The sequence below is a fragment of the Panicum virgatum genome, chromosome 2N, assembly GCF_016808335.1.
Source record: "Panicum virgatum strain AP13 chromosome 2N, P.virgatum_v5, whole genome shotgun sequence".
Lineage (NCBI taxonomy): Eukaryota > Viridiplantae > Streptophyta > Magnoliopsida > Poales > Poaceae > Panicum > Panicum virgatum.
Window position 1 is genome coordinate 65,597,867 of NC_053146.1, and position 59,434 is coordinate 65,657,300.

A 59,434-nucleotide genomic window follows, 5' to 3' on the forward strand; every position below is an offset into this window, starting at 1 on the left:
TGACTCAGACTCTGATGCACGCAGTCAAAGCAGCAGGCGCTCCACAGTCCGAGCAGCTGCCGCCTCTGAATCCGAACCATACGAGCGCATGGGATGCTGGCGGCCCACCCGCAGCCTGCGGCTTGACCGGCTCCCACCCCACCTGCCAGTGTTGCTACAGACCAGGTGCAGAGAGTGAGAGTGACCAATGGTTGTACTGTGGTAGGTCAACACAGTAGTGGTGAGTACTGTGGTACTCCTAGGTCAGATACACGCCCGGCGCTGTACCCGTACGTGCACCGCCCCCTCGACATACGTACTCCTACATTCCAGGGAAAATACCAGTACAGTATATTCCCTCCATCCAACTATCTAAGGCCCATTAGCAAATCTGAAAAATCCATCTATGTAAAGCCTATTTCTGTTTTCCCTCGTAAGATGAGGCTCGACGCTTCGTTTCTCGGCGCGGCAGTAACCTGCCTCCTTTCTTTCCGATTCGACCATGGACGTTTCGCCGGCCGCTCGTCGGCCTGGGCGACGAAGCGCGCGACGGGCTGGACGTCTCGCTGCGTGAGGGGCGGGACGTCGAGCCGGTCGTCTGCCTGGGCGTCGAAGCGCGCGACGGCGAGGAGGATTGGCACGTCGAGGCTGTTCTGCGCGACGGCGAGGATTGGGCCGCCAAGAAGCGGCGCGTCGTCCTTGGCGTGCAGCCGCGCGTTGTCCTTGGCGAGGGTGGAAGTTAAAAAGCAGCGATTTTTTTGGATCGGCAAGTTTGGCTTCCAGCCGTGCACAGGGGATCCGCCGGGGGAAACGGAGTAACTACAGGATTAATTGGTTTGTTTGCTTAACGAGGAAGGATTAAATGGTTTTCTCTCCCTATTAACTCTTCATTGGTCTTTGCGTCATGAATAAATGGGCCTGGGATAGTTGGATCAAATGGGTCTTGGATGGTTGGATGGAGGGAGCACTACTGTTGTTGTGCTCGGAGAGGGATAGTAAGAGAGGAAGAAGACGGGCAAGTCTCATCTCATCACCTCGGGACCTAATAAAGTAACAAGGCGGCGGCCCACCTCGTGTTCTCTCGCCATGGGGTGGGGCCGCGGCGGGCCCTGCCCATCCATTTGACTTGCGCAAAAGCAAAAGCTCCCCCATCCATCACATGACCGGCCGGCAAGCCGGCGCACACGACACGAGCCCCAGACGAGAGCGAGCGTATAGAAAGAAGAGATTCCCCCTACGAGGAGGAGCCGAGAGCAGCGGAGGCGCACGCAGGGCAAGACGGGACGTGCAGCCGCGCGGCGTGTTGCAGAGGAGCCGCTAGCGAGCGAGAGCTCGCCTAGCTGCCTCCGTGCCCCGCGCTTGTCGCTTGCTCCTGCTTTCACGCTACGGCGGGCCCCGCCCCCCTGCGGCCGCCCGCTTTGCCCAAGTTCAGCCGCGCCCGCGCGGGCGGCGAGGCCCGTCGGCCGTCGCAGCTGCGCCGCGCTGGCCGGGCCTGGGGAGCGTGGCCTTTGACATGGCCGTGCGCCGCGCGGGGCAGCCCACGGACGCAGGCGGGCGGCTTCACGTGCGCCGGGCAGCCGGGCCCGTGTTCCACGGGACGGGGGTCTCGTGGTTCCGTTCACGCAGCCAGCCAGCCGACAGACTGGCCGCACGCCTGTTCTGCCCCTCTCATCCACTGTTGGCATGGGTTTGGACTCGCCGTACGTACCGGCCTGCCTGCTGGCTGCTGCCGGCGTGCGAGTACGGCGGCGCGCTGGGGTAGCATGCACTCTGCGGCAGGCGCGTACTTATGATTCGGATTCGGCACAGGATACGGGCCGAGTAGCCGGCTCGTCGTCGGCTCGCCAGGTCTATAGGTATAGCACTGCTCCTACTTCGTCATCATCGGTCGTAGCACGTCGTACATGTCTCCCATCCGCGCGCGCGCTCTCTCTCTGTGCGTACGAGAGCCGTACGCAGATCAGTTCGGGGGCTTCCCGGCAAGCTCAACGAGACGACGTACAGCCCGGACATGTTGCGACGCAACGGTGAGTGGAGACGTGAGAGGCAGAGAGGCCGAGATGGGTACCTTACCACCCATCTCTATGCATTATATAGCTTATTCTATAATACAAAGATAAGCAAGATCTTGTTTAGTTGCAAAATCAAAATTTCCAAACTATCAAATCGAAAGAAAATATTATATGCATGAAGTATTAAATCTAGAGACGAATGGCTGTGTTTGGTTAGATTTTGTGAATTTTTTTCTACTTTGACCACTAATTAGAAGTATTAAATAAAGTCTAATTACAAAACTACTTGCAGAATCCTTGGCTAAATTCGCGAGACGAATCTAATGAGACTGTCGGGTACCATAATTAGGGTCACCCTAATCCAAGGACTAAACCGCCATCATAAACGCAAAACACAATTAGGCAATCGGGCCCACCGCGCCTACCACCTTGTCGGACTCTACAGTCACGATGAACCAATGCAAACAGTCTTTCTCCGATCCAAAGGGGAACAAGGACTACTCGATGGCGATCTTGGAGAGGAAGAAGCCACCAATGATGACAACTCCGTCGTCGCTCTGCACCCGGATACCATGGAGCTCCTTCAACAATCCTACAGCACCTGGATTCTCTCCAGGTCCCAAAGAGGCCCAATCCTCACTCAGCCTACGGCCTGGCTCCGCGGTACGGCCGATCCGAGACCCCCCTCGGACCTGCGGAGCAACCTCCGCTTCGCTTGAGGCCTCCCCGCCGAGGCCCTCGACAGCGGACCTACCCTCGGAAGGCAGGCCACCTCCGCCTCGCTCGAGGGTAGCAGACCTACCATCGGGAGGCAGGCCAACTCCGCCTCGCTCGAGACTACCCTTCGGCAGTTGGATCTAGCAACTCATCTGCTCACCGGCCCGTCTGAAAGAAGCATTAAACGCCAACCACTCCGCACTCAGACGGCGTCAGGCCACCATACCGCACAGCAGCTGTGATCGGAGTCCCGTCTGCCAGCTCCGGTCACTGTTCCGCCATCTCCGGCACTATTCTGACACTGTGGGAACCAGCGACATCCTGTGCAGACTTGCCCGGCACTGCTCTTGCTACTGTGTTGCCTACTCCTCGTACTTTCTCCCCAGCGGAACCCTCGATCAGCACGGGCACGACCCTCGAACATGGCTTGGGTCTTGACCAGAGCAAGACCCCCGCCCGCAGGACCCTCGGCACGCCGCCACGACAAGCATGGAGGACGGTACCCTCCACAGCGACCACCATGACGCTCACAGGAGCCATCAGGACGCCGGCGCAATCTCCGAGACCAGGGAGCCGCCTAGGACAACTGTCACGCCCCGGCGCCTTACTCTCCAGTGCGCCACAGTGTACATCCTACAGTGGTCATCCACTGCTCACCCCCGAATCGGGGAGAAGGCGACAACTTCTGATCTCCCCGTACATGTATTCCGCCCCTCCTTGTGTCTATAAAAGGAGGATGCGGGCGCTTTCATCTTCATTACCACATGCTCAACCCATCCCACAGCACACACACCCGCTCCCCATAGCACGATATTGGCACTTGCCACAATCACTTAGCAGAGACTTATGAGCTTTCCTTCCTCTCTCGCCACACTTGTACCCCCTACTACAGGCACTACGGTGCAAGATAATACAGTGCACTCGCACATCCCTGCTGGACGTACGGCCCCGTGGCCGGAACCAGGATAAACATTGCGTTACTGTTTTACCTCTTGCATCAACCATCTAGGGTTGGGGACACGCAACATCATCACTCGTTGGTGCCGGGCCGCTGGGTCTGGACACTGACAGTTGGCGCGTCATGTAGGTGAATTCGCTGCGTGACTTTTTTCTTCGTTCCCCTTGTTCCCTAGATGGCAGACGGGCCACACCTGCTCCCGGCAGACACGGTGCTCCGGTTCGGGAGTCTCAACTTCGCGGCGACCGGCAACGGTTACAACATGGAGCTTCTCCCGGCCGGGGCCGACCCCAACACTCCGACTTCACCGCCCCGATGCAGGAGGCCCTCGACAGGCGCGCATGGAGTGGCACAGAGCGGCTCACCTCAGCTCCCCCCCACGTGGGTCGAGGCGGCGTGTCGCAGCCCGGCGCCGCGGCGGAGGACGTCACTGCTTCACCACCAACAAGTGCAGCCCCGGCGCCTCCCAAGGAGGGTGCGACCACGCCGTCGCCCTTTCCCTTTGGGATGCACTCCGCTGCTGTGACCTACGCTTCGTTGGTCAGCACCAACATGAGCGCGTACGAGGATATGCTGGGTCATCACCTCGTCTCGATCCACAACCTTATCGCATCAACTCCCGACGATTCGTACCCCGAGTCTGCTGATGACGTGTACTTCTTCGTGGAGAATGTCGCGGCCCCGGAGTGGGACTACTCCGGGGTCCGCAACCTCGACGCCTTCCTGTCGTTCCAGGCGGCGGCAGACTATTGCCTCACCTGCTCCGACAACTCTAGCGAGGGGGATTACGATCCCACTAGGGAGTGCTTCATGGTCGAGCTGGCGGATGGGGCCATCGATGACGCGCCAAGCGACGATGGAAACGGCGAGGAAAACCCACCAGCAAACCCAGTGGTGGTGCCTGCTGCAAATCCGGCTGCTTCGTCAAGCTCGGCGGCGCGGCAGGCGCAGCTGGCGCAACTCAAAGAGCTTCAGGCCAAGCTCGATGAGGAGCGTCGCCAGGCACGGGAACTACGTACCCAGCTCGAGCAAGAGCGTCGCCAGCTGGGCGCGTGCTCGGGCGACAGGGCGTGTCGCCCAGGAGCAGATCCTGGTCGATGACAACGTCGACAACCCGCTGGACCTGAAAAGGGCCAGCCAGAAACTCGTCACCGCGGCTTACCTACTTTAGGCGATGCCCGAACCCTCTACGCCCGCAGGTCGCAATTTGTGCAACGAGGCACGGATGCTCATCGAGTAGGCTGCAGTGCAGCAGGCTGAGAGCTCCGCATCTCGTATGCGCTCAGTGGCCTCGGCAAAGGCTGGTAGGACTGCCCAGCAGGACCACGAGGCCTCGGTGCGCACTCCACCGGATGGACGGGGCAAGGCGACCGCGGCGGACGATACGAAAGCACCCTCGGTGCACAACCGCACCAAGAAACCCGCCACAAAGGAGAGTCTCCAAGACACGCGCGGGCGCGCCGACGATGGTGACGCCCGCAACATCATCAACGGGAAGAAGTATGCCCCTCGACGGGGTGGGCGGATCAACCCCGAGCACGATAGGGGTGTATCACCGGAGCCTCCGGCCACCCGTGTGTTCAGCCGAGAGATCCGCACTGCTCCTTTTCTCCCGTGCTTTCGTCAGCCCACCACCCTCCTCAAGTACACGGGAGAGACCGATCCCGCGCTTTGGCTCAACGACTACCGCCTGGCATGCCAGCTAGGTGGCGCGATGGACGACGCCGTGATCATCCGCAACCTTCCTCTGCACCTCGCAGATTCTATGCGGACGTGGCTTGAGCAGCTCCCCGCGAACTAGATCCACGACTGGGCCGACCTGGTTAAGGTCTTCGTGGGCAACTTCTAGGGCACTTACATGCAACCTAGGAATGCCTAGGATCTCCGAGGGTGTCAGCAGAAGCCCAACGAATCCCTGCGCGACTACATCCGATGCTTTTCCAAGCAGTGCACCGGGCTTCCCAGCGTCGCCGACGTTGAAGTCATCAATGCCTTCCTCGAGGGCACGACATGCAGGAATCTGGTGCACGAGCTCGCGCGAAGCCGTCCTACCAGCGCGAACGTGCTGTTTGACGTTGCCACCAACTCCGCTTCCGGCAAGGAGGCAGTCGGCGCCATCTTCGACGGCAAGACGAGCAAGCGCAAGGAAGATGCGCCCGCGGAGGGCAGCAGCAGCAAGACCAAGGCCCCCGCTAAGAAGCAAAAGTGGGGGAAGAAAGGCAAGAAGCAGGCCCCATAGAACCAGCACGATCAGTGTCAAGCGGAGGACTCCGACGAGGCCTTCATCGCCTCCCCAGATCGCAAGGGTCCCCGAGGGCCCTCTCTTGGCGGCGGCGGCCTGTTCGACGATATGATCAAGAAGCCGTGCCCTTACCACAAGGGCTCAGTCAATCAGACCCTCGAGCAGTGCGAAATGCTCCGCAAGTACTACAACCACGTCGCACACCGCGACGAGGATAAGAAGGATGCAGATGACAAGGGTGGTGACGGCAAGTTCCCCTCGGTGGAGAACGTCTTCTTCATCTTCAGAGGACCCACGGCAAACATGACCTCTCGGCAGTGCAAGCGCGAGCGCCGAGAAGTCTTCTCCGTCACCAAGGCCACGCCATCCTACCTCGACTGGTCGGAGGACACCATCTCCTTCGGCCATGAGGACCACCCCGACTACATCCCGAACCCGGGACAGTATCCACTCGTTGTGGATCCCATCATTGGCAACACTCGCTTCTCCAAGGTGCTCATGGACGGAGGTAGCAGCCTCAACATCATGTACGCCCACACCTTGGAGCTCATGGGCATCGGCTTGGACAAGCTCCGCTCCAACAAGTCGCCATTCCACGGTGTTGCGCCGGGGAAGTGAGTCCAACCCCTTGGCCAGATCGACCTACCCGTCTGCTTCGCCACGGCGGCCAACTTCCACAAGGAAGTGCTCACCTTCAAGGTGGTGGGGTTCTGAGGAGCGTACCACACCATTCTTGGGCAGCCATGCTACGCCAAGTTTATGGCGATCCTCAACTACACCTACCTCAAGCTGAAGATGCCAGGCCCGAAGGGTGTCATCACCGTCGTCTCCTCATTCGAGCATGCCTACGAGTGCGACGTCGAGTGCGTTGAGCATGCCGAGGCATTGGCTATGGATGAGGCCCTCGTCGCGGACCTACAGAGGATGGCCAACGAGGCCATGGAATCCAAGCAGCGACACGCGGACAGCTTCGAGGCTGCCGAGGGTGCCAAGGATATCCCCCTCAACCCAAACACCCCCGACGGCAAGGTGCTGAAGATCAGCGCTACACTCGACAACAAATAGGAAGTGGTGCTCGTCGACTTCCTCCGCGCCAGTGCCGACATCTTCACGTGGAGCCCCTCGGACATGCCTGGCATCCCGAGGGAGGTTGCCGAGCACTCCCTTGATATCCTGCCGAACTCCAAGATGGTCAAGCAACGCCTGCGGTGCTTCGTCGAGCTCAAGCGATGGGCGATCGGCGAGGACGTGCACAAGCTTTTGGAGGCCGGATTCATCAAGGAGGTATTCCATCCCGAGTAGCTAGCTAATCCTGTATTAGTTAAGAAAAAGAATGGGAAATGGAGGATGTGTGTATACTATACTGGTTTAAATAAAGCATGTCCTAAAGTTCCTTTTCCTTTGCCACGTATTGATCAAATAGTTGATTCAACTGCGGGATGTGAACTTTTATCCTTTCTTGATGCGTATTTCGATTACCACCAAATCAAGATGAAAGAGTCGACCAGCTCGCGACTTCTTTCATCACCCCTTTCGGCATGTACTGCTACATTACGATGCCCTTTGGTCTTAGGAACGCCGGAGCTACATACCAGCGATGTATGCTCCACGTGTTTAAGGATCACATCGGGCGAACCGTAGACGCATATGTCGACGACATTGTCGTGAAATCCAAGAAGGCGGACGACCTGGTAGCCTATTTTAGGATCGCGTTCGATTGCATTAGGGCCAAAGGGGTAAAACTCAATCCCGAGAAGTGCTTGTTCGGAGTCCCTCGAGGCATGCTCTTGGGTTTCATTGTCTCCCAACGAGGCATTGTGCCCAACCATGAAAAAGTCTCGGCCATCACTCGAATGGGACCGATCCGGGACCTAAAGAGGGTACAGAAGGTCATGGGTTACCTGGCGGCCCTTAGCCGCTTCATCTCACGCCTCGGTGAGAAAGGCTTGCCTCTGTATCAGCTCTTAAGGAAGTCCGAGAGCTTTTTATGGACCCCCGAGGCCTAGGAGGCCCTCGATAAACTTAAGCGTCGCTCACCAGTGCGCCGATCCTCACACTGCCAATGGACGGCGAGCCCCTCTACCTGCACGTGGCAGCCACGACCCAGGTCGTCAGTGCGGCCATCGTTGTGGAATGACAAGAGGAGGGACATTCTTTGCCCGTCCAGAGGCCGGTGAACTTCATCAGTGAAGTGTTGTCTGAAACCAAGACACGGTATCCACAGATCCAGAAGCTGCTCTACGCAGTGATCCTGGCTCAGCATAAGCTGCGCCACTACTTCGAGGCCTACCCATTACCGTGGTCTCATACTTCTGTCTCGGGGAGATCTTCCACAACCGGGAGGTCACGGGTAGGATAGCCATGTGGTCAGTGGAGCTGATGGGAGAGGCCCTCACCTATGCACCTCACAAGGCGGTCAAATCCCAGATCTTGGCAGATTTCATTGCCGAGTGGACTGACACTCAGCTGCCCCCACCCCAAGTCCAAGCAGAATGCTGGCTCATGTACTTCGACGGGTCTGTGATGAAAACCGGCGCAGGCGCGAGCCTGCTTTTCGTCTCACTTCTCGGAGAGCACATGCGCTTCGTGGTACGCTTGCACTTCCCGGCGTCCAACAACATGGCGGAGTACGAGGCCCTCCTCAGCGGCCTCCGCATCGCCATCGAGCTTGGCATCAAGCGCCTCGACGTCCGGGGAGATTCTCAACTCGTCATCGATCAGGTGATGAAGGAATCCAGCTGCCATAAGGAGAAGATGGAGGCGTACTGCAACGTAGTGTGTCGCCTCGAGGACAAGTTCGACGGGCTCGAGCTCAATCACATCGCGCGCAAGTACAACGAGGAAGCGGACGAGCCGGCCAAGATCGCGTCTGGGCGGACGACCATTCCCCGAACGTCTTCGCCCGCGACGTGACCAAGCCATCTGTCGACTTCAAGAACCCTGCCGAAGCCATCGGAGCGGCACCCAAACCCTCGGGGGCTGCGACCATCGAGCCATTGGCCAAAGACCCCTCGGCAGAGGAGTCCGAGGCCATGGACACTGAAGCCGTGACCTCCTCGGCAAATGAGGCTGAAGCAATGGAGATCGACGAGGCCCACCCCCATGTGACTGGCGTACCCAGTACCTCGACTGGATGATCCGAGGGGTCCTACCCTCGGCCCGCGCTCAGGCGCGGCGCATCGCCGGGCAGGCCAAGTCCTTCGTCTTGATCGACGACGAGCTGTACAAGCGCAGTCCCTCGGCCGTCCTGCAACATTGCATCCCCATCCAGGAGGGCAAGGAGCTGATCTGTGACATCCATGCCGGGATCTGCGGGCATCACGCCGCACCGTGCACCCTCGTGGGCAACGCATTCCGACAGGGATTCTACTGGCCCACTGCAGTCGCCGATGCCACCGATATCGTGCAGACCTACGAGGGCTGCCAAATCTACGCCCGGAAGACGCACCTCCCGGCTCACGCTCTACAAACCATTCCCATCAGATGGTTGTTCGCCGTGTGGGGATTGGACCTCGTTGGGCCATTGGAGAAAGCACCCGAGGGCTTCACCCACCTGTTGGTGGCAATCGACAAGTTCTCGAATTGGATCGAGGCCATTGCAGCCACCGCGTCATCTCCCTCGATGCCAGGCGTGACGACATATCCCGTCGCCACCCACTCGAGGTCCATGACGTAGTGCGTCAACACCACACCGAGGGTTTTCTGGACACCGAGGCGGAAGGCATCCTTGAGGCGTTCGGTCACCCGGCCGCTCAAGGACCTCAGACGGCTGGCCACTGAGCTGCCGGATGAACCTGCCTCCCATTGAGTTCCTGGCATACGGCCACGGCGGTCCTCTCCAGGTCCTCATGTTCATCCTGCGCTGATGTGAGCGTGACCTGGAGGGCTTCCTTCGCAGTGGTCTCGTCCGCCACCGCCTTCTTCAACGCTGAACAAGAAAATAGATAAGTTTCGGCAAATCGAAAGCAATTCGAGTGAATTCCGGATTACTTACCCTCGATGCGCTCCTGTGCCTTCTCCAGCTGAGCCCGCGCGGCGTCTGCTTGCTCCTGGAGCGCGGACAAGGAGGCCTCCTTTTCCTTGAGGGCGGCCTCTGCGTCCCGAGCGGCCACCTCCTGCGCTGCGAGGACGACGTCCTTCTGCACGAGGGCCTCAGTGAGCGTCGTGACGGCCGCCTTCTTGCCTTGGAGCTCGGCCTCCTTCGCCTCGAGCGCTTTGTACTTCTACTCCAGCGCAGCCGCATTCTGCCGCAGCTCGGCCGCTTGCGCCTCGACCTCCTGAGCCTTATGCTCGGCTGCGGCTCTCTGCACGTCGCGCTTGCGGCGAGCTTGGGCTACCTCCTCCTCCCGCACGTGGTCCCGCTCCTCCAGCTCAGACACATGGACGTTGACTTCACCTATCTGCGCGAGCAGACGGGTGTTGTCTTCCTCGAGCCAGTACAACCTGGTGAACTGGTGGGCCAACTCGTCGCTCTTGTCGCGCGACTTTTGCTTCAGCCATTGCAAGTGGAAGGACGTGAGCAAGAAACCACAAAAACACAAAGGGACAAGTTGCAGGACAGTACTTACGTCGCCGACTTGAAGATGGAACCCCCGGTGGATGTCCAGGGCGAACGCGAGGGCGCGCTCGATGTCATAGTTGGCTTGGTCATAGCCCTCCCAGGCCTCGATCTCTGTCCGCTCATTGTGGTCGAATGTCGAGGGGATCCCAGGCTGGACCATCACCCAAGTCCCCTCTCGCACGGGCCTCCTGGGCCGCCAGGTGTCGATGTCACCCTCGGATGCGGACACGACGGTGGCGGCGGCAACGGTGGCCTCCCAGGGGTCCTCCGCTGGCATCTCCATCGACGCTGGCGCCTCCGCCCCTGGCGTAGCTTCTGGCGGTGCCGCCGCCTCCTGCGTCACCTCCGTCGGCACCTCCACCGCAGGCGCCCTCGTCCCTGGCCTTCGCGCGCTCGGGGATGAGGACTTCCCCCTCTGTCTGGCTGGTGGGGTGCTCCGACGCATCATCGCCAGTCTCTCCCCCTCCGGCTCCTGACCGAGCGGCGTCAACTGCGTCGCCTCGGCCCGCATCACCTCCAGCTCTCGGCCGTGTGGCGTCTTCTGTGCCGCCGCGGCCGTTTTCGTCTCTGGCGACCGGCCGGACAACACCCTCCGTGCTGCCCCAGCCGGCCTCCTCCTCGGCGTCCGACCGAGCAGCCGCTGCTACACTACTCTGGCCGGCGTCGCCCACATCCATCTGTGCCCGGACCCGCTGGGCCCCCCGAAGCTTCGTCGCGGCCGCCTCTAGCGTCTGAGGCCCTCCGGTCGGGGGCTGCGCCGCCGAGCGTGGCGTAGCGCTTTTCCCGGACTAAAGGACCTTGGACGGCATGAGTGGGGCCGTATACCTGGTACGGCCTTATGGCTGGACAGAGCAGGAGAGAAAGCCAAGATTTGCAAAAGACTGAGGGATTGAACGATGAACACAAAAAGCGAAGCATAAAATTACTTACCCTGATAGGGCGCCGAGCTTGCGCTTGCCCGAGCCGCTCCTCGGGCCTCGCGACACTCTGCCACTCCCCGACGACTGGCCTGGAGGTGTCGCCCTCGGGCCGGCCCGTACCCGCGGGCACAGACGTCCGCTCGCCCGCCGCCATCACCGGCACGAGCATTCCACCGCCTGCAGTTCCGAGCACCATCCTCTCATCCACCGGCGACGCCGAGGCCTCGATGCCGGTCTATTGTGGGACCGATGGAGGGCTTCCGGCCGTCACCGCCTCGAACTCATCGGACTTCGAGAAATCCAACCCGTCGAACGAGGAGCTTTCCTCCAGGGTGGACTCGGGCGTGGTCGGCGGAGAGAGGCCTTCCTTCTGCCGCCTGTTGCACTCCTTCTCATGGCCCTCCCTCCTCAACCTCTTCCTGCGGGCGGTCGCCTTTGCCTCGTCCTTCCTCTTCTTCTCCTCCTGCATGCGCGGGCGGTTTGCTTCGCGGATCTCAGGAAGCGGGGGTCGGGAGACGTACCCGGTGTGGGTTAGCCCCTGCGAACGCAACAGGGATAAGGAAGGGAAAGGAGAAAGTAGCTCAAAATCGACAACAATCGAAAGCCAAACTCACCAGACTGATGTACCCATCCTCGGGGCGCATCTTGACCTTCCAGAGATCTGCAGGGTCGGAGGGGAAGTTCGCCACCGCGCTCTTCGCCCTCTGGGCGGTGGCGTCGCGGGAGAGCGTCCTTGTCTCCATCCGTGAACCCTCAACCGCGGCCCTAGGGGTCAGCTGGAAGATAGCCAGCCTCTTCTCCATGAGGGGGAGCACCCTCTGCCGTTGGAAAATCGTGATGACGGCGGCCGCCGTCAGCCCCTTCTTCGCCAACTGCCTCAGCGCGTCGGTGCTTGACCTGCCGTTCGGAGGGTGACACCCCCCACCCCCACGCGTCCAGTTTCTCCCGCAGGATCTTGTCGGTGAACGCCGGAAGCCGCCCGTCATCGTTGCGCAGGTAGAACCACCCTCGGCTCCACCCGGCGTTGTTCATTGTCATCTTGTAGGGGATGTACTGATTCCCCCTCTTCTCACGCACTTGAAGCGTGAGGCCACCGGCGCGGGTGGCTCTCCTCGACTGGCCTTGAACGTGCTCGGTGTAGAGCTCCCGGCAGAATAGGTGCTGCCACAGCTCCCAGTGCACGTCCACCCCCAAGTAACCCTCGCAAATGGCGACGAAGACTGCCGCCTGCGAGATGGAGTTGTGGGCGAAGTTGTGCAGCTCCACCTGGTAGTGATAGCAGAGCGCACGGATGAACCGACCAGCGGGGAAGCAAAATCCACGCTCATGAAGCCTCACGAGACTCATGACGTAGCCGCTTGGGGGCTTCGGCTCCCTCTCCTATGCCATCGGGGCGATCCACACCAGCCGCGACGGATTGGTGTTCGGCGGCAAGAGCTCATCGGCGACCAGCGCCTCCAAGACCGTCGCGTCGGTGGAGGACCTGCCCCACAGCACAGGACCAGCAAGCTGCGCCATCGCTTCAGCAAAGGGGGAATGCAGGGAGTGGGCTCGAACGAAGGGAAACGTGCACACGCTTCTCCTCTTCCTCTTCTTCCTCTCGCTTCTTGGCTTTGGGCTCCGATGCAGGGGAAGCAGAGGAGACGGGGAAGGCAAAAGCAAATGGCAAGGTGAGGCGAACCGATCCCCCTCTCTCTCTTGTACCTCTGCGTCGTGCAGATTCGCTACACGGCCCCGGATCCGCCGTATTAAACGCGGTAGGTTTCGCGGTCGCTGACAGCTGGGCCCCACACCCGCGAAACCCCCACGCGCACGCGCAGTAGTTATCGCGGTGCCAGTCGCCGCCCATGCCGCTCCGTACTGCACGCGCCGGGCCACATCACCCACGACCAGCGGGAGACCTGCGCGCGATCCACGTCTCCGCGCCATTTGCGGACTGTGAAGGAATATTCCCCCCGGGGGTTCCTTACCATCGAATGAATCTTATTCCGAGGCCTTACTGATCGGGGGTTTGAAGCCTGGCACGCCGAGGGTTCGACAGGCACCCCAGATCACCAGAGTCAGGGACTGCATGAATGTGCCGTACAAGCTACCCTCGAACGCAGAGTTCGAGACGTCCTACGCAGTATTGGTATTTCTTAACGATCACAGACTAATCCGTATGCGCACGGAAGATACCGTTGTAGCACTTCACCCGGAGAGTATTCAGGGCATCGAGATTTCACAAGGAACAGATGTGTAACGACCTTCTGGCTAGCTTAACCCTGGAGAACAAGAAGTAGGAGAGCTTTGGGTAGTGTGGTTTATCTATGGTTAAGGATCAAGGCAAGGTAAACTTAGGCTCGTCACTTGTTTACTTCGGGCACCGGTCTGACCCAAGTACTGTTAGGGACCTCCGGCTTGTGGCTCTACGCTGTACTCGGACAGGGGGGAGTGCACTAACCACGAAACAGCTTTGTAACGGACCGACAGAGCTGTCACCACCTACGGTCTACCCTGCAATACTGTGGAGCACGAGGCAAATAAAGGCAATCTAGGACCTAAGCACCACGCTTAAGCCTTCGACTACTTATTCTAGCATTGCGCAGGGTTACCCGTCTTTATCAGGGGCTCTCTACTAGAGCAACCGTTACAAAAACGGACGATGAACCCATAAACAAATGAATAACTTAAGAATACTAAACGAGAACGGACGATGAACCCATAAACAAATGAATAACTTAAGAATACTAAACCAAGAACTTAACAGAAGTTGAACTCTGGATACTTACTCAAGTGATTCGTACCCATCGAGGTACAAGACGAAGAGAGGCCGACACGTCTGGCTCTTCTCCGATCCTTCTCCTCGCACACTCCCTCAACTCTATTGATACAAGTGGAGTCCTACTACTACTTCTCCAACAAGTGAATGGAGTGGTGAATGGTGAATATTCTGAATGCCTTGAGAGGGTGTGTAGAGGCTCTTTATATAGCTCCAAAGGTCGGTTTCTGCCTTCAACAAATATGGGAACACTGCCAACCGCCTTCTAGATGATAAGAACGATGTTCCTGCCAAAACTCAGCGTGAGAGTCTTCCATGTGGGGTTGGCCGACCCCCTATGGCCGTCTCTGGCCACCACCTTCGTCTGGGTCTCTGCCTGGTGGGTCCTAATGTCAGATGGTCGGTGCCGGGGCTTGGTTGGTCGATTTGATCTGGTTTGTGGGCCCTCTTTGTTGGTATGATGTCGTGTTGGATATTCTGTACAATTGTGTTGCGTCTTTTGTTCGTTTTTGCTCTATTCCGGGTGTGGGTGCCTGCAATCCGATAATCACCAAAACTCGTGGAAATGGTTAGAAATAAACCCTATAACTATGTTTGGTGTTTGAATGATATGAAAAGCTGTAGGAGTTGACGGCTTTATTTCTGACTTAAAGACCGTCAATAGCAGTGTACAAGGCCAGCCGAGGGTGCCTAGCAGGGGGATCCCATCGATGGAGAGCATCGAGCCCTCGGACCCTATCTAATGGGTCCGAGCCCCGCCTAGCGAACCTTTGCGAGCGCTTTATGTGATGTGTCCACGAACCACGAGCCGACCCTTATCGAACGGGGCACGGACGTCCACTTGAATTACCCGCTAACAGCTCACTGGAGCATCCATAGCTCGCGGCCCGGGCATGGGTAGCATGGCTTGCTTCACCCCTCCTCCCTGCGGATGGGCGACGAGGGTCATAACGCTAAGTCGGGGATCCCCCGGAACGCCTTCACACAGGCCAGGGCTCGGGGGTTCCTCGCATGCCATGGCTAAGGCCGTGCCCTCGAATAAATTGGATGCCGCCGAATGTGAGATTCCGCGTGTCAAACAAACCCCCCCTCGCATGGTCAACAAAACTTTCTTGCGCGTTCAACACGCCCTCCGGATTGATCAAGAGGGTAGCAGGCCACCACATCAGCACTGAAAAACACCGAGGCCGGCTGAAAGGAAAGCTGAATGGTTGCCTCGCCCAACGACCACGCGAATATGACGTCTATAGCCCTTGGACGAGTGCTCACACTCCTCCAAGGCCTCGGGGGCTACACCCGCGGGTGTGCTGACGCGCCCCCGCAGAGGAAACCTCACACATTCGAGGGCCAAAGCCCACAACCAGCATCCGAGTCACAACTCCGAGGGATCAAGCCTCTGCAGGGTTGATACTCATCCCTACAAAGGCTCGGGGGCTACTGTCGGGTACTATAATTAGGGGCACCCTAATCCAGGGACTAAACCACCCTCATAAATGCAAAACACAATTAGGCAATCAGGCCCACCGCTCCTACCACCTTGTCGGACTCGACAGTCATGACGAACCAAGGCAAACAGTCTTCCTCCGATTCGAAGGGGAAGAAGGACTACTCGACGGCGATCTTGGAGAGGAAGAAGCCACCAAAGATGACAACTCCATCGTCGCTCTGCACCTGGATACCATGGAGCTCCTTCAACTCTCCTACAACACCTGGATCCTCTCCAAGTCCCAAAGAGGCCCAATCCTCACTCAGCCTACGGCCCGGCTCCGCGGTACGGCCCGGCTCCGCGGTACGGCCCATCCGAGGCCCCCCTTGGACCCGCGGAGCAACCTCCGCTTCGCTCGAGGCCTCCTCGCTGATGCCCTCGACAGCGGACCTTCCCTCGGAAGGCAGGCCACCTCCGCCTCACTCGAGGGTAGCAGACCTACCCTCGGGAGGAAGGCCAACTCCGCCTCGCTCGAGGCTACCCCTCGGCAGTTGGAACTAGCAACCCATCTGCTCACCGGCCAGTCTGACAGAAGCATTAAATGCCAACCACTCCACACTCAGACGGCGTCAGGCCACCATACCGCACAACAGCTGTGATCGGAGTTCCGTCCGCCAGCTCCGGTCACTGTTCCGCCATCCCTGGCACTATTCTGACACTGTGGGAACCTGCAACATCCTGTGTAGACGTGCCCGGCACTGCTCTTGCTACTATGCTGCCTACTCCTCGTACTTTCTCCCCAGCGGAACCCTCGATCAGCACGGGCGCGACCCTCGAACACGGCTCGAGTCTTGACCAGAGCAAGACCCCTGCCCGCAGGACCCTCGCCACGCCGCCACGGCAAGCATGGAGGACGGTACCCTCCTCAACGACCACCACGACGCCCACAGGATCCATCAGGACGCCGGCGCAATCTCCGCAAGACCAGGGAGCCGCCTAGGACAACTGCCACGCCTACTCTCCAGTGCGCCACAGTGTACTTCCTACAGTGGTCATCCACTGCTCACCCCCGAATCTGGAAGAAGGCGACGACTTCTGACCTCCCCATACATGTACTTCGCCCCTCCTTGTGTCTATAAAAGGAGGAGGCGGGCGCTTTCATCTTCATGACCACACGCTCAACCCATCCCACAGCACACACACCCGCTCTCCACAGCACGATATTGGCACTTGCCTCAATCACTTAGCAGAGACTTGGGAGCTTCCCTCCCTCTCTCGCCATGCTTGTACCCCCTACTACAGGCACTCCGGTGAAAGATAATAAAGTGCACTCGCACATCCCTGCTGGACGTACGGCCCCGTGGCCGGAACCAGGATAAACCTTGCGTTACTGTGTTACCTCTTGCATCAACCATCTAGGGTTGGGGACACGCAGCATCATCACGCGTTGGTGCTGGGCCGCCGGGTCTGGGCACCGACAGAGACCTTTGACCGCATAATTAGAGAATGGTTACTGCAGCATCACTGTAGCAAATCATGGATTAATTAGGCTCATTTAGATTCATCCCTCCAAAATGCACTCAACTGTGAAAAAGTTTTTCAAATGGACTATATTTAGTACTTCATGCATGCAAGATTCCCTTTTCACGACTTTTTTTGCCTTAACCAAACATGGCAAAAAAAAACGAATTGCATAGTTTACTTGTAAATTAAGAGACCAATTTAATGAGCTTAATTAGACCATGATTAGATACTAAGTTACTAAAGTACTCCCTCCTTCCCTGTTTATAAGGCATACACGTATATCAAGATTCAAACTTTGTCATCTTTGACCAATAATTTGACTATTAAATTTTTATTTTTATAATGCAAATTTCATATGATTGGATTCATAATCAAATATATTTTACAATGATTATAAGTTTATAATCAAAAGTGATATAATATATGATAAATAAATGGTCAAAGTGTTGTTTAGAAGACCGTGTCATGTTCCACCATGCCTTATAAACGGGGAAGGAGGGAGTAATTGCTAGAGTACACATGTGATAATGATAGATTAATTTGTTTTCATAAATTCGTATCAGAGTGACGGGTTCTGTAATCAATTTTGTAATTAGTCGATATTTTATATTTTAAACATGCAAAAATTTCATTTAAAAAATTTTACTAAACGAGGCCCAACTCTCCATCATCTATTATCTTATTATTTGGCCAACAAACGGAGTCTCCACGTTCGCTGTCAAGACTTAGAAATTCCCACGTTAATCGGAGAAAAATAGAAAAATAAAAATTACCCACCACTGCCATTATAATAAAATTAGCCTAAAATACTCCTATACTTAATTAAAAATTACCCACTAATGCCATTATGAAAAACTAAATGTAAAATACCATTTAGCTATGTTCAGTTACAAACATATTATATTAATGAAAACTAAAGCTAACAACCATCAATCAAAATAAAACGAAAATAATAATAATTTTATGCATAATATTATTAAAGCTCAACAAATCAAATTGTTATTATTAGTAGATCGTATTTGAATTGTTTTAACCAACAATAAGACATAATTTACGTAAGGATAATAACGACATACAAATTTTTGAATTTTCAATATTAGCTGCGCAAATACGCGGACTGGACGCCTAGTTCTATGCATTCTACACGACAGATGAAAAAAAATCCCCCAATTTACAGGGACGGCACAGAGACCTTTTGTTGCGGCCGCGCAACAGCTATAAAAACACACGGGCTCACCTCGCACGCAGGCAGTGGCAAGGCAGGGGGAGCAACTGGCAAGGTGGCGCCTACACTCTCGCGCCAGTCGCCACGCGACGAGCCCACTGGCCACGGCCACCTCCGCTCGGGCTGGAGCTTGTGTGTCCCCTTTGCGTGTCTCGATCCGTGTCTCCCCATGCATCAACGACATCCGTGCCTCTTAGAAAATGTGGGCCCTCTCTTGTTATCTCCGTCCGCACCGCATGCAAGAAACGGAACGGAGCCGTCCGTCTGGTCCGTCTCCCCAAATAATCACATGGCCCCACATTAATTTCCCGCCAACTAAATGAAATGGAGGCGGCAAAAGGCATTAGACACAGAAAAATGGCGCCAATTTCGATAGGTGGTTCCATCAGATTAGCATCTAATACGGAAGGGTAACTAGTTTAGTATTCTTCTCGTTTGTCTCAATCTACATAACAATTGCATCTCAGCCAATTGTATCTCAATCTACACAACAATTACATCTCAGCCAATTCTCTCCATGCCTGACGAGATCAGTGCCGACTACATGGGGGCATCTCAGGCGATCCCGCCAATGGCTGACGAGCCTAACTACATGGAGTCCGATTCTCCACAGGTACCCAAATCTTGATACCACCTCTTGGTGCTGTCACATCCTCAGAAAACTTCTCTAGATAAACATTCCCTCATCTGGCACAATAAGAACAAAGTTAGAAAGTGCAAGTCATAATGGATTACCATTCATAATCTGTCTATACTTGTTTTGTCTATACAAATATTTGAAATGCCTATGCTCCAGACCGAAGCTACTCAAGTAGAAAATTGTACAGAAGACAGGATACCTAAGGTTGGTATGAAATTCTGCACTGAAGAAGAGGCATACCAATTTTACAATGCCTATGCTCGAGACAAGGGTTTTAGTATTCGAAGGAGCAGTTCACATAATGTGAAAAACAGCACCACCATAAAGAATAGAACCTTCTGTTGTTCTCGTGAAGGTATTGAATCACTTTGTTATTGTGCCCTTTCTTCATCATTAAGGATATAACATCAATTTGATCAATTATTTATTTAATTATCAATAGGTGTTCGGCGTCCTGATAAAAGAGAAGAATCTTCCAGCTATAGTAGACCAGAGACACGATGTATGTGTCAAGCTCGCATGAAGATAAGTCTCACAGATGGATTGTACTGCATCTATGAGTTTGAGCCTGAACATAATCATATTCTTGCTAGTAGCAGTCAAGTTCATCATTTAAGATCTCAAAGAAAAATAACAGAAGCACAACTCGCGAGTGTAGAAAATGCTAAAGCAGTCGGCATTTCAAATAAAGCTACCTTTGATCTCATGGCAAAAGAAGCAGGTGGAGTTGAGAATCTTGGATTTACTCGTGAAGATATGAAGAATAAATTGTATTCAAAGAGATCACTACAGACAAACTATGGGGACACAGGAGGAGTATTGGAATATCTAGAGAAAAAAACATCAGAGGATGGGAAGTTTTTCTATTCCATTCAGGTTGATGAGGATGACTTGATAACAAATATTTTTTGGACAGATTCTAAAATGGTTGCAGACTATGAACTTTTTGGTGATGTTGTTTGCTTTGACACAACATACAGAAAATTAAATGATGGACGTCCATTTGGTTTGCTAGTTGGAGTGAATAATCACAAGAAGACAACAATTTTTGGTGCTGCACTTTTGTATGATGAAACTGCAGAGAGTTTTGTTTGGCTTTTCAACACATTTTTAACTGCTATGTCAGGGAAAAAGCCAAAAACTATTTTAACCGATGAAGATGCAGCCATGGCAAAAGCAATCAAGATAGTACTACCAGAGACTCATCACAGAATTTGTGTTTGGCATATGAACCAGAATGCTTGCAAGCATCTTGCTGGAGTTGTGGAGGACTATAAGAAGTTCAATAAAGATTTTCAAAACTGTATTTATGATCAAGAGGAGGAGGAGGAATTTATAAATACATGGAACAATTTGCTAGACAAGTATAAGCTACAAAACAATGAATGGCTGCAAAGATTATTTGATAAAAGGGAGAAATGGGCCTTAGCGTATGGAAGAAATACCTTTTCTGCTGATATGGTTAGCACTCAAAGAAGTGAAAGCATGAACAATGAGTTGAAGGGGTACATTAGTGTCAAATATGACATACTTACCTTTTTCGAGCACTTTGAAAGGTTGGTGGCAGATAAAAGAAATGAGGAGGTAAAATGTGATTTCAAGGCAACACAAAGTACACCTAAGTTGAAATCTGAGTTGAGAATACTAAGGCATGCAGCAAGAATTTATACTCCAACCATATTTAAGGTATTCCAAGAGCAAGTGATGCAAACACTGAATTGTGATCTGTTCTATTGTGGTGAAAGTAATGCTGAAAAGGAGTACAAAGTAAAGGTTTATGGTAGGAGGAATGAACATGTCGTGAAGTTTTCTGCATTGGAAGTTGAAGTAAAGTGTAGCTGCAAAAAGTATGAATTTGTTGGAATCTTATGCTGTCATGCGTTGAAGATACTTGATATCAACAATATCAAAAAAATTCCTGAACATTACATACTAAATAGATGGACAATTGATGCAAAAGTAGTTCATATAAAGAGCAATTCTGAGACACATGAAGATCCCAAAACAAAGTTATCAAAACGCAGACAGGAGTTATGCAGGATGTACATTCATTTAGCTAATCGAGCTGCAGAATCTGATGAAACGTACTTAATGGCTGTGAATAATGCGCAAAAATTAGCAGAAGATGTGGAGAAAAGCCTAAAAATAAGACCTGATTCAGATGTTGGTACCTCATCTCATCCCGAAGGTTCGCACTCCAGTATAGCCTGAGTAATAATTGTGTGAACACCATACATATGACACCAAACTAATTATTATATATTTTGTAGGTACAGAAGAAGAAGAACAAACTATAAAACCAAAAGGCCTGAAGGTTAAGGAGAAGGAAATTCATGGATCTGCGAGACCTATTGGTGGTTTTGAGAAGGCAACACAGCAGAAAAAGAAGACCAAAAAAGACCCAATGGTTTCTGGTTCTGCAAAAGAGGCAAACACACAACGGAAAAAGAAAGGCAAGAATGACCCAAAGGATTGTGGTCCTATAGTGGAAGTAGATAATGTAACATATGGGCAGCCACACTACACTGACCTGGTACGAGATTTCAGTTATATTTAATTTAATACTATCAAGACTAGTCATATTTTCATTACTGATATTCGTATTCCTTTTTCTTTGCTACAGGGGCATTTAGGGACTAGCACGTACCAAAATCAAATTCAGATGGCAGGTTACTATCCGGGCTACTATCCACATGGAAATGCTTTTGTGCCTCCGCCTTTCAGTTCATTCTTTGGGACCCCTAACCATGGTCAAGATACACAAGGAAATGTCACTCAGTCATTCAATCCAAATCCCTATAATGTGTTTGCCAATTTTAAGTGAAGGTCCTATCCCATTAGGAGAACCGATGAGTCATGTGCTAAACTCTACTTGTTTTTTTTGCTAACTGGTATATTTGATTTGATAGCATCAGACTGAATGCGGAAGATTGCATCTTTATTACTGTGTCATGAAAAAATAGGGACTAGCACTAGAAAAATAAACTTGCAAAATAATGCTAGAGAGGTCATGAAAGCAACGTCACCTTCATGCTGAACAGCATCTACGAGCTGCTGCCAAATATCTTGAATCCACCATGGTGTGATGTCAGTTTGATGGACCTGAAGAGGAAAGGTAGAGTACACATTCTCATAGCACAAATCGAAATCTGCAAAGTCAAATCCAGATCCCCAATCCAAAATCAAAATCGGAGCAATCAAAACCAAAATCGGAGCTTGAATCTAGGTTCCAGTAAATATAATCAACTCACTGCTATGAGCTTGAGGTCGTTCCTGCCCAAATCGAGTTTAGCATATGAGATTTGAAAGGAATCGAGTTTAGCATATGAGATTTGAGAGGAGAGCGGACAAGCTTCGAGCTGAGAGGAAGAGGGGAAAGCGGAGGGAGACGGGTGGCTCAAGGCTGTGAGAGGAGAGGTTGAGATGCGAAAACAGAGGGAGACGGACCAGACGGACGGCACCGCACGGCGCGGACGGAGAGAATACGTGAGGGGGGCTGTCTTGAGAGGGGATCCAATACAACTTGGACACGTGTCTGGAGACACCGAAGGGGACACGCGAGGGAGACACACAAGCTTCAAGCCGCAAAAGGCATTAGACACAGAAAAATGGCGCCAATTTCGATAGGTGGTTCCATCAGATTAGCATCTAATACGGAAGGGTAACTAGTTTAGTATTCTTCTCGTTTGTCTCAATCTACATAACAATTGCATCTCAGCCAATTGTATCTCAATCTACACAACAATTACATCTCAGCCAATTCTCTCCATGCCTGACGAGATCAGTGCCGACTACATGGGGGCATCTCAGGCGATCCCGCCAATGGCTGACGAGCCTAACTACATGGAGTCCGATTCTCCACAGGTACCCAAATCTTGATACCACCTCTTGGTGCTGTCACATCCTCAGAAAACTTCTCTAGATAAACATTCCCTCATCTGGCACAATAAGAACAAAGTTAGAAAGTGCAAGTCATAATGGATTACCATTCATAATCTGTCTATACTTGTTTTGTCTATACAAATATTTGAAATGCCTATGCTCCAGACCGAAGCTACTCAAGTAGAAAATTGTACAGAAGACAGGATACCTAAGGTTGGTATGAAATTCTGCACTGAAGAAGAGGCATACCAATTTTACAATGCCTATGCTCGAGACAAGGGTTTTAGTATTCGAAGGAGCAGTTCACATAATGTGAAAAACAGCACCACCATAAAGAATAGAACCTTCTGTTGTTCTCGTGAAGGTATTGAATCACTTTGTTATTGTGCCCTTTCTTCATCATTAAGGATATAACATCAATTTGATCAATTATTTATTTAATTATCAATAGGTGTTCGGCGTCCTGATAAAAGAGAAGAATCTTCCAGCTATAGTAGACCAGAGACACGATGTATGTGTCAAGCTCGCATGAAGATAAGTCTCACAGATGGATTGTACTGCATCTATGAGTTTGAGCCTGAACATAATCATATTCTTGCTAGTAGCAGTCAAGTTCATCATTTAAGATCTCAAAGAAAAATAACAGAAGCACAACTCGCGAGTGTAGAAAATGCTAAAGCAGTCGGCATTTCAAATAAAGCTACCTTTGATCTCATGGCAAAAGAAGCAGGTGGAGTTGAGAATCTTGGATTTACTCGTGAAGATATGAAGAATAAATTGTATTCAAAGAGATCACTACAGACAAACTATGGGGACACAGGAGGAGTATTGGAATATCTAGAGAAAAAAACATCAGAGGATGGGAAGTTTTTCTATTCCATTCAGGTTGATGAGGATGACTTGATAACAAATATTTTTTGGACAGATTCTAAAATGGTTGCAGACTATGAACTTTTTGGTGATGTTGTTTGCTTTGACACAACATACAGAAAATTAAATGATGGACGTCCATTTGGTTTGCTAGTTGGAGTGAATAATCACAAGAAGACAACAATTTTTGGTGCTGCACTTTTGTATGATGAAACTGCAGAGAGTTTTGTTTGGCTTTTCAACACATTTTTAACTGCTATGTCAGGGAAAAAGCCAAAAACTATTTTAACCGATGAAGATGCAGCCATGGCAAAAGCAATCAAGATAGTACTACCAGAGACTCATCACAGAATTTGTGTTTGGCATATGAACCAGAATGCTTGCAAGCATCTTGCTGGAGTTGTGGAGGACTATAAGAAGTTCAATAAAGATTTTCAAAACTGTATTTATGATCAAGAGGAGGAGGAGGAATTTATAAATACATGGAACAATTTGCTAGACAAGTATAAGCTACAAAACAATGAATGGCTGCAAAGATTATTTGATAAAAGGGAGAAATGGGCCTTAGCGTATGGAAGAAATACCTTTTCTGCTGATATGGTTAGCACTCAAAGAAGTGAAAGCATGAACAATGAGTTGAAGGGGTACATTAGTGTCAAATATGACATACTTACCTTTTTCGAGCACTTTGAAAGGTTGGTGGCAGATAAAAGAAATGAGGAGGTAAAATGTGATTTCAAGGCAACACAAAGTACACCTAAGTTGAAATCTGAGTTGAGAATACTAAGGCATGCAGCAAGAATTTATACTCCAACCATATTTAAGGTATTCCAAGAGCAAGTGATGCAAACACTGAATTGTGATCTGTTCTATTGTGGTGAAAGTAATGCTGAAAAGGAGTACAAAGTAAAGGTTTATGGTAGGAGGAATGAACATGTCGTGAAGTTTTCTGCATTGGAAGTTGAAGTAAAGTGTAGCTGCAAAAAGTATGAATTTGTTGGAATCTTATGCTGTCATGCGTTGAAGATACTTGATATCAACAATATCAAAAAAATTCCTGAACATTACATACTAAATAGATGGACAATTGATGCAAAAGTAGTTCATATAAAGAGCAATTCTGAGACACATGAAGATCCCAAAACAAAGTTATCAAAACGCAGACAGGAGTTATGCAGGATGTACATTCATTTAGCTAATCGAGCTGCAGAATCTGATGAAACGTACTTAATGGCTGTGAATAATGCGCAAAAATTAGCAGAAGATGTGGAGAAAAGCCTAAAAATAAGACCTGATTCAGATGTTGGTACCTCATCTCATCCCGAAGGTTCGCACTCCAGTATAGCCTGAGTAATAATTGTGTGAACACCATACATATGACACCAAACTAATTATTATATATTTTGTAGGTACAGAAGAAGAAGAACAAACTATAAAACCAAAAGGCCTGAAGGTTAAGGAGAAGGAAATTCATGGATCTGCGAGACCTATTGGTGGTTTTGAGAAGGCAACACAGCAGAAAAAGAAGACCAAAAAAGACCCAATGGTTTCTGGTTCTGCAAAAGAGGCAAACACACAACGGAAAAAGAAAGGCAAGAATGACCCAAAGGATTGTGGTCCTATAGTGGAAGTAGATAATGTAACATATGGGCAGCCACACTACACTGACCTGGTACGAGATTTCAGTTATATTTAATTTAATACTATCAAGACTAGTCATATTTTCATTACTGATATTCGTATTCCTTTTTCTTTGCTACAGGGGCATTTAGGGACTAGCACGTACCAAAATCAAATTCAGATGGCAGGTTACTATCCGGGCTACTATCCACATGGAAATGCTTTTGTGCCTCCGCCTTTCAGTTCATTCTTTGGGACCCCTAACCATGGTCAAGATACACAAGGAAATGTCACTCAGTCATTCAATCCAAATCCCTATAATGTGTTTGCCAATTTTAAGTGAAGGTCCTATCCCATTAGGAGAACCGATGAGTCATGTGCTAAACTCTACTTGTTTTTTTTGCTAACTGGTATATTTGATTTGATAGCATCAGACTGAATACGGAAGATTGCATCTTTATTACTGTGTCATGAAAAAATAGGGACTAGCACTAGAAAAATAAACTTGCAAAATAATGCTAGAGAGGTCATGAAAGCAACGTCACCTTCATGCTGAACAGCATCTACGAGCTGCTGCCAAATATCTTGAATCCACCATGGTGTGATGTCAGTTTGATGGACCTGAAGAGGAAAGGTAGAGTACACATTCTCATAGCACAAATCGAAATCTGCAAAGTCAAATCCAGATCCCCAATCCAAAATCAAAATCGGAGCAATCAAAACCAAAATCGGAGCTTGAATCTAGGTTCCAGTAAATATAATCAACTCACTGCTATGAGCTTGAGGTCGTTCCTGCCCAAATCGAGTTTAGCATATGAGATTTGAAAGGAATCGAGTTTAGCATATGAGATTTGAGAGGAGAGCGGACAAGCTTCGAGCTGAGAGGAAGAGGGGAAAGCGGAGGGAGACGGGTGGCTCAAGGCTGTGAGAGGAGAGGTTGAGATGCGAAAACAGAGGGAGACGGACCAGACGGACGGCACCGCACGGCGCGGACGGAGAGAATACGTGAGGGGGGCTGTCTTGAGAGGGGATCCAATACAACTTGGACACGTGTCTGGAGACACCGAAGGGGACACGCGAGGGAGACACACAAGCTTCAGCCCTCGGCTCGCCTCCACCCACCCTCCTGAAAGCGCTCGTCTTTCTCTTTCCCTCCTCCCGCCCGTGCTCCGCCGCATCTGCATGTCAACGCGAACAAAAGGAGCCCCCTCCTCCACCACCGCTGCCACGCAACGAAGCTTCGCTCCCACTCCCACCACCCCCGCCGCTCCGCGCCCGGGCTGGAGGGCGCCTCCACTCGTATAAAGCCAGCGGCCTCGCCCCGCTACTCCGCTAGTGGCGCTCCGATTCCCTCCGCTTCACCTCTGCTGCCGCCTGCTGCGCTGCGCTGCCTCTCCTTGAGGCTAAGCATCCGCCCCTCGCGTGCGTGCGTCGGGCATGGCGGCCGCGGCGGGAAGGTGTGGCGGCGGCTGCGGGAAGAAGCGCAAGCGCGCGGCGGCCGGCCTCGGCGACCTCCACGACGACATGCTCGAGCGCGTGCTCGCGCGCCTCCCGCCGGCGAGCTACTTCCGCCTCCGGGGCGTCTCCCGCCGGTGGCGCGCGGCCGCGGAGTCCACCACGTTCCGCGCCGCCTGCGCGCGCGTCCCGGCGCGGGACCCGTGGTTCCTCATGCTCGAGGAGTCCGGCCACCAGGGCCCGGAGGAGCAGAACAAGCAGCTGCCGGCGCGCCCCGCCGCCGTCTTCGACTCGGCCGAGCGCGCCTGGGCGCGGTGGCGCGGCGCCCCGGTGGCCGCGCCGGTGGCCGCCGCGGGCGGGCTCGTGCTCTACCGCGACGCGGCCACGGGGGAGCTCACCGTCGTCAACCCGCTCACGGGCGCGTCGCGCGCGCTCCCGCAGCCGCCGTCGAGCGCGGCGGGCGCGCTGCAGGCCGTCGCCATGTACGGCTCCCCGTACCGCGTGGTGCTCATCCTGGGCGAGCTCCCGGACCTGTCCATGGCGTCGTACGACTCGACCGCAGACGCGTGGGAGGTCCCCGTGGCGCTGACCCGGAAGGCGGAGGACGACGAGGCCTCGTCGCGGGAGCGCGTCGCGGAAGAAGGCGAGGGCGGCGGCGATGACACGGTCTACTTCCTTAGCAAGTCCGGCGACGTGGTGGCCACCACCATGCAGCGGAGCGCGTCGCGGGAGTACTCGTCCGCCGTGGCCTGCCTCGGAAGCGGCAGCGGCGACGCCGTGGCCTACTTCCTGAGCCGCTCGGGCACGGTGGTGGCCTGCGACCTGGCGCGCCGCGCGTTCGCGGAGCTGCCCCGGATCCTCCCCGCGTACCACGAGTACTCCATCGGCGTCGTGGCGTGCGGCGGCGCCGCGTACGCGGTCGTCCTCTCGGAGCTCCTCGACACGGCGAGCCTGCGCGTGTGGGAGCACGCGGGCGGCGCGTGGCGGCAGGTGGCCGCGATGCCGCCCGCGATGTCGCACGCCTTCCGCGGCGCCAAGGCCGACGTCAACTGCGTCGGGCACGGCGACCGCCTCATGGTCTGCGTCAGCTCCGGCGACGCCGCCGCCCGCGGCTGCTTCCTGTGCGACGTCAGGACCAACCGGTGGGAGGAGCTCCCGGGGCTCGCCGACGGGGAAGGGGAGGCCGCTACGGGCTTCGTGGCCGCCCTCTCCTTCGAGCCAAGAATGGAGGCCGCCGTCTGATTCGTTGGAGCCTCAGCATTTGCTAGTTCCTTTCGTGTTAGGTTCGCTTAATCTGGCATCCCTGATGCCCATTGTACCTAGTGATCCGCCATTGTTCATTTGTTCGTGCAATCGTGTTAACGATTTCCTTTCCTCAGTGATTTGAGATCGTTCGATTTCGTGTGAAGCAAATCGCCGAGCCTGTCCATCGCTTCAGACAATCAGCCCGCTAGCCGCTGATTCTGTCTGACTAGGACCAGGAGGCTGGCTACCTGCTGGTGGCTGCTGTCGTTTCTTGATCCTCGTGTCAATGGCAGAGCACTCAACCCTCAACAGTCAATTGCAACTACAGCCAGCCACTACCACATCTCAACCGAGAGCTCACTTTTCTTTCCTAAATTAGCAAATGGCGATTGGCCGCGATATGCATTCCGGCCATCGACTGATCTTAACGTCCCTCATGGCCATGAGCCAGCCGGAAGTCCGGCCGTCGAAAATTCAGTCAAATGTGCAAAACCTGCTCTGAAACGACCCCCATTTCATTGTCTCGGGTGTTCAGACTTCAGAGTACAGGAACAGACACCATGCCGAACAGAACACCCACCGGAACGAAGCAAACCAGCAGCAGCGGTGCCGGTGCCGGTGCCTTTTCCTTTTTTCCGCGCAATTGCAAGGCCATGATGCGGTGCTCGCCCATGCAACAGCGAAAGCGGATGCTCCTGCCGGCCTTTGCCTCGCTTTGGAAGGGAGGCTGGTGCTCTTCCACTGACGCCGGCCGGCCGGCCGTCCGCCTCGCCGAGAGACACGGCAAAGGAGCATCAGGGATATCGGCAAAGGAGTCACGGGGCGCGCCCGGCGCAATCCTTGTGGGGATATCGCCGTCCGTCTCATCTGCGGGTTCGTGCTCGCCACTGCTCGTGCTCGGCCTCCTTCCTCCTCCTCTCTTTTCGCCGTGCGAATCGCGTCGCGTCTGCTGCTTTGGGTTGCTGTGGATCCGTAGCCGTGCGAGCGAGCGCCTAGTGTGCGTGTGCGTGCTGCCGCTTTTGTTTTTCGGGTGTTTTTGTTTTGTTGCTGCTGCTGCTTTGCTTTGAGGTGTACTAGTGTGGATGGATGAGCTGCTTTGGCAAGTGCAAACAAAGCTCCCTCGCTCAAAGCGGGGTTACGCCTTTAGTAGTTACTACTGCCTCTCCCAGGAGGCTTTTCCTGCCCCGTTTGGCTTCCTTTAGCCTAGTAGTATCAGTGTTGTTGTTTTTACTGCAGCGATCGGTAATCCTATGCTGGGGTTCCAGTTACGCTGACGACCTGACCTGCCAAGAACCTTTTTTCTTAACACTATTATGCCCTGTTCAGCTGTCTGTGGCTGATAGCTGGTGTTGACTTGTTGTCATAGGAAAATATTGTTGGCTGGTGGCTGGTGGCTGATGCTGATTTGGTATGAGAGAAATATTGCTGGCTGACTGGCTGACAAGCCAACTAAATAGAGCGATGCATCAGGCTCATGCTGCAGGAGAGTTTGGAAATTCTTCGAAGTTCCAAGTGACCTCCCAATTTGTTCGTCAGATCGGGACACGTGATTCTTCCATGGTGATCTGTGAATTGGTGAGCATGAATTGTGGCCGATCACCATTCATCAGTTCACCCCGCATGGAGCATGCTGTCTGGAGTGTGATCCGCTCCGAGATTGGCTTTATTCTAGATGGAGCATGGCTGGAACTAGGCTTTGCTTTGGGGGCGAAATGGAGATGGGGACCGGGAATCATGAGCTGACTGATAGATGATGCAAGGGGGGAAAAAAGAACAATGATGGAATGGTTGACAATGTGATAGGGGAATTATTTACTATCATTGCTCTTACATTTTTGGATCGCTATGGAAGCCTAGAGCTGCGCGTGCTCAACTGCGACGTGGATCGAACAAGTCGTCAAGACGAGCACAGTGAATTGTTATGAGGAATTCGCTGTCTCTTTGAGAAGCTAATCGTGAGGAATTCGCAGAAGCTACTAGGTACATGCTTAGCAGCAACAATGTATTGTCATAAAAAAAAAGCAGCAACAATGTATTGTGCTCAAGCAAGCAGCAGGCAAAGCTGATCCAGGCTGGGCGGGCGGAGACACTTTTGGGCCCATCACCGTAGGTGAACCACCTGTACAAGACAACCCACTTCGAGTCCCAAGCAACGAGAATGAATCGGCGAGCCTACAATTAACAATTTCCTCTCCGAAGATGAAGCTACAATTGAAGGGTTTAAAATTTCCTCAACTCTATGAATGAGTCTTGATTTGAACAGAAACTCAGCTCAGCAGCCACATTTCTGACAGAAGAGTAGACGCAGGTTCTAACCTGACAGGAAGACACTCTTGTACTTGTGCCTTACCAGCTTACCTGTAGGATGCAGCATTGTCCAAGGAGCAGAAGCAGCTCAATCAAACTCCATCACAAAACAGATCAACTGGGCAGTGAGATTCTCCACAAGACAAGGCAGAATTTCAGGGATGTGCTGAGTGATTTCAATTGACCTCAAAATTCGGGTAAGTTTGTACACATCAGGGCCAGGAGCCTAAATTACACTTGTCACAAGGCAAGCAGAAGCATGGTTCTGCCACGCTCGAAGATTCTGTAAAGTTTCATCTAACATTTGCCCGTGGCAAAAGCTGGGAAAAATTTGGCTGTAGCATCCAAAGGATGAAGGGACGCCAGGGGTGACCTTATTAGTTCATCAGAAACAAAATTACAGAATGCCTCTGACAGAAAACTGATGGTACGCCGAGTCTGAGGTGGACGCCCAGTGTCAGCAACTTTTTTACAAGTCTGTATATTTAATCACGGAACTCATCCATGAACTTCTCGTGAAACTCCTTGAACCTAGATATGATTTCTGGCATTTTGTCCTCCTGTGGCAAGATCGTGCATCTGAAGTGCCATGTTCCAGGGACCTTCACAGTATCACACAGTTAAAATCCAGCAGAAAACGTGTCAGTGCAAACTCAATTATGCTTGGAACTGACAAGGATCATGTAATCTTTCACGAGGCTTTTGAGATTACCAACCTGCCCAAAACCAGAACCAGGGACAACGACAATTCCAGTGGCTTCCAATAGGCGTTTGGCGTAGTATGCATCTGGGGCAGTGCCAGCTGCTTGGGCAGTTCCAATCGCCTTCTGGGGTAAATGAAGGCGTGGGAACAGATACATTGCACCCTTGGCTTTGTTGCATGTGATACCTTCTAAACTATTGAATGCTTCTTCCAAAGCCTGTGATAAAGAAGAGTATGTAAAAAGGAGTACCTTAGCAAAGCCCAACTGTAAGGTACTTGAAATGTTCAGAATAAATTTTTAAGGTGGTCCGCATCCTCAGCTTGCATATGTGAACTGACTACCGGACCAGGGGTTGCAATCCTGTACCCATAATTTCTTATAACTACAGTTCCAGTATTACGATATTTTTTATAGGCCAGAAAAAATGGAGGGGGAAATAGCACCAACACATATAAACTTGCACTTCCAGCCTAGGAGTAGTACAAACCTTTGCACGCCGAGCCAATGATGAAAGGATACCATCCCTCTCTACCATGAAGGATTCAAAGGATTCATCCCCAGCCTGTGGTGGTAGCAAACATCTTAGTTACTGCTATCACTACTGTACTTAAGTTTCCTATGTATCATATACTGACCTTTGGTGGGTTCATTACAAGACTAGCAAGTATTTGGCCTGAGACATTGGAGCACAGATTTACTGATGCCAACTTGTAAATCTGTTCCCGTACTTCAGGACTGAATCCAGTTATCTCCATGTAACCACCTCGTTTTCCACATTCTCCATAGTAACCTAGCATGGCAAAGGGTAAGTTTTACCATAGACTATGAGATGCAAACAGAAAATTACAGAGCACAGAACCACCTGAATCTGATTTGATTACCTTTAGAAACTGACTGGAATGATACCAAAGGAAGATCATCATCAGTGTATCCCAATGATCGTGCGATTTTTTTGAATGAGTGGAATTGCTTATCCTCAGCATATACATTTTCTTGGTAAACCTAGGGACGAGACAAGGATAAATAAATGGTCTTAGTAGACCTACCAAGTTTAGGTGTTTGTGTAGCTCAATAGCTCGTGTATTGACATAGTGAAAACCTCAGATACAGGTTCTGTTTCACCTCATCCGCAAGAAGAACAAGTCCTTCATTCTTGCAGAATTCGACAATTTTCTTTTGGTTTTCCTCAGCAAGAACCTGTTGGAAGTGTTAGTGATCACTCAAACAGACTATTCTCTTAAAAAAAATGAGCAGGGGAGGGGTGGGGGGGGGGGGCGAATTGTTTATTCTCACATGTTAAAAAATTATAACCTGCAATGCATTACGAGGTATAAATATTCCTAATGAGGAAACCATGCAGCATCTGTCTTTTTGCATGTAACAGATAGATAAACAATTACCTGTCCCGTTGGGTTTCCAGGATTTATGACAACAAGTGCCCTGACAGTGATGCCTTTAGATCGAGCCTCCTCCAGTTGTTTCTTTAATTCCTCGACCTCAAGTCCCCACCCTGTCTCTTCATCAAGGAAATAAGGAACCTGAAAGAAAATTTGTTCCACAAAAAAAATTGTCAGACATACAGATCATGCCACTCCAATAGTCATAAATACAAAGCAATGCTGACTGGTGACGATCAATTCATAAATCATTATGAAATGACCTAATTGAACTTAAGGAATTATAAAATTATATGAAAGATTTAAGTCAAATTATTGCCTGAAACTGCAATTTGAGATGACATTGATCTAATTCAACGAGCAACAATGAACATAATCTGTCAAAGAACATACAAGGGAACCACCATGAAGAGCAATCGATGCAGAATACAGCGGGTACTGTGGAATAGGGCAGAGAATACCATCCTTCTCAGAGCTTATCAACAATTGCATCATCATGTGCACCTAGTTGAATCAGAAATCACACTGTATAAGTAATGACGGCAAGCTTTATTCACAAGTGAGAACTCAGACAAATTGGTCCTTATTCCACATAAATGGATTACTGCTGATCAAAGAAGACATGGAGTACATACTGCTGGGCTTGCTCCATCTGTTAGGAAGATGTTGTCTCCGCTGGCATGAAACCCATCACGGGCAGCAATTCCAGCAGCAATTTCATCACGCAAACCTTTTATACCCTGAAAGAGCAGCATGAATGATCAAGCTCATCCAATCATTGTCCATTCATGACGGCATTCATCCAAGAGCGTATAAATATGTACCTGACTATGGCTATAGGCTCCCGTCGCTCTTCCTGGTATCTTGTCCAGAATTTGCCATGCTCTCTCTATAGCATCTGAACTGTATGGAAACATACAAATCAGCATTCAAAGCCCACAAACAAAAACCTTGTGTAGTTATACAACTACCTAGCACACAAACTCATATAGGAAAGCTGTTTAAAATCAATGTGTCAATATGTGGATATTCCATTACCATGCAATCTTTGCAAGACCATACATATGGCAGTTTCCACAGATTCAAAGGTCAAAAGAAAAGATCACATGCTTGTGAGCCAGACAGATACTTGCTCTAGAGATTGAGTTCTCATGTCTCAGGAGTCACAACTTCATGGGTGCACCATGAAAGGTAGCTAGATAAGGGCTCTAAAGAAATCAAGCAAGTACTTTTTCCCCATATCAAAAGCAGGCACACAAGTGTTGCGCTGGGTGTTAGGCAGTTACTCTACTTTAGATTATATTCTACATACTGACATATGCACTAAGAAACAGTTACAAATGACTGATAAAGAAAGTTGGTCCTCTTTGTTTTTTATTATTTCTGAGCGGGTGACCTAGCATATAACAGTAAGTCAACCAGCCAATAAAAATCAATTACAGTAGGGGTCATATAAATTCAACCGACCAATTTCATATTAATTTACTTGTGCTCATCCAATGCTGAATGCTTTGATGTACCTGTATAGAGCATGAGTTTCACTTTTGTCCAAGAGAGCTGGATGATCACATAAAGAGAGGACCTGTAAAGGAGCAACATGAGCTAGTAAGGAACCATCAACCAAACTTTCATCCATCATTGCAACGAATAACAAAAGATACAAGGAAAGCAAACTCACTTCTCTGAAATATGTAACTGGCTGTTGGCCAAGGGATTGGGGATTTCCAACATTGCAGTAAAGTATCTGCCATTGAAGTAGATAAACGTAACTAATTCGATTGATCATGGATGAGTGGATGTGTGGTTGTTGACGGAACCAAAATACAAACCTCATCAAAAGGAAGTGAATCTGGATTTTTCTGTAATTCTTGCTGCAAGTTCTGTAGAAGGAAAACAGGACCATAGACTGAGTCCAACAGAATCATACTAAAAACGACTTCTAGATAGTGCAGTCCTCTTTCATATAAATATATATAAGGCCATAATATGTGAATAGGAAACATCAACATCCACCCTGACCCTGGACTAACTAGTTCCTTGTGCTCTCCTGATGTGGACTATGAACATCTCCAAATTATTCAAGGCAACAAAAGTTACTGTTATTTATTGAATTTTAGAATGCTTTGCATATTGGACGCACCTGAGCATGTGTAACAATCTCTCCTCGAACTGCATATTCACACTTCAAGACCTGGAGGGGGAAAAACTAATCACATCAACTGGGGATAATACCGTTTGCGGGTTAAAGCAAACAGATTGCATTTTAGAAGCCGCATTACTACTAGCACACTCACAGTACTGCGTGTAAGTAAACATTTGACTTCGATCAAACTCCGGTACACATCGATAGATACTCGGCTCCCATTGCGTGCGTATAAACCCAGCAGTCCAGTAGGGTAGGAACAGAACAGAGCAACACAAAGGTAGCAAGGCAGCAGCACTCGAACAGGGATCGAAACTTTTCGTGCTCGCGCTAATCGGTCACATGACTGCCAGTCTACCACCGAACCCAAACAAGTCTCAAACGAATCGAATATGTGGGGGCAAAAGCGGCACCTTGGGGTTGATGGTATTCAGCGACACTGGGGGCGTTCCCGCGGCGGCCGTGGACATAGTCCTGGCCAGGGCCGCCGCCCCCACGGGAGGAGCTGGATAGCGCGGCGCCGGAGCGAGGGGCGACGGCGCGGCTGATCTGTAGGAGGAGGCGGCCCGCAGGGACGCGGCCACCGCGCGGCGCGCCCTGTCGGCTGCGAACCGGCGCATGGCGTCGTAGTGGCGGCGGCGGCGAAGCAGGGATGGCGACCGGCGCTGGCGCTCGGGCGCTGATGTGGGCAGGTGGGGTGGGGAGGCGCTAGTGGGAATTTTTCTTTCGCGACACGGCTTCCGTTTTTTTTCGCTCGCGTGTTTTACGTCTCCGGCAAGAAAGAAACCGAGAGGATCCCGTTGAATTTTGCTTGATCAAAAAGACAATACGATTAAATCTTGCAATCGCTACTCCCCCGTCCTTAAACATCTCGTAAGATATTTAATTTATTCTAGATTAAACAGTTATAAGTTTAACTAAATCTATAAAAAGGAGTAGTAATATTTTGAATGCCAAATGAAAATAATTAGATCCATATGAAATATAATTATATATATTTGATGTGTTAGATATTAATATTTTCTCTATAAACTAGTCGAGCTTAACTAGAATAAAGTAAAATATTTTATATTTTTAGACGGAGGAAGTATTTGAGCTAAGCGTGAAGGCTTAGGGCTGATGTTTATACGCACTTACAGTACATGGAGACTGATCAGCAATGCAGCAAGGGTTGTTTTGGGGAAGCTCCGGCTAATATTTTCTGGTGCTTGTCTTCTGTAGAACCTTGCTTTCAGACATTGTGAGATAGTTAAAATTTATTGGTTTACTCTATGGTTGGTTCGTTCGTTCCCTGCAAGTTTAGCGCATATTCAAATGAAAATGTCTCAAATACTGCAAAATTACTCCCACACAATTTAGCGCAAAATCTATAGGCCTGCTTTGACCCAGTAACTCCAGCAACTCTTTGCATCATCACCCAGCAGGGCCGACCAATAAAGAAAAGGCCCGCAACTTCTCTTTACCCTCAGCCCAAAAGAAGGCCCAAACAACAGGGCTTAGGCTGAATCGCAGGCCCATGGAACCTCCTCCGGCCCTAGCCAGATGGCCCTCTCGCTCGCGCGTGGGCCCCAGTTGTGTGGAGCGAATACAGACGCGGCTGCGCTTAGTCCTGGGCGTTCGGTTCTAACCGAACCGATCGGTTCGGTTCTTCGGTTCTTGAAGAACTTCGGTTCCTGGAAAACAGGAACCGTTCGGTTCTTTTCAAAGTTAAGAACCGAGAAACTTCGGGTTCGGTTCTTTCGGTTCGGTTCCGGTTATAACCGAAAGAACCGAACTTCCAGGATGTAAAAAAAATAGCCCATTCAATAGCAAATTTTGACAGCATTTCACCTAATTTTTCATGCAATCAACAGGGATAATTCAATATAAAACAACAGCACAAGACATAAATATTATGGTTCTCTCAAATTCAAAGAACAAGCAACAATCACTAACAATCCAGTGATTCACGCTCAGAAGTCACAAGCAGTACTACAATTCACAGTTTTAAAATAAAGGCAGCAGCCAGCAAGCAGTTTCAAACTTGGAATAATTAAAAACAGCATTACAGCAAGGCACGAAGCCACCACTCATTTCCTCAACATGCAAGCAGTAGGCCACAACAACACCCTTCGTCAACGACTTAACATCAACAAGCCTGAAAATGGTTTACAAACTGAAACAAGTAAGAAAGAATAGAATGTATGTTGACTAAACATTTCTAAATTCAAGTGTTTAACTCAGCAAGCAAGGCAGAGCAGGCAGCAGTATTGCAGCAAGCAAGGCAGAGCAGGCAGCAGTATTGCAGCAAGCAGGGCAGCAGTATATGACTAGAAGAAATGAATATTAGCTCACATGGTCATTTATCTTTAGATGAGTTCTTGTTTTTGCTTTCCTTGGAGGACTTGCTTGGCTGGGAGCTAATGTTGGTGGATGTAACCATCTTCTTTTTGCTGCCTTGGATTTGTGACTTGGCAGCATGTGCATCAGCAATTGCTTTGTCCTTAAATTCCTGAATAATATCTGAAAACAGAAACAACAAATAATGGATATGTTAAATAATTTTTCATTGTTGAAAACAACAAATAAATAGTACAATAAATAGTCACATTCTTCTAGTTTGGTCAACTCTTCTATATTCTCTACAACATTGATAGGAGTTCCTCTTCTAAGCCAATCTTGAGTGCAAACAAGAGCTTCAACCATAAATGGAGTGAGTGAACTCCTAAAATCATCTAGAATGCGGCCACCTGTGCTAAAGGCAGATTCACTAGCAACGGTGGAGATTGGAATGGCGAGCACATCACGAGCCAAGCTGGACAATATTGGAAATCTAGTTGACTGCCCCTTCCACCAAGTAAGAATATCAAACTTTTTGCAATCTTCTTCACACTCTTCGGCCAAGTATCTATCTAATTCAGTCCTGCTGCCCCTGCTGCAACTGCTTGCTGTTCCACTATTCAGCTCTGCTCTGCTGATTGATTCGGGAGGGCATGAATGATAACACCGTGTGCCTTTTTACTGAAAATATAACAGTCAGGGATGAATGCAGACAAGTACTTCAGAGCTTGGCACATAATTTTTGGTTGGATGCTCATGCACGGAAAGTCATCTTTATATAAGGAAAGCATAAGAGTTTATTGTACACAGAGAAGTCCCTTGCTCTGTCCTCTGACCAATCGAAACAAGAAAAAAGAAACAGCAACCTATTTTAACAAGCAAAGAAACTTCCACAGAATTGTTCACTGGTTTATGAACCACAATCATTGATCATCGATGCAGGATATGATCCTTGGGGTGAGTGCAGATGCTATAAAGCATGATAAAACAGAAATTGAAGAATCTATCATCAACACGTACTACCCAATTACCCATACAAGGAGCCAATGCAAGTGATTTTCCTCAGCAACCAGAAGAACAGGAGCTAATACTTTGGGCCAACAATGTCGAGTGAAGTGATCAGAACTTCAGAAGGTTGTGAATCTTGGAGATAGCAACCAATCAGACGAGAAATTAAGAATGTCTATACAAGATCTAGGAATCAGGAGAAAGGAGATCAAACCCTAGGCAATATAGGAGAGGAGAGGAAGAACTCACATATGACGAGGAAGAAGATTGAAGTGGAGGCACCGGCCGCACCGCGGTGGCTGTGGAGGTGGCGGCCTAGGTGGTGGCGTCGTTGCAGAGAAGCGGAGCAGGTACCGAGTGGGCGCCTGGGCGGATCCGCGCCTCCGCGACCGCGAGTGGTGACCGGCTGGGGGCCTCGCCGCCTTGGGGTCTTGCCTGCGGTGCGGAGTTGGGGTCGCCGGGTCGGGCCGTCGGGGGGCCGGGAGCGCGAGCGCGGGGTGCCGGTGGCCGCCTGGCCGGTGCCGTGCCGCCGAGCGCCCGAGCCGGGGAGGGTGGCCGCCGCCGCGTCGCCTTGCCCTTGGCCTTGGGGGTCGCCGGATCTGGGTAGTGGGTACCGAGTGGGCGTCGGGCCTGGCCGGGTCGCGCCTCCGCGACCGCCGACCGCGAGTGGTGAGGGAGCGCCGGAGCGGCGGCTGGGGTGGGGGCACGGGCACTAGGGATGGGGGCGTCGCCTCAGGTACTCAGGTCAGAGGGAGGGGCAGGTCGGGGTCGCGGCCTCGCGGGTGGGTGAGTGGGGGATTTAGGGTTTTGTTTGAGTGGGCCTTGGGCCACATTATTCGTGGTGGGCTGTATTCGGTTCCTCGGGTAACCGGAATAAAAACCGAAACCGAACCGACGACTTCGGTTCCTAAGAACCAGGAACCGAAATGGAACCGAACTTCTCGGTTTCGGTTCGGTTCGGCTCCGGTTCTCGGTTTTTTCGGTTCGGTTTTCGGTTTTCGGTTTTTCGTGCCCAGGGTGAGCTGCGCTTGCGCAGTCCACGCGGCAGGCAAACCGGCATGCAGCGGCGCCGTTTGCGGCGGTCATCTCATCCCGCCGCCTCACGCCCGCCCGAATCTGATCGCGCCACGACGCGGACGGCGCCTTTCCGGCTGCCGCCGACCTGGCGGCTATGCGGCGGCCGCTCCCTCCAGACGCCACCGCCGCCGTGAGCCGCGCCGCCAACACGAGCGCTCCACCTCCACCTGCGGTTGGGCTTGCGCGTCGCGACCGCCGGTGCCACCTGGACCAGGACCAGGACAAATCCCACTCCCCGTACTCGTGTAGTACCTGTCACGCCGCTGGTCCGTGGCCGTGCACGACGAGGCTCCCCTCGGTATGCATCTGCATGCCGGCCGCGTAACCCGTCCACGTGGACGGCTCTTCTTCCTCCCCTCTCCTACCAGGAAAAGATCGCGGGCGCACCACACGCCAGCTTTGCGAAAGGAAGCTTCGGAACCCGCAGCCAGCAGCTCTCCGAATTCTCAATTCAGAGGAGCAGCCAGCATCCGGTGTCATACTTGAACACTTCAATTATGCAGCACTAGCTGGACGAGTACTAGATTTCTCCGGAACAATTCTTCGCCGCCGCCGAAGCGACAGAGTGTTCGCTCTGTATTCTGCGAGACCGCAGGTATTCAATTCCCAAGATCCAAACGGATTCAAAGACCCTTCTAGTCTAGATAAAGTAAAAGAAAATATTCAGAGACTAATCCCGGCAGGCACTCATGTCCCCTTGATGCGCTGTCAAGGCAAACCAAGCCCTAAACACCAGGCTTTGGGGGCTTTGACCCATCATTGTCTGCGCGCGGCGCCGGCGCCCGGAAAAGAGGCGTCCTGTAACCAGCGTGCGTGTCCGCTGATGAGGCGCGGCCATCATTTCAGAGTTCGGAGGCTGCTGTCTTTGAGTGCGCCCGTGCGTTTGTTTCTTGTTTTTCAGTTCCGCTGCACATGCCTGCAACTGCACCCTGCTTCCAGGGTAAAGGGAGAAGAACAAAGGCAACCTCGCGTGCGCTGCACACGGAAGCGTACGCGACCTGCATATACCATCGGCATGGAATGGATCCGACCGGATATTCAAGGTCAGATTTTGGTCGTGTCATGATGATGGAAAGCACAGACAAGTTTGCGTACTCGAATGAATGCATCTATTGAATTCATTCATCTTCATCCCTGAAGCGGAGCAAGGTAAAGTAGTATTTGAATCTTGATTAGGTCGTTCTATTCGGCTAGTTGGCTGGTGCAGATTTGTTATGAAAGAAAAATACTCTTGACAGGTCGGTGAATGGTAGCTGATGCTGATTTAGTTTGAGAAAAAAAACACTGTTGTCTGATTGGCTGATAAGCCAGTTGAACAAATCATAAAATTCAGTTTTCAAATGGCCTTACTGCGACCGTATGGTGGTCCATTCAACCGCCTGAATGCCTCTACCGTTCAAAGTTCCTGGAGAATTGAGAAATCCATGCGAACCGCAACTATTTGACTATTCCCCGGTCATCTTTCCCCGGCTTAAACAATGTCCCCAACCCCAACTGCTGCAGCGCTCCCGCGTGCAAGCATGCCCAACTCGGGACGGCGACGCCATTTTCGGGATAAGGGTTATCGCAAATCCTCATATCATCTCTGATTCTCTGTGGAGATATTATTATTTACATCCCTCGCACGCCCGGAATCTGAAGCTAAGCTCGCCCGCTGCCACATCTTCGGAATTAGAACCTTCCTGCCCCGGAGGACAAGTACCCGGGTTACGACGGAACGCTCTCGGATGGCCGGTCAGGGAAGGGATGCCTGCACTGCAGATGGACAGGTCGAATCGCCGTCGATGAGAACATCTAGAAAGCTCAAGGGGTTAAACAAAGCAAGGGCAACGACGCTTCGTCGTTCATCGATCAGCCTGCAACTGCAAGCATTCGTGTTGCAGTACGGGGAAGGGCAGAGAAGGCAGGGCCCTGTTTGGTTTAGTAACGCTAGTTACTATAGTTAACTTTAACAATTAATTATGAGTATAAAATAAAAGCAGTTTACAAAACTAACTTCACAATCTCAGCACTACTTTGCGAGACGAATTTAATGAAGTCTTTGGCCGTGTAATTAGAGGGTGGTTACTGTAGCATTACTGTAGTCAATCATAAATTAATTAGACTCATTAAATTCATCGCGCAAAGTTACACTCATATGTAAAAAGATTCATTTAGTACTTCATGCATTCAATATTCTTTTTGTAGCGCAAGCAGCGCTAGCCAACCAAACAAGGAGAACCTGCTGTTTTTTTTCTGAAAGCTTGAGAACCTGCTGTGACCTGTGAGATGAGCAGAAGCAAGCAGGAAACGAGACGCAAGGAAACGCAGCGTGTGACGCCGATGTATATGGACACAAAGCCTTTAGTATCGCCGCTGATGTCCGCGCGTTTGTCCGGGCGCGTGCTGACGGCGAAATGGTTCCCTCTCACTCGATACTCCCTCCGTCTCAAAATAAATACAATTCTAAAATCAGACACGCAAACCAATGCTAGATGGAAATTATCAAATTGTCTTTTATCTTTTGTAAGAAAAATCTAGACTTTAACTTATCTTTCGTACAAGAAACTTCCGAAGACTCTTGACTTTTGTTGTTGCTTGATAAAAATTGCATTTTTTGTGGGACAAATTTTAAACCATAGAATTGCATTTATTTTGAGACGGAACTGAAATTGGTCTAACGAATAGCTACAGCTCCATGAGCGCGACGCGTCGATCGGTGCCTATCCGTTTTGGCGGTTTCGGTTGAGCAAACCCATTGGCAGCCTAGCTCCTTCCTGCGCCGATCGCGTGGCGTCACGCGCGCGCAGAGAGAGATTGGCCGATTAGCTCATCGGCCGTCTCGATTCGCTGACGCTGGTGTTGCTGTTGTTGTTGCTTGTTCGGCCACCTGCCCGGCCCGGCCATGCTTGCTGCTAACTCTACTATCTCCCAGCCAGCCAGGTCAACTCTGCTTCCTTCGGATTTGGACAGAGATTTGGAGCAGCCACACAAGTCACGCACAATGACGCAATTGCTCTGCAAAAATGTTCTGAAGGAAAAAATAAAGGAAGAGAGCAATTATGCAGGAGCTCAGGCTCGATTATGTATGGTGCGCTGGATTTTTCCGAGTGGTTGTTCAGACTGATGATGAGTAGTCGATTGGGCGTTTTCAGGGGTTTTCAATGGAACTGGTGTTTTGTTAGTGCATCAGGTGGCCGCGGCGGTTGGTTATGGCCGGGGCCGCCTGTGGAATTGAAGGAGCAGCCGAACAGGATGCAGTCACAAATGTTCTTCTCAGCTTATCTGCCGTCAAATCTTCCGTTTTGGCGGGTACAGGGTGTGAGGTCCTGCTGGTTCCTGACAAAACGCTGCTGCACTGTGACCCTGACTCGGACCCTTCCCACCCCATAAACCCCGTAAATACAAAAAAACGTCACATCGAATATTTCTACACATGCATGGAGTACTAAATGAAGTCTATTTACAAAACTTTTTATATGGATGGGCTGTAAATCGCGAGACGAATCTAATGAGCCTACTTAATCCATAATTTGCAATAGTAATGCTACAGTAACTATCCGCTAATTATTAATTAATCATGGATTAATTAGCATCATTAGATTCGTCTCGCGATTTACAATCCATCTGTGCAAAAAATTTTGTAAATAGACTTCATTTAGTACTTTAAATTAATAAGATTCCATCGCAATTTTTTTTGCAAAACATCTAAACACGGCCTCGTTTGTGGTGTGTGACCCTTTGACAGCGGCACATCGACACGCAATATTCTACTGGGCACTGGCTGCTGCAACTATCGGTTACAGGTAGCCGTAGCCTGCAACGGAGGGAAACTGAATATAACTGCCGAGTTGGCTGCTGCAGGCAAGAAGAACAAACAGCAGGTAAGAACAGCACACTGCACAAGTGTGTTCCAAGATTCGATCTCTCTTTTTTTTTTTGGTTCGATATCTCTCCCCAGTTCATGTTCTATCAACACGAGGAATTTACATCATACGGCTATAAGAATGGTCTGTACATTTTTTTAATCGTTCTCTCTTCCTACGGGAAACACTCACGCGAAGAAGGGAAGGAAAAAAAAATCGCGATGTCACACAAGGAAACGGGCAAACAGCACGAAAGAAACCAGCAGCCTCAGGAACCGGGCTGCGGCGGCTTCACCGGCCGCGACGCCGCGCTGCTCTCGCCGGCGGCGAGGCCCATCTCGATGTCCCCGTCCGTGTCGTCGTGTTGGTGGTGGTGGTAATGGTGCGGCGGCTGCGTGGGCGGCGTCGCGCCGCCACACCCAATCAGCCTCCGCAGCCCACACGGCCGCGCCGCCTCGGCGGCGACATGCTCTTGCGGTGGGGAAGGCGTCGCCCGGGCCGGCGACTGGTGCTGCGAACGACCGATGCTGACCCCGTCCTCCGAGCCGAAGAAGAGCACGTTGGTGGGGAAGTTGGGGGACTCCGGGTCGGCCTCCGGCGTGGGCACGGCGGGCCGCACGGGGGGCACGGGCGGCTCGTCGACGGCGGGGCAGCGGCAGAGCGGGCAGGTGGAGTGGGAGCGGAGCCACATGTCGACGCAGTCGACGTGGAAGCCGTGGCCGCACCGCGGCAGCACGCGCGCCGTGTCCCCGGCCTTGAGCTCCGTGATGCAGACGGCGCAGTCGTCGAGCACCTCGCCCTTGCCCACCTCCCGGCGCGGTAGCTTCGCCATGGACTTGTCGTCGAGCCCGCCCTCGTAGCACCACGCCTCGGCGCCGCCGTCCGCGACTCCCCTCCCTCCTCCTCCCCCGCCGCAGAGCATGAAGCGCAACCACGCCGCGACGCCGCGCCCCGCGGGCAGGGGCGGCGCCCTGCCGCCGCCGTAGCGCTTGGTGCAGAGGAAGATGTAGAAGCAGAGCACGAAGGTGAGGAAGACCGCCGCCACGGCCGCCAGCATCGGGGTCGCCGCCACGACCGTCGTGGCCGTCACCGCCATCGACGACCGATCGATCGATCAACCACACGCGCCGCCCTGCGCTCCCTCTCCCTCTGCCTTGGCTTCAAAGAACCTCAATTATGCTCCTCCCTTACGCGAGCAGGATCCTCTGCTGCCGGTGTACCCGCCCCCCTTTCCCTCCCTGGTGCTGCAGCTAGCCGCGGGCTCCTCGGCGTCCGTGCCCCGAAGCTCTTGATGACATAAATGTTTAAGCGCTCGTGTCGTGCTGGGGCGTTGTGGGGATTCGAATGATTAGCGCGCTACTTATACGAGGGCGGCGCGGGATTGGGGAGGATAAGAGCCGGGCGGGAGGAGGCTGGCCGTTTGGAGGGGAAGGTGAGCGAACCGTGGAGGTCTGTGGCCTGGACTGGACCTGGAGGGAAAGCGAGGACGGCGACCGTTTTGAAAGCGTTGACGCGCGGCGCAGGTGGAGGCCGTGGAACCAGAGGCGGCCGGCGGCCTCTCCGTTGGACCTCCCTCCCACGGCCGTCGCCGTCTAATCCCCCGGCGATGTTCCGATTCGCGCCGCTAGCTGCACGGTTGCACCCGATGCGGTGCAACCAACCACACGGGCCGCCGGACCGGTGAGCCGCGACGCCGACCGCCCGCGCGGCCTCCGCCGGTGGCTGGCACGCGCAGCCACTGACACCACGAGCCTCCTCAGAATCCGGCGTCCGGAGCGTGTGCTCTGCGTTGTGTGAAACTGAAAGTTCTACTACTAGTTGCTTCTGAGGAATACGGTTACCAGTGACGATTTCGACAGCGACATGATCCAGGTGCCCGACCCTGCTTCGCGGATCGCAGTTGCCTCCGTGGTTTGTGCAGGACACGCCGCCAGAATGCAAGGAGACGCTCGCATCCATCCGCGCTCCAGGAAACGTGGGCCGTCTGCCGTGAGAGCGTGTCGCGGGGGTCCCAGCCGCCGGTGGAGTGGAATGAGCATCAGCAGCGGGCAAAGGCAAGGAAGCCGGCCGGGACCCCGGGGGGGTTGGAGTTGGACAGGACCGCCGTGGCTGGCTGGCTGTGGCTGCCGTGGTTGGGGAGGTTCGGTATAGCGGTTTGTGCTCGCGCGCATCCTGTCCCTTTCCCTTCCGGTTATGCGATTTGGGCGGAAGCGACTGCCGGACCCCCAACTGGTGGACGTGGATTTTCTGGGAAGCAACTCTGGAGGAGGGCCGGCGCCAAACCAAACACGCCCAAAGTCTGGGAGGGTTTGACCAAGGCGTTTCCAAGTTGGCCCAACCCGGTCTCATCTAACTCAACCTTCTAGTCGTGCCAAAAGGAAGACTTGGTGTGCTAGTCGATTACTTGGTCGTCGTCAGAGGACGATTGGAATTTGTGGCTGCACGTGAAATAGGCAACCAAAAAAAAGTCACGTAGTTTGCAACGTGGGGACTCGGTTTTAACTTTTTAACCTTGGTGTTCAGGTGTTGACCACAGTAGTGACTGGGTGGCGTACTTGCTGTGGGAGCAATGGACCGCCGCAGCCTGGGCCCTGGGGGGCTTGGGGATAGCCGTGGGGCCACAGGTAGCCAGTACGAGGATGGACGGCGACCTCGGCCGTGTCCTCTGCACAGGTCCAAGTAGAGCCGAACATACGAGTACTTACTGACAGCTGCGCTGTACGGAATACGGGTGTTCGTTACTGTGCACCAACGGGACGGGCCAAGCCGATCCACATAAACCCAAGCCAAGTCCTCGTTGCTATCTCGAGCCGGAGACGCTTTCAACGAACAGTCCGGTCCAAGCCCGACCAAGTGCTCTGAACCTGCTAGCTAGCCTGACCGGGCGCACCCCGCCCTTCGCCGAACCAGCGCCTGCCTCGACGGCCGCACGGCTGGCCTGGGGTGAGGTGGCCCGCGAGGGCGACCCAGCAGCGCGACCCTTATCCGGCGCCGGGGTCTCGGCCGCAACGCGGGGGCGTGGTGGCGGCCCATTGGGGACGATGGGTCCGGCGCCGGCCGCGAGCACGGGCGCGGACAGCGACGGGAGCCGTCCGCGCCCCGGTCCCGTCCCGTGCGCGGGCGGTTGGCCGCGGCGCGCCCATGACTCGGTTGCTTCTGGCAGTTTGGAAGGAGCGCCACGCGGGCGCTGCTGCTGAATGGTGTGGGAGCCGGCAGGTCGGCCGAAAGCGGGCAGATCAAAGCGCGCCACGCGTCGCGCGCGCGCCGGCATCATCGTGCCGAGTTGCCTGCCGACCGGAGGCCGCCGCTCGCCGGACGCCGGGCCGGTGGCGGCGCTCAGCTCCTCCGGGGGGACGCTGGTGGGTCGGCCGGTCGATCGATCGGTGGCGCGCCGGCCGGGCCTTTTTGACCGGCCGGACGGCCGCTGTGCTGACGGCCGGCCACAAAGCGGAGCCTTTCTGCACGGCGCTTTTCGTAAACAAGAGAGGGCGAGGCGGCGTGGTGCGCCGGTTGTGGTAGGGTCGCCTGCGCGTTCAGCTTACTTGGATCACACGTGGCTTGGACTCTGGATAGCGTGCGTCCAGTTTGAGGCCCAAACGTGCGCGCGTAGTTTGCTTCTGCCGCCCGCGTTGCCAACCGGGACATCCATCCGTCGCTTCTACTACTATCTGGTTGTGGCTTCGAGCTCGATTGCCTATGCGCGAGCAGATCACAGCACGTCTTCACGAATCTTGCCGCTTCTTCTGCAGTAACACGCGCGCGTGCACACACACAAGTCATTCAGTTCCAAGAATCAGCCCGGGCATTTGTGTTTGTGCATCGACGGAATCTGGCGGTACGGAATGTGGTTGGGCAATCAGGGCCTTTTTGGTTTTCAGTGCTCGAGCGGCCGACATCCCTGGGACCAGAGACCCGGCGGGCGCGTGTCCGGTCGGCTACAAAGATTTTTGATTTTTCTGCAAGCGCCATTGACCGTCCACGCATTGGCACTGGCACTACTAAACTTCTGCCCGAGTTGGGGCCGAGCCATGAGATCTGGCGGGGGCATGAATTGCCATGGAATCTGGGGCGACATGATTTGCCATCAGCGATCCGCCCGGGCCACAATCAGAATCAGAGCAGAATGAGCAGTGCCTATGTGCTCTCTCTCGTTCGTGCGCAGGGTGCAGTCAGTGATCTTACCGACCCTTTTGTCCTGCCCCAATGCTTGCAAATCTGTGTCATTCTGTTCGGTCGGCTTGTCAACCAACTAGCTAGTAATTATTTTTTAATATTAAATCATCACCAACTACAGTACCTTTTTCTCACGGGAGGTTCAAAATTTATCTGATGGGAGCATTGACGTGTTAAAGGATGGTAGGTCAGCATCAAATCAAGAGCCTTTTCAGCGGTTGCAGCCAAACTGTGTCGTGCCTTTGTTGCGTCTTGCTTCGACTTGAAAAATGCTAAAGCCCCCAAAGTGCAGCAAACTTGGCCGTTTTTAGCATGGATGCTCGAACAAACAGACCATTTCACAACGTCTTTTTGTAGTGCCTGTGACGTTTTTTTAAACCTTCACGACCCGGCCTGGTGACAATTCGGCCCACATAGTACGCATGCATCTCTCGGTCTTTCCTTTCCCTGGACCAGGCCCGGGAAGGTATAGAATTGGGCATACGATACGTAGCGTGGCCCATTTGCTTTCGCCCTTGGCTGGGCTGATGACCGTTGCACAGGGTCACACTTGGCGTATTTGCGGAAACATTTGCAGCAAGCACGTGACGAGGAAAATTTCCTTAAAAACTAGGCCTTTAATTTGATCCTGAAGATGACATCAAACTCGTCCGTCTTTGGTGATTGTAAATGCCTGTGACACTGTCCTCAGGATCACTTATTTTTTTCTTAAATATGCAGGAAAGCTGCACATCTTTGTATTAAAGATAGAAACTATGAAGTACACATCGCGTCATGTCGTAAGCTGGCCGGTCTTAAGCTAGGGGGCTGTTCGGCTGGTCTAAAAGCCGGCTGATTTCGGCTGATTTAATAGTACCATGTGAGAAGAAATAAGCCAAAACAAGCCGAAATAAGCCGGGAAAAGAAAAACAAACAGGGCCTAGATTGCATATCATGGTTTGGGCCAAAGGTTACCTAAAAAATGACTATTCACAAACTAAACAATCGAGCTTGACAGCTCCCGCTTCGATCCAGAGCTCAGCGTCTCTCTTCTGGATCAGTTATTCATCCTAACTGAATGCGGAACTGGTTGCAATCATTCAAGCCACCGCTCGTGTCAATACTCCAAGAGCTGTAAGTGTGAACACTGCACGTCTGCACAGACTGCACGGAACCTTCCGTATTGTAAATGCTAGGTGTACATTGAGATAATAAGAAGACAATTTAGCTTTACCTCACGGTACTCATGTTCCGTTAAAGATAAATCACACTATCCTGTTAGTCAATGGAAATTTTCCTGCAACACCCACACCCTCGAAACCCCATTTGTGGAAGGCAGGCGTCTGCTCTTCTCCAGAGCAGCCGTGTCTGCTGGGCAGTGAACACACACACACACATCAGACAGCCCGTGATATGAACCCTGGAGGCCAACATGTATGCATGGCCTGCAGAAATTAAGTAAAAATGTCTTGCAACCCTGGTCGATAAGGTGGCATCCAGACTTCCATCATGGAAGGCCGGCCTCCTAAACCATGCAGGGCGTACTGTTTTGATCAGAAGCACGTTGTCGGCCATTCCGATACACACGGCAATGGCTGTGAAGATCTCTCCATGGGTGATCAAATGTATTGATGGCTATCGCAGGGGTTTCCTTTGGAGTGGGGCCAAAGATGCTAAACGTGGGCACTCTCGGTTGGCTTGGCTGCGAGTATGCAGACCAACTGATCTTGGAGGGCTCGGCATTGTGGACCTACAGCGGTTGGGTTATGCCTTACGCATGAGATGGTTATGGCTAAAGCGTACTGATGACTCTCGTACATGGTGCGACCTCCCCGTGGAGTCTGAGAGTGTGGTCGACCAGATGTTTCAAGCGTCGATCTATGTCGAGTTGGGAAATGGACACAAGGCATTATTTTGGACAGATCGTTGGTTACAAGGCAAGTCCATATCCGATCTTGCTCCATGCCTAACTAATGCTGTGGGTCCCCGAATCAAGAAACAAAGAACTGTAGCTCAAGCGTTGAATGGGGATGCCTGGGTCCGTGACATAACCGCAGCCTTAACTGTCCAGGTAATTTTGGATTACTTTCTCATATGGGACCTAACAAGGGACATACAGCTTGATGTGAATTCAACGGACACAATTTTGTGGAGGTGGACATCGGATAGGGTTTTCACTACCGCCTCCGCGTACCGTTCCTTCTTCATTGGTCAACACCCGGTGGAGGGAGCTAGACTCTTCCGCAAGACACGTGCGCCGGAAAAATGCAAATTTTTCATTTGGCTTGTCATTCACGACCGTTGCTGGACAGCTGCTAGAAGGAAAAAGCATGGGTTGCAAGACGATGACACCTGCGTGCTGTGTGCACAAATGTCGGAGACGATTGATCACTTGTTAACTGCCTGTCCGTTTACAAGAGAAGTGTGGTTTCGCTTGTTGCGTAGATTTGGCTGGGAGACGTTGGCGCCAGACTCTCAATCCACTTCTTTTATTAGATGGTGGTTCGATGCAAGGAAACAAATTCCAAAGGACAACCGCCGGTGTTTGGACACCCTCATTACCCTCACTTCTTGGTTGCTATGGAAGGAGAGAAACGATAGGACATTTAATCGGCGAGTGCGGACAATCGATGACGTACTCACTTGGGTGTATGATGAGATTGACGCTTGGCATCAAGCTGGTTTTAGGTGCCTTGTATTGGCGGTTTGTAGGCTTGGTAGACTTCCGGGTCGCGCAACGGGGATCATGTAGTCTTTTTCTTTGGAGTGTTCTGTGTCGGTTTTGATTCTAAAACCGACCCTTGTGTATTACTTCTCTTTTCTTCTTAATGAAAAACGTGCTCAGGCACGGTCGCGAAAAAAAAAAACATGTATGCATGGCATTCTGACATGGCATGCATATTTCAGAGCCGTGGGGTGGGCCTTGGCGGTCCCCTTGACCGAGACTTTGGAAGTTCGTCATGAGTGATCACTCTAGGCCCCTAGGGGTTGCCGGGTTGGCTAACCAGACTACCTGCTCTTGTTTTTCAGTTAGGTCGAGAGGACCGCCAGAATCGGGCTGCTCCCCCTTCCTTTCCTCCATGCTCTTGTCGTAGTCAGAGCTAACTCTTCCAGTTGGTGTTGGTGGTCAACTTCGTTACTCGTCCCATCATCTCAACCTACCTTGAACTTCTATCAAGAGAGATCAAGTATTATAAGAGGGTGTAAGCAGGCTGAATACTAAAGTGGAGAAGAGAAAAGAGAGAAAAAACAGATTGTAAACTTACAACCGGCTTCGACATAAGAACTAAAAATCTTTGTGAGAAAAAAATGGACCATATATTAATACAACTGGTTGTATCATTAACCTTGCTCAGTATCAAGTCTGACACCCTTTCCGAACCAGGAGCCCCATTATATTAGGTTTGTTTAGGTATAGCATAATGAAACGTGTCAACATGTGGTGCGCCATCCCTTGCCGTTGGCCTGCTCATCTAACACAAGAATGCCACGTTCTTGGCTCTCAAACATGCCATTCTTAGCGACTCGGAACGCCGTGTTTCCTGAATGAACAAACAGTTGCGACGAAATCGTGCTGGCGAGACCGTCACCAACCGGTTCCCATCCATAATCCATCGGATTAAAAAAGGTGATCTCGATGACGAGCGACGAAAGCTAAACATGCCTACTCAGTTCCGGATCACGACAGATACAAGTATTTTTAGCAGCCCTGTTCTTGGAAGCGGTTGCTTTCGACACAGTGCGGTGATGTGTACAGCTCCTGGTTTCGCCCCCAGCACGAGGCAAGCCCTCGATCATACTATCTTGCGTCATTGCGTGGCGAAACGGCAAAAGAGGAACGGCACAGGTGGACGAATCCAAGGAGATAGCAGGAAAACTCATCTCTGGTACGGTGTCGAAAACAGCTCACGAAAGTGACAAGTTTTATGGGTGCAAACGCAGCGTCATGGAACCGTCGGATTGGGCGAGTTTGGCCACCTGTTATCACGCACAACCCCGGGGTCTACCTACAATCGCCCTCTACTACAGGGGCGAAGCTATGTGGAGCATCCCCGGTGCCCATGCACCAGGATAAACTTGTATTTTTCCACTAACTAAGCTTATATTCATCAAATAATTCTAAAAAACATATTAGTTTTTTGGGCAGTGCACCACGGTCAATTTAACAGTGGCTTCATCCCTGCTCTTCTACTTATAATTACTATACATTTATTTATATATGCAAATATCATAGGGGAGGGATGAGAGCCAAGATGAAGGATGCTAGTACGAGGTATGGCCATCATCATGGCAGGGTGCACAACCAACACGCTTTTCCTTCCCCTCCTTTTTGCTCGAGCGTGTGCAGATTTGGCTGTCTCTTAGGGCTAGACTGCAGACGTTATTTGGAACGAGAGAACTTCATATGGATTTTACAGAAATTTCACTGCAAAAATAGTTCAGATTTCACAGTTTTGGGAAAGGTTCTCGTGTTTCAAATTATTTGGAACGGGAAGCTGTACAGTGTACCAATCTGCTTAATTATTTGAGTAATAACTGGGCACAGGTCCATTTCAATCAGGCAAAGCTCTGCCTCGTCGTCAGGTCACTGCAATCGTGAGAGGCCATAACCCATAACGAGATCGATGGGGCTTTCGACTGTAGCCATACTGATGGTGGTCAAAAGAGGAGCTCGAGCGCATACCGCCACACGCGCGCATTGCATCATTGCCAATCAGCAAAAGCGATCCTGCAGATGGACGTCAATGCTTCGTTATGGGAGCCACGATGCACGAACGGCTGAAAAACAAAAGCTTCGTTATCTTCCACTAGCTTCTTCAACGTGTCATGGCACACGCATTCTTTTGCTAAACAAGGATCAGCATTCACGCACAAAAAAAAAGGATCAGCATTAAAATGTTAACCCAGAAAGAATAATTGATATTAAATGTTTGTGCCTTCTGCAGTAGTACTCCGTAGTCCGTACACGCATCAACAAGAACTGCAGGTGTTTTGCTTTTTCCTACGGAATAGTGCGACTCGTTTCACTATGCAAATGATTATGCTTTTGCTTTCTTGCCGCAAAATTAGATTTGTTTGAGAGGCTTTAGGTTAAATACTTATTCATGTATTCCGTACTGAACTATTGCTGCTTTTTTATTACACATTTTCCAGTGTATTGCATGTCCTCTTTGCTAAAAAAGATGGAGCCAAATCTCAATTATCTAGAAGATTAAGACACTAATTAGGCTGCTCTAACAACCTTACAATCATCACAACCACCAAAAATTTGCCTTTAGTTTGATACACGAAACAAAAGAAGCAGTCACTAAGCTATTTAATAGATACCCTTTCCCCACTTCTAATTTCTAGCTTGCTGACACCAGAGAGAGAAAAGCAGCAATACTAGCATACAAAAAGAGTGGAACAAGAAAGGAGACCCCTCCTTTTCTATTTCTTTTGCCATATAATAAGCTGGTCTGTTTCTTGGAGCCTGCGGAGAAATGGTGCAGCGGTGAAGGGAGGCACGAAGGGGAGGGTTAGGGGGAGAGGAGCTGCTGAAGCCGCAGTCTGGCGCAGACATGGCTGGGGCGGCCATTGGGGTGGTGGTGCTGTTCTTGGCTGCAGCTCCATTTGGGGCTAATGCCAACACCGATTCGAACGATGGTGAGTGAGTTCTGCTCCTTTTAGTCGGTTCTATTATCTCCAAGCATATGTTTCGCTTCCGCACATAAAAAAACGATGCATTTCTTCGTTTTTAGTTTGGTTTGCGCAGCCGTAAAGGGATGCGGGAGGTGTGTTCTTGTATGTTTCCCTCTCGTTCCCGTCAGTTCATTTCGACTGCAGAAGCATGAGTTTTTCTTTCTTTTTTTTTTTTTTTGGGGGGGGGGGCGCAAGCGCAATTGCAGAAGCATCAAGCATGAGCCCTGAAGTTTCGGTTTGTATAAATGGCCGGTTTCTGAAATTTTAGTTTACATGCATGTATTCTGTCCAGACTCTATAGGAACTTTTCCTTGTTATCAGTTAAAGTTGACCAACGGAATGCTATCCTCCAGTTTGCTGCATGCGAGCAAAGTATGGACGAAACATTATGGTACCTGAAATAATCCTCCATTGTTACTGATTTACCCCAAATCTTTGTTCTTTCCTTTGCAGTAAACGCCCTCAATGTCTTCTACACAACCATGAATTCGCCACCCCAGCTGACGAACTGGGTGTCCCAAAATGGGGATCCCTGTGGACAGTCGTGGCTTGGGGTCACCTGCTCCGGTCCCAGAGTGACAACAATGTGAGCTAGCTGAAATCTTCAGAAGGGCTGCGTTTCTGCATCAGAGCAACTTATCCATCTCATCTGATTTTTCTTTCTCTTGAATCCTCGGCAGAAAGCTATCTGGAATGCAGCTTAACGGTACCTTGGGGTACAACATGAATCAACTGACTGCACTAGTTCAACTGTTAGTGAGATCCTTCATGCTCTCGACTCTCAGTGCGCCAATGTTTAAACTGAACATGTGATTATGTGATCTAACTTAATTTTCTGCAGCGATATGAGCAACAACAATCTTGGAGGCAGTGACATCCCTTACAATCTTCCTCCAAATCTCGAGAGCTTGTGGGTCATGCCTCGTGTACTGTAGATCATCCTTGTGATTTATGTAGAAAATAATTTTAGGTCTGATATACACCTTTGGCATGCAGAAATCTTGCCAGCAATAACTTCACTGGGACTGTACCTTACTCCATCTCCCAGATGGTTGCACTTAAGAATTTGTACGTTGCCTTCAGACTCTTGTATACATGATGTTTTGCTCAAGCACTTTGATGAGATTTGACCAAATTATAATCGTCTCTTTGTTGTAGAAATCTTGGTCATAATCAGCTCTCAAACATCAATGATATGTTCAATCAGCTCACAAACTTAACAACATTGTGAGTGATTTCCCGTCCTCCCCGACTGCTTATGCTTGTTTGTTGCCTTCATTGTTCCACAAAACCAGCAGTGAACCTGAACAAAATTTCAATTTCCCAGGGATTTGTCACACAACAACTTTTCTGGTAATATTCCACAGAGCTTTGACTCCTTGACAAGTTTGAAAGCACTGTGAGTGTTCATTTTCCGTACGTTCTGTTTAACTTCATTTCATCAGTGAGAAAAGATCACATGGTTACTTACAAATCCAATTTCTCCTCTTGTCAGTTATCTTCAGAACAACAAATTTAGTGGCACAATAGATGTTCTTGCCAATCTTCCTCTTACTGACTTGTAAGTTGAAATATTGATCACCTACTCTATTTACAAGTTGAATTTTTTTAATGTAACATTTAACAATCCTTGCAGAAATGTTGAAAACAACCAATTCACCGGTTGGGTACCTGATAAACTAAAGGGAATCAATAATCTCCAGTAAGTAATTTTATTGCAACTATTGCAGTGATTGCATTTGTGTTGGCATATGGGATGGATTCAATAATTTAGCCCTCCTTTTTACAGGACAAGTGGAAACTCATTTAACAATGGTCCCGCTCCACCACCGCCACCATCATCACCGTCATCATATACACCTCCACCATCAGCACCCTCTCAGCAGGCTCCTGTTCCAAGTACTGATGGTAACAATAGCCCAGCTGAAGATGCTAGCAAAGGCAAACACTCTAAACTGGGAGGTGGTGCAGTAGCAGGAATTGTAATATGTTTGCTGGTTGTTGGTGCGTTAGTTGCATTCCTTGTGATCAAAAGGAAATCATGGAGATTGTCATGGGGACAAGACCCTGAACACAATGAACCTCTCAGCCCTCTTGCTTCTGGACTTAAACGTAACTCTCACGGTAGTTATGTTTTCACCTTAATATTGCTGCTGTTGTAGGAAAGAATTGGAAGCTCTTCTTTTCTACAGGCAATTGTGCAGCTTCTTTCTTCTGTATAATGCGCTTCTAAATAATGCGCTTCTTTCTCAAAACTGTACTTTTCAGAGATGAAATCTATTAAATCTGTTAAGATCATATCAACAATCGGCAAAGAAGAATTGCAGAAGACCATTTCAATGAGTTTGAAGCCTCCAACGAAAATTGACCTGCACAAGTCCTTTGATGAAAGTGGTACTACTAGCAAGTCTATAACAAGGAAAGTAAGTTTGTCTTCCATCACAATTCCTGCATACACAGTGGCGGATCTGCAGGTGGCAACAGGCAGCTTCAGTCCTGACAGTCTTATTGGAGAGGGGTCGTTTGGTCGTGTTTACCGGGCAAAATTCAGTGATCAGAAGGTGCTTACCTAATTATAAGATATCTTTTATCTCCCGCATGCAGCATCATATATATGAACCCGGCAGCATCCATCTTTGAAATGTGCTCTTGGCAATACGAATAATCAGTATTAGTTTTTTTTTTCATTTTTTTTATATAGCCATAAAATCTGCAATGAAGTGGATATGCTAAAGTTTGAACATGTCATTATGTCAAGATATTTGGCTAATATCTTGATGATATCCTTCATTTGAGCATGTGCAGTAGGTTCAAAAAACTAATTTCCTCCTTTCACTGCTTTCTGATTATTATCCATATTCCATAGTATTTAGTTACCATCTTTTTATGGTTGCTTTTCTCTTGCAAATTTCAGGTCCTGGCCGTAAAGAAAATCAATTTTTCTGCATTTTCAAGCCATCCTTCAGATTTGTTCATTGAGTTGGTGGCAAACATTTCAAGCCTAAATCATCCAAACCTTGCTGAGCTAGCTGGTTACTGCTCAGAGCATGGTCAGTGCTTGCTGGTATATGAATTCTACCGAAATGGTTCTCTGCATGACTTTCTTCATATGAAGGATGAGCACAGCAAACCATTGTCTTGGAACAACCGTGTGAAGATTGCCCTTGGATCTGCAAGGGCATTAGAGTAAGAGAAGCATTATTTTTTTCAATGAATATCAAGCAGGCTTGTCAACCTTTCTTTTTGAACCGACTAGTTATGGCAATCATATGAATTTTCAGGTACCTACATGAAACTTGTTCACCATCCATGGTCCACAAGAACTTCAAGTCATCCAACATTTTATTGGATAGTGAGCTGAACCCTCACCTTTCTGATTCTGGGTTTACAGACCTTATTCCCAACCAGGAATTCCAGGTATGGCATAAAGCTTCCGATTGTCTGTCCAACCATTTTCAAGGTTCTTTTTAACACGTCTGTGATCAAACATGACTTGAAGCTTGTGCCTTTTTTGCAGCTGAAATGCTTTGCGCTATTATTTTCTTTGTGAAAGCACCTAATATTTTTTAGCGATATGTATGAATTGCATAGTATTGAATTGCATAATGTTACATCAAGTCATCAAGAAGTCTGAATAGGAAGTGCCAGTTATCATTAGTGACAAATCCAAGCGATTCAGAATCATACGACTAGCACAGTAGTACTCCACAGCTAGACGAAAACTACAATTTGATCAACAACCTACATGACACAAAGCTTTGCTCTATGTATTTTATATTGCAAACTCCAATTAGTAAAAACACCAGCGTGGAGGTTTCCAGCCCAGAAGTACTTACAAAACCAACAATTTCAGGAATCAGATGAGAACTCAGGATACAGGGCACCTGAGGTGTCCATGTCTGGGCAGTACTCCCTGAAGAGTGATGTGTACAGCTTCGGAGTCGTCATGCTAGAGCTCATGACTGGTCGGAAACCGTTTGACAGGTTATTTATGATATATCAATCCGCGCTGTCTCTCTCATCTGTTCTGAACTTCCACAAAAACAATCTGAGACACCTGGTTGTAGCAACACACATGTAGCCAGTCATCTGAATTCTGAACCAGCACTTGCTCTCTGAACTTACTGCAGGAGTCGGCCGCGGCCCGAGCAGTCGCTGGTCCGGTGGGCCACGCCGCAGCTTCACGACATCGACGCGCTGGACCAGATGGTCGACCCGGCGCTGCAGGGGCTGTACCCGTCGAAGTCCCTCTCCCGCTTCGCCGACGCCATCGCCTTGTGTGTCCAGGTGAAAAATCGCAGCTCATGCAGCTCTCTCACTGCCACCCCAACAGATGTCGAACATTTCTGACGCTGCTGAAACGCTACCTCGACGCAGCCCGAGCCGGAGTTCCGGCCGCCGATGTCGGAGGTCGTGCAGTCGCTGGTGCGGCTCGTGCAGAGGGCGGGCATGGCGAGGACGCACGAGAGCCACCCGCGGCGCCACGGCGAGTCCGGCGGGGACTACGAGTTTTAAGCGAGGCGGAGTTGTGAATAACAAATGCTAGCATGAAGGCAAAACGTATTCAGAGAACTTTCTTTGCCGTCCGTGCTTCAGCGGCGGCGCTGCTGTACCTGTAACTGTAAATCCCGTGTTGTTTCGGAACACACTTCGCCGCCTACTCGAAGCCACTGCTTCGCGTTGATCGCAGCTGGAAGAAATAGATCAAACTGCATCATCCTGGACTTATCCATCATGCGATAATTTGGGGAGAGCTGCGCAGCTCGCATTCGTCTCTCGCCTGTGACGGTGCGCCCGTGCCACCTCTCTGGCGGCCGGACCCGGACGGGACGCCGGCGGCGGCAGGGAACCGCCACGCCGCCAAGAGGCGCGCCCCGTTGTCCGCTCGTTCGTTAGGGCGCCGCGGCCCACTGCACACTTTACGCGAGCGCTACCCCAAAAGCCCATTTCACCCGAGAGAGCGGGCCCAGCCCAAATTCTGATCTCATTCTCTCGCTCGGCCCGTTTGGGGACGCGCGGACATCATCGGCCCGAGAGAGCTAGCTGTGTTTCATTTTCTCGGTTCAATTAGGCAGATAAAGTGAAATGTGAGTTGACTCATTGAGACAAATGTGTTCTGCATATTGCGTGTGAAAAATTTAACCTGGAGAGTTGATATTCATGAGTTAATTTGAGTACTGTGAGAATCAATTTTCTTAGTCTAATTTCGGGCATTGCTAGCTAGTTTCTTTGACCCAATTTGAGGACTGTGAAAACACTACGACTTGACGCCGAGTTCACTCATCAACGATGTATCATGTGGTCAGCGTGACCCGAGAATTCTTAAAGTTGTAGCTGAGCTGGGAGTTCCGTATGTTGTAATGCACACGAGGGGAGACCCATCAACTATGCAAAGTGATGAAAATTTACAGTATGGTGATCTCGGCTGCGAAATTGCTTCTGAGCTCTATACAAAGGTGAGAGAAGCAGAATTATTCGGGATTCCATTGTGGAGAATCATTGTTGATCCTGGCATTGGGTTCTCCAAGAAATCTGGAGATAACCATGAAGTAATAGCTGGATTGAAATCCATTAGGAGAGAGATGGGTAAAACGAGTATAGGCGCTTCACATGTGCCAATTTTATAGTTTTGTTTGGTGCTAACATAGTGAGGGTCCATAATATGGTGCAGATGGTGCAAAACTTGGTGATGCATTCCGTAAAAGCTCTATATTTTTTTTTGAAAAGCTATAAAAGCTCTAGATTTGTACAAGCAAATTATGATGCATGATAGTTAGTCTTCTGCTAAGTGGGATTCTCAGTATCATTGTTTCTTTTCTTTGAAATATTTCTCAGTATCATTGTTACCGTGCCATCGCGCCACCGTAACAATGCTCCTGAGAATCCCACTTAGCCAATGGCGCCGCGCCACGCCACGCCGCCAAGGCCGAGGCTTTCGGCCCGCAAGTATGTATGGTGTCACCCTATAGAACGGGCCCGGCCCATAACTGATCTCCTCGCTCGGCCCGGTAGGTGGGACGCGCGGACATCCACCTACTAAAAAAAAATAAAAAAGCCGCCTACCGGCCACCGCAGCCACCAGAGACGAACAGAACAAGCCACCACGGAAGCCGCCGCCGCCTACCGGCTCTCGCATCGCATCACAGACGAACAGCACAAGCCAGCACGGAAGCCGCCGCCGATCCTCCGCCTCCCCTGCTCCCGAGCGAGCACCGGCGTACAAATCACTGCACCTCCTCGGCTTGTCCTTCCCTTCCACCGCTGTGAAGGGTTGATGGGCACGGGCACTGCCGCTGCCGGATGCGTCTCTCGCCCGTTACTCCGATCGAGGCAGGGAGGCAGGGAGAGAGGGCAGGGCGAGGACGTCGCCAGGACAGCGGGCTGAAGGCGTCTCAGCGTGACAGCGTCTACAAATCTTCAGGTATGTACCACGGAGCATTGTTCTTCTGATTTGTGCCCTGGTAGATCTAGCTGTATTTCATTTTCTCCATTCAATTAGGCAGATAAAACGAAGCGTGAACTAAGACAATGTGTTAAATATTAAGCATTTTGCATGTAACGAGTTTAACTCTTGGAGTTGAGATGGATGAGAGGGACACAGACAACTAGTTAAATATCAGCGTCTTTGATCACTAGTTAATTTGACTATGGCGACAACTAATTTTCTGAGTCTGATTTAGGAATTGGTAGCTAATTTTTATGAGAATTGGTTTGAAAGGAGAACTGTTTAGAGCACTTGATGAGTTTCATTGTAGGGGTGATA

At 50.8% G+C, this 59,434-nt stretch overlaps 7 protein-coding genes, 1 long non-coding RNA gene and 1 pseudogene across 9 annotated transcripts; 6 read left to right on the forward strand and 3 right to left on the reverse strand.

The window, feature by feature from the left end:
* Positions 1–6,079: 6,079 nt before the first annotated feature.
* LOC120662929 lies at positions 6,080–6,973 on the forward strand. Its single transcript, XM_039941976.1, has 2 exons — positions 6,080–6,205; positions 6,719–6,973. The coding sequence occupies exons 1-2, from the start codon at positions 6,080–6,082 to the stop codon at positions 6,971–6,973; spliced, it is 381 nt and encodes a 126-aa protein (XP_039797910.1).
* An 11,869-nt stretch (positions 6,974–18,842) lies between these two features.
* On the forward strand, positions 18,843–21,906 carry LOC120662930 (protein FAR1-RELATED SEQUENCE 5-like). Its single transcript, XM_039941977.1, has 4 exons — positions 18,843–18,938; positions 19,122–19,320; positions 19,408–21,498; positions 21,589–21,906. The coding sequence occupies exons 1-3, from the start codon at positions 18,843–18,845 to the stop codon at positions 21,174–21,176; spliced, it is 2,064 nt and encodes a 687-aa protein (XP_039797911.1). The 3' UTR covers positions 21,177–21,498; positions 21,589–21,906.
* LOC120662931 (protein FAR1-RELATED SEQUENCE 5-like) lies at positions 21,370–25,762 on the forward strand. The gene is made up of 6 exons (XM_039941978.1): positions 21,370–21,498; positions 21,589–21,672; positions 22,722–22,829; positions 23,013–23,211; positions 23,299–25,389; positions 25,480–25,762. The coding sequence occupies exons 1-5, from the start codon at positions 21,370–21,372 to the stop codon at positions 25,065–25,067; spliced, it is 2,289 nt and encodes a 762-aa protein (XP_039797912.1). The 3' UTR covers positions 25,068–25,389; positions 25,480–25,762.
* A 681-nt stretch (positions 25,763–26,443) lies between these two features.
* LOC120661843 (F-box only protein 13-like) lies at positions 26,444–28,205 on the forward strand. Its single transcript, XM_039940827.1, has one exon. The coding sequence runs from the start codon at positions 26,775–26,777 to the stop codon at positions 28,032–28,034; it is 1,260 nt and encodes a 419-aa protein (XP_039796761.1). The 5' UTR covers positions 26,444–26,774; the 3' UTR covers positions 28,035–28,205.
* Positions 28,206–30,497: 2,292 nt separating this feature from the next.
* Positions 30,498–35,318, reverse strand: LOC120661844 (alanine aminotransferase 2-like). The gene is made up of 15 exons (XM_039940828.1): positions 35,002–35,318; positions 34,586–34,636; positions 34,275–34,325; positions 34,124–34,189; positions 33,966–34,027; positions 33,270–33,348; positions 33,081–33,185; positions 32,839–32,949; positions 32,449–32,586; positions 32,171–32,245; positions 31,930–32,050; positions 31,684–31,838; positions 31,536–31,610; positions 31,061–31,264; positions 30,498–30,946 (listed from the first exon to the last, which is right to left on the reverse strand). Exons 1-15 carry the CDS (start codon positions 35,206–35,208, stop codon positions 30,830–30,832), a joined length of 1,617 nt encoding a protein of 538 aa, XP_039796762.1. The 5' UTR covers positions 35,209–35,318; the 3' UTR covers positions 30,498–30,829.
* Positions 35,319–36,447: 1,129 nt separating this feature from the next.
* LOC120659000 lies at positions 36,448–37,096 on the reverse strand. Its single transcript, XR_005668905.1, has 2 exons — positions 36,923–37,096; positions 36,448–36,725 (listed from the first exon to the last, which is right to left on the reverse strand). It is a non-coding gene; the product is annotated as an uncharacterized LOC120659000 (long non-coding RNA).
* Positions 37,097–42,856: 5,760 nt separating this feature from the next.
* LOC120661845 (E3 ubiquitin-protein ligase EL5-like) lies at positions 42,857–44,282 on the reverse strand. Its single transcript, XM_039940829.1, has one exon. It carries the CDS (start codon positions 43,931–43,933, stop codon positions 43,106–43,108), a length of 828 nt encoding a protein of 275 aa, XP_039796763.1. The 5' UTR covers positions 43,934–44,282; the 3' UTR covers positions 42,857–43,105.
* An 8,033-nt stretch (positions 44,283–52,315) lies between these two features.
* LOC120661847 (protein STRUBBELIG-RECEPTOR FAMILY 7-like) lies at positions 52,316–57,399 on the forward strand. Of its 2 annotated transcripts, none has more exons than XM_039940830.1 (16): positions 52,316–52,635; positions 53,125–53,257; positions 53,352–53,423; positions 53,513–53,581; positions 53,668–53,739; positions 53,830–53,898; positions 53,999–54,070; positions 54,167–54,232; positions 54,308–54,373; positions 54,461–54,795; positions 54,940–55,232; positions 55,586–55,857; positions 55,953–56,088; positions 56,525–56,655; positions 56,802–56,958; positions 57,049–57,399. In XM_039940830.1, the coding sequence occupies exons 1-16, from the start codon at positions 52,551–52,553 to the stop codon at positions 57,184–57,186; spliced, it is 2,166 nt and encodes a 721-aa protein (XP_039796764.1). In that variant the 5' UTR covers positions 52,316–52,550; the 3' UTR covers positions 57,187–57,399. The 2 variants fall into 2 exon arrangements, with proteins under 2 accessions (XP_039796764.1, XP_039796765.1); XM_039940831.1 differs by having other exon boundaries at positions 54,461–54,783.
* A 1,310-nt stretch (positions 57,400–58,709) lies between these two features.
* LOC120661848 overlaps positions 58,710–59,434 on the forward strand; it is a 3,690-nt pseudogene continuing 2,965 nt past the window's right edge.

Bases quoted from the DNA above. Each gene is read 5' to 3' on its own strand.
- LOC120662929 (XM_039941976.1), top strand. From the start codon at position 6,080: ATGCTCCGCAAGTACTACAACCACGTCGCACACCGCGACGAGGATAAG. The intron at 6,206-6,718 runs GCAAACATGACC...CCAGGCCCGAAG, and splicing joins TCATCTTCAGAGGACCCACG to GGTGTCATCACCGTCGTCTC.
- LOC120662930 (XM_039941977.1), top strand. From the start codon at position 18,843: ATGCCTGACGAGATCAGTGCCGACTACATGGGGGCATCTCAGGCGATC. The intron at 18,939-19,121 runs GTACCCAAATCT...CCTATGCTCCAG, and splicing joins TGGAGTCCGATTCTCCACAG to ACCGAAGCTACTCAAGTAGA. The intron at 19,321-19,407 runs GTATTGAATCAC...AATTATCAATAG, and splicing joins CTTCTGTTGTTCTCGTGAAG to GTGTTCGGCGTCCTGATAAA.
- LOC120662931 (XM_039941978.1), top strand. From the start codon at position 21,370: ATGGTTTCTGGTTCTGCAAAAGAGGCAAACACACAACGGAAAAAGAAA. The intron at 21,499-21,588 runs GTACGAGATTTC...TCTTTGCTACAG, and splicing joins AGCCACACTACACTGACCTG to GGGCATTTAGGGACTAGCAC. The intron at 23,212-23,298 runs GTATTGAATCAC...AATTATCAATAG, and splicing joins CTTCTGTTGTTCTCGTGAAG to GTGTTCGGCGTCCTGATAAA.
- LOC120661843 (XM_039940827.1), top strand. From the start codon at position 26,775: ATGGCGGCCGCGGCGGGAAGGTGTGGCGGCGGCTGCGGGAAGAAGCGC.
- LOC120661844 (XM_039940828.1), bottom strand. From the start codon at position 35,208: ATGCGCCGGTTCGCAGCCGACAGGGCGCGCCGCGCGGTGGCCGCGTCC. The intron at 33,349-33,965 runs GTACATCAAAGC...GTTTCCATACAG, and splicing joins GAAACTCATGCTCTATACAG to TTCAGATGCTATAGAGAGAG. The intron at 30,947-31,060 runs GTTGGTAATCTC...GATACTGTGAAG, and splicing joins CTGGTTCTGGTTTTGGGCAG to GTCCCTGGAACATGGCACTT.
- LOC120661845 (XM_039940829.1), bottom strand. From the start codon at position 43,933: ATGGCGGTGACGGCCACGACGGTCGTGGCGGCGACCCCGATGCTGGCG.
- LOC120661847 (XM_039940830.1), top strand. From the start codon at position 52,551: ATGGCTGGGGCGGCCATTGGGGTGGTGGTGCTGTTCTTGGCTGCAGCT. The intron at 53,582-53,667 runs GTGGGTCATGCC...TTTGGCATGCAG, and splicing joins CCTCCAAATCTCGAGAGCTT to AAATCTTGCCAGCAATAACT. The intron at 55,233-55,585 runs GTGCTTACCTAA...TGCAAATTTCAG, and splicing joins CAAAATTCAGTGATCAGAAG to GTCCTGGCCGTAAAGAAAAT.